Source organism: Lissotriton vulgaris, chromosome 10, assembly GCF_964263255.1.
Source record: "Lissotriton vulgaris chromosome 10, aLisVul1.2, whole genome shotgun sequence".
In the NCBI taxonomy this organism is placed as follows: domain Eukaryota; kingdom Metazoa; phylum Chordata; class Amphibia; order Caudata; family Salamandridae; genus Lissotriton; species Lissotriton vulgaris.
The window spans coordinates 41,191,980-41,264,068 of NC_141698.1; the positions used below are offsets into that span (position 1 = coordinate 41,191,980).

Below are 72,089 nucleotides of genomic sequence, written 5' to 3' on the forward strand. Positions count from 1 at the left end.
TTATTTTACCCGGTCTAAACAGCAGTTTGAAACTGCGCTACAGTTGGTAGTGGCAGGCCTGAGAGATGTTTTACAATGCTACTTTAGTGGGTGGTGTGAATACTTCTGTCCACTGTAGCATTTCATTTTCAGGCCCAGGGTACATGTAGTTTCTTTCTACGAGGGATTATAAGTCAATTAAATGTGCCACCTAGGTGTATAACTAAGTTATCCTGAGTAAAGGAGAAAGCACAAACATTTAACCACTGGTTAGCTGAGGTAAAGTGCTTAGATTTCTAATGCCAACAAAAACAAGTTCAGCAAAAATAGGAAAGTGATGTCAACTAGTCCACTGGAATATCACACCAAGTTTATTAGGTCAAAAACTAAGCAAAGCCCTTGTCATATCCAGCCTGGAATATTGTGACAATATTTACCCCAGACTCCCTAAAACACTAATTTTCAGGTTACAAAAATTACAAAATCAGGCAGTAAAAAATGTGCCTGAGTAAACACAATTAAGCCTACATGAATGTTGCACTGAAAGCACATAACAATGACTACCAGTTGTAACCAGGAGCAAATTCAAGTTTGCTTCGAGTGACCACAACGTCCATCCAGAATATGACAGAAAATATTTGCACAAACTAGCTCCAGGCTACACTCCAGCCAGAAATATCAGTTTACTACCTGATAACTTGATCCAGCAATAGTAGAGTAAGCAGATTTCTTGTATCTCGGGCAGCGTGAATCTGATATGCCACTTTTTAAAAATCAGAAAGGTCCTTTGATGCAGCAATGGTCGGAAATTCAACTGTGCGTCTTAACATATTTGTCTAGCCATAACCTAGTGCCCTCATGTCTTCTTAGTTTCTCACTGTCAAACACCAGATGTCAGTTTAATACCATCCAAAAATTCTCATGATTGTGGTACTTATTAAAACTATTGGTACTTGCAGCTGACAATGCATTATTTGTCTTCTTCCCCTGTGCAAAATGTGGCCTTCAAAGTGTATACGACAGTGTGTGGTTACTACTCTTGCCGTACTATGCGGCACAAAAAGTCCATGTGGTCACCAAAAGGCAAAATGGATAGCAAATGTGCATCAAGTGCAAAGGCAAGGGTAGGGGTTATAGAAAAGAATCACACAGCGATCAAGGACCCTATAGAGGTCATCCATTGCTCCAAAAGACCCACAATAATTGATGTTGGGGCTTCTGCTTAGACCCAGGTAACACAGTTGGCATATTTAACAACAGGAGCAAAGACCCCCCCTATAGGTCCTCTATTTCCTATCCAGTTTTCCCTGTTTGCTGTTGACAATAACACAAGTCAAGAGTTACAGCAGTGATGATCAGCAACTCTTCTGATGTTCTAGAAGGTCTCACTGGCTTTGATAGTATTCCCTTGAGAACTGCAAGTGGCAGGAAATTCTGAAAATTCCATGAGAAAGGCCACTATCTTGTACATGGTGCAGCAGAAAGCTCACAAACAGCTAGAAAACTGGCCTTTAATGCCTCTCCAGGGTGTAGCAGCAATATGGCTCCCCCATTTGATTCATGTTCTTTGATCATTCATTTATTCATTCTGCTTCTGGACATGACCTGAAGAACAAAAGACAAACAAATTGCATTAAGCATTAGGCCTTGCTATTTCACATTCTGACTGAGCTCCCTCCCTATATCCCTTTCGCTCAAGCCAAGCAAAGCCTGTGGTTCTGAGAGAAAAGACAACAGAGATTTCATGTGTGGTATGAACACAGTCTTCAGGTCCCTAATTCCTCCCTGGTCATGCCAGTGGAGATTGCATCATCTACGTTAAGTGCATAATCTTCTTTGATCATACAGTGTACATCAGTGGGTTCGTTTTTTTATTATAGCAATAGTATATTTGCATGTGATAAGTGGTTCATCATACCAAGAGGGAGTGTTGGTTCTTGTTAACTTACCTGTTGTCATTCTCTTATCATTAGGGCGACTGCAGCACTGTAATCAAGAAGACGTAACTGATGCTGATGCTGTTGTTCTGAAGCTGCAATCTCTCATCCTCTGCTTCTTTCTCCCTATCTTCCACTCGCTTGCGCTAACTTCCATATCTTCAATTGGTAGGTTGCCTCAAGCGAGAGGGGGCTGGTTGAGATTCACACCACTCCTCAAAAAGTTACAGATAAGAGTTTAGTGAATGAGGCATCAATGTTGGAACTGCTCAATCTTGTCAAGATCAAAGACGCTTGAGGACTTCAAGGATTGCAAGAGCACAGCTTTCAGCACAAAATATCATCATGGTTATCTTGAGAGAGCGTTATGTTTTGGCTGGTCCGTTCACTAAGGCCTGTCAGAGTGACACCTGCACCTAACAAGCTCAGAGAAACTCTTCTGCTTCAACAGAAAAGTTTAAGATTATGTACATTGAAGGCAATAACACATATTACTAAGCTGCTAGCATGGCCCAAATGATGCCTGTTACAGGTAGTGTGCGCGTGTATATATATACACACACTGAAAAAATATAGATTACAGGGACATTATGGTTAGGCTTAGATTTCACACCACAAAACCATTGAAAACCATTGAAATTCAGCAGTTGTAGTTACCTAAGCCAACTTTAACTTACATCCATAATGCACTTCCTATAATCTCAAATATTACATCACTCATGACATAGTCAGAGACATCACTGATATCATGTCAAAGACATCACGGATGACATTACTGATGACATCATAGAGTTCATAAGTTATACTGAGATTTAAAGATAGATACTAAGCTACTGCATAAGTTAAATTACTATTCTTTGTGTTCTAATTATGAGGAATACTATTTGTAACATATGTCATCTGAGTGGATGTGTGATTGTATCATTGTGTGAGTGGGTGTCTGAGTTGCATTTTGGGTATAGGTGTGTGAGTGGCTGTATTGATCTGTCAGTGGGTGTGTGAGTGGCAGTATAGGTCTGTGAGTGATTTTCTGAGTGTGAGTGGTTGTATGGGTGTGTGAGTGTGTGTGTGAGTAGCTGTGTGTGTTTGTGAGCGGTTGGATGGGTGTGTGAGTGGTTCTATGGGTGTGTGTAAGTAGGTGTATAGGTATGTGGGTCTGTAAGTGGTTGTATGGATATGTCAGTGAGTGGATCAGTCGTTGTATGGGTCTGTAAGTGGGTGTGCGAGTTGTAGTATGGGTGTGTGAGTGATTGTATCGATCTGTGAGTGGATGTGTCAGTGGTTGTGTGTGTATGTGGCCATATGGGTGTGTGAGTGGATGTGTGGGTGTATGAGGGGGTATGTCAGTGGTTCTATGGATGATGTCATAAGTGATGTCACTGACCATGTCATGAGTGATGTAATATGTGAGGTCATAAGCAGTGCATTGCGTGGGCATAAGTTATAGTTTGCTTTAACTGCTGAATTTCAATGACTTTGTGCATGTGAAAGCTCAGCTTAACTATAACATCTCTGTAACCTTTGTTTTGTTCAGTGAATTTGCAAGCTTTTTTTAAATTCTATTTCCTATCTATAATGTCCCTGTAACCTTTGGTTGTTTCTGTTAATTTCTATGTTTTTTTAAATATTATTTCCAAACAAGAATGTCCCTGTAGCCTTAGGTTTGTTTAGTGAATTTACATTGTTTAAAAACCAAAAAAAAGTCCTAACTGTAACCTCTCAGAATGGGTGTATAGGTTGGCGAGTGGGTGTGTATGTATCTGTATGGGTCTGAGACTGGGTATGTGAATGGTTATTTGGTAGTGTGATTTGGTTTTTGAGTAGCTGTGTGGGTGTGCAACTGGGTTTGTGAGTGGCTGCAGGGGTTTGTGAGTGGGTGTGTGAGTGGCTGTATGGGTCTGCTAGTGGGTGTGGGAATAGCTGTGTGAGTGGGTTTGTGAGTGGCTGTATGGGTATTTTTAGTGCGTGTGTGAGGGACTGTATGGGTCTGTACAGTAGGTGGAAAAAAGTGTTGGGGCATCTGATGCACTCAGCATCCAAGGAGACTTCATCCCCCAATGTGTAGGATGCCCGGAGAGGCATATGCAGAGTGGGGGAATAAGGGGGCAGGGCCTCCGACAAGCTCTCAGCAATCCCACTGTGAGGGACTTACTGGTGATAACAGGAGGGGTTCTTGGCCCCAAGGACCCACAGCATCAAAAAGAACTTCCTCCGTCAACCAGTAGTGCACCAGAAGGTGCCTTGGCAGAGTGGTTGAAAAAGGGGGCAGGCTTCTGATGGTCTCTCAGCAGTCCTGCTGTTTGTGACTTCCTGGTGGTAACATGAGGGGTTCTTGTCCCCAAGGACCCTCAGCCTCCAAGGGGACTTCATCCAGTAGCAAGTCAACCAGTAGTGTGCCAGGAGGCGCGTTTGCAGAGTGGTTAAGAAAAATATTACAACACTCATGACATGGTCAGGGACATAACTGATTACATAACTGATTACATCTCAAATGACATCACTGATGACATCATCAAGTGAGTGTAAGGGTTTTTAAGAGTTTATGGGTGTTAAAAACATATACTAAGTTACTACAAACGTTAAATTAGTATACTAGGTGCACTACTACTGAGTGATAGTATTTCTAACATGTATTATGTGAGTGGCTGTGCAACTGCATATATCCTTGTGTGAATGGTTTATAGGAGGCTGTATAGGTGTATACGTGGGTGTGTGAGTACCTGTATTGGTGAGTGAGATGCTGTGTGAGTGGTGATATTGGTGAGTGAGTAGGTTTGTCAGTGGTTGTATGGGTGAGTGAGTGGCCGTGTGTGTGGCTCTATGGGTGGTTAAATTGGTGTGTAGTGACTGTATGAAATCGCAATTCCAAAATCTTGTACATGTTGACCTAACTGTCATATAGCATATAAAATCATGACTTAATTACAAGGGCTGCTCTGATAACCAACCCTAACAGCTGGCTCCAAAGCCTCAAAAACAATGGGAAATTCCCTTTCATCCTGGTGATCCAGTCTATATTTCTTCATCCTTTTTTATGTTTTTAATAACCCTGGGCGTAGTTCGCGGAGTCGGACTCCGCGGAGCTACGCGAAGACGTAGTTGCACTCCGCGAACTACGCGTAGCTCCGCAAACATGCGGAGTTGCTTGCTGGGCCCGTTCGCGCGCCGTTTTTCGTCTTCGGGAGCGCGGTGCGCGTGCTCGGGGCGTTGCCTGCATGCTCGGGATGGCTAGCGCGCTAAATTACCACAGAGGTTTGTCCCGCCTGCTTGCGTTCCCTTATTTCCTGTTCCGGGTCACAATTAACGTGGTCGCGTTGTGCAAGACATGTTCGGGAACTCATCTTCTCGTTCGCACTACAAAAGTGCGTGATCGCGCTAAATATCGCGCGAACCTACCCATGCGGTCGCGATGGGCGCAGCCATCTTGTGGATCACACACTCTGGCTATGGTTTTGGGCCTACTTTTGCATCCTGTTAAAATCTCTTTAATCCTTGTCTTTTTACCCACTTTTTCTAACTTTCTTTAGTTATTACCTATTTCTCTCTGTGCCTAGGTTTATATTTTTCATTTTATTTCTACTTTTACAACTTTTCTATTGCTTTTTACTTCCTTCTTGTTCTTTTACCTTGCTTCTTCTTTCCCCTACCTTTTTGTCTTGAACTTTTAGTTTTCTTCTACCCTCCACCCAGAACCATGGTCAAGGGCGCCAGCAGCAGCGGCGGCTCAAAGGGCAAGGCGCCAGTGCCCCAAAAAACTAGGCTGCCTTGCGGCAGAATGCGCCCCCAAGGGGTGAGGCCCGCCAACTTTTTGGGGAGGAGGAGGTGGCTGCCCTTGTTTTTTTTATCCAGCGCTACCTCCCCTTGATGTTGGCAGCAGGTGGCAGGCCCGGCTCCGGCTACCAGCATATTGAGGAGCGTCTCCGGCGGTGGGTGAAGGTGCGCCGGGCAGTCTTCCGCTGCTCCGGTATCCGGCGTACCCACCACCAGCTGACCCACCGTTGGGCAGACATTTTGGACCGGGAGCAGGATCTGTTGGACCTGCTTGGCGTCGAGGTCGTGGGTCTTGGTGAGTGGCTACCCAAAAAAAAAGTGTGTGTAATATATCTCTATACTATAGTAGTATAAGTATTGTTGTTGTATCTTTGTAAATCTTGGCTGAATAAGTAACGCAATGACTGGTGCTCCTAGTTACATTTCCGATGTATTCCGTTATTATATCTACTGTAATTGTATGCCACTGGTCTATGCTGCGCTTCTTCATCTTCTTCACTGACTCTTGCGTGTTCAATTTGGCGCTAGCTTTTGCTGTTTATTGGTGTGAGATTTTCTTTATTGTAGAGAACTGAAGTTAGTTAATGCTATTAATAGAGTCTTCTTGTCCTTCCTTTGTCCGTCAGTGAAATAGCCGTTGATGGATAATTGTACGTGTTTGCAATGCATATTGTATCTTTTTTTCACGGCCTTCTCTTCTGTATGAATAATACTCCTCTGGCAATGAATGCAAAAGTTACTTTGTTCTTCTTACCTCAGCCAGGGCCGGATTTAGGCATGTTCAAGCTGTGCAACTGCACAGGGCCACCAAACGCCAGGGGCCACCCCACCAATATATATCCTTAATTTAATAATCCTCAGAGGATGGATACATATTTGCGTGGCGGCCCCTGGCAGGGATTTGGTGCCTCCGGCTCTGTTCCACTTCCAAACACCCTGACTCCCCCCTCTTCACTGGCCTCCGTGCTCCACCCCGACCTCCTCTTCCGGGCCCCCCACCTACGCTCCCTGGCCAGGAGTCCAGGACCACCATGAGCCTATAGCTGCCCCTGCCTCAGCCCTCCATAGAACTGATGTAGTTTGTTTATTGAGTGGGTAGGGCAGCAGTAGCATTCAGTCAGTAGCAAAACAAAATATGATGCCATGAACGTACAATTTCGTGTTAGTTAGTATGCACAAAGTTAAGCTTGTCTCCTCCTTGCGATCTATGTATTTTGCTGGCAAAAAATGAAAAAGAAATGGCTACTTACATTCTTGAATCTGTGGTGTTGTTCAGGTCTTACTGCCTCTGTGTTACTTAGTAATCTGCAATCAGAATGTTTATGGAACATTTGATTTGTTTTCACCAAGTACACTAGTCAGTGAATCATGCAAGGCAGTAGTCATTTGGTAGACCAATGTTTGTTTCTTTTAATGTTGTAGCAGTGGTTTTTGAAATGCTTGCTGTCTATGTTTCACAGCACTCAATGTTTTCTCTTTCTTTATTATTTCTTACATGAACCACAGAACCCAGGGGCAAGCAGAAGGCTGGGACCGAGTCGGCGGGTGAACGTGATTGTGAACCACAGGCACAGAGCTCCTCTACTGAGGATCCTGCTGCTGTCCCTAGTAAGTCCAACAGTGTTTTCTTTTGGAACAATGATATTTCCCTAACTTTCTAACGGAGCTTTTTTTCCAACCGATTAATGACATTTCACCTAACTGTTTAGTTAAGGTATCAATCTTTTCAAAAAATCTGTGATCGAATAGCGGAAGGCACAGGGTCCACTCCTGTCTTATGCTTTTTCCTCTATAATGTCTCTTCTTTGGCAATTGACACCAACCAAGTATGCATGCAGATAATGGTCTACTATTTTGTAAGCGTTAGTAAGAAGAATACCACTACTACTCTTGCGGGTATTCTTCTATGCAGTGACATACATAACTATGTATGCACCCCAAAATTGGATGTTGTTGTTGTTGATAGGCAGGTTGGACCTTACTTACTTACAGTCTTACACCTCAGTCACAGAACTCAGAGGAACCCACAATTCAATGAACGACAACCTATATGGGCTCAGTCATTGGTCAATTATTCAATTACCCCTTTCCTGAACCCCAATATGAAGATGCCAAATGCTTTTTTTATTACACAATCCATACCCTAAGTAACCCCCTTTTTCTCACTCTCTCGTGTAAGTCTACAAGACAACAGACACTGAAAATATACTCCCGAGTCAATGTGGTACTTCAAAACCTTTATTTTGTTAGAAGTAACTAAGTAAGTAACATCAATGTTTTTAAGTTGTTCTGTCAAATACGTCAAGGGCAGGGCCACCAGAAGAAATCCAGAGTTAAAAAAGGCTCAATAAAAAGTATCCTACATTTGTACAGCTACCAGTGCACGATAGGGAAATGTGGGAAATGTCCGAGACCCCTCACCATTGAACGTATACTGGTTGCATATGCCTCTTGTTGGTAAGCTCTGCAAATCTTTGCTTCGTAGAAGTAAATCTTCTCATCTGCCGAAAGATAATGACAAAAGTGGTGCACGTTAGACAGTATGAAAACATTACATACATTTATTCAACTTTTTAGCTGTCATGCAAAAAAGAAGGTGTAACCTGAGGCTGTAAGGAAACTGGACTCCACAATCCACATTCAAAAAGTAAATACGGGCCTCTATTTTCCAAACTCTTCAGGTGTATGCTTTGAACTATCATGTGGCCTCAAATGCGTCTCCTCGTACTGCGCAACAAGCTGTGAGGTAGCATGCGCAAAACTGTAGACATGTCATTGATGTACAAAGTAAACTGGTTAGGTTACATGGTTCAGTCTAACTTTCCAAGGACTAGAGTACCAGTATAGAATAGATGAGATGAGCTTGGGTACCATACCATACCAAATAAATGCTGATATGTGTAGTGTGTTACTTACTCTGCTGTACTAGGCAATGTGGACTACTAGTGATTACGTTGTACTTAACTGTTTTGCAGAACTCCGTTCTTGGTGAACAAGTACAATGGGGGCTGTGCATCCATCTAAAAAGGTGTACTTAATTACTTATTTTTATTTTTGCAGAACCGGTACCATCCACCAGTGCCGACGGGGGCAGCGGCGCTGCAACGCCGTCAGCAGAGGCGATCCCGGAGGGGAATGGAGGACCACCAGAGGCACCTACAGCAGCACCGGCAGCAGCGGGGGAGGAGACAACAACGGTGGGCGATGGTAAGTTACATTCAATAGTGATCCGCATTACTTGGTGGGTGGGGAAAACTTCCTCACTGTACTCTGATATTTATAGTGAACTTGAAGTTCTACTGGACAATATATGACGCCACTGTTCTCATTACCAAGCTTAGCAAAAGCATTACCACCGGCCAGAATTGATAAAATTAGTTATACATGCCTCTTCTATGTGACTACAACTCAGCTGTGAAAGGTTGGTGGCAGACTAAAAAAGTCTTATCCACAACATTACATGACCGCGATGGATTAACATGAGATTGATTTTAACTAAAGTATGATGAAAGTTGCAAGGAAAAAGCTCTAATCATATAATATAGAAGGATACTTTGGAATCAGCAATGCAGGTGTTTGAGAGCAGTTGGATGCGTGGGTTGTTGTGGAAGCATAGAAAGTGGAAAACACAGCTGCCTGCGTGGGTGGGAGACACATCCAATATTGGTGGTTAGTGGATAGTGGATACTAGTGTTGGCAGCGGTGTTTTGGTTAAACACAAAGGCAAGGGAAGGAGGGGACCACTGGATGCATTCTGGGTCGTTGCTGGCGAAACACAAACCACCTAACGTTTGTTGGCGATATAAAGAATGATAGTCTCTAGAGTAGACATTTATTAGTACTAGCTGGCCACTGTTAATTTAATGTTAGTTTGAGACTGTCACTTTTCCCGGAAGCACAGAGTATATGATATAAAAGAACGAGATATGAAAAAGACAGGTGTTCGTATGTGACCGTTCAAGTACACCCATACTATGTTACTAGGGCAGGCATAATGCCGTGCCAAAAAGGCAGACAAATGAAGTATATAAGGCGTAGAATAGAATGTTCAAGATAGATAAAACAACATTTTAGGTACTCAACTTGCTTGCTATTGCTACTGTACTGTGCCGCCCACTATGTGTTGGATCCATTTTGCGTTCTTTATTTGCTGGGATTTTTGATTACAACAATTCTGTCTCTTTCTTTATAGTTACTCCTTCTAAACCAACCATGAAGGAGCTGGCAGTCCGGGCCCGTCAGCGGAAACTGCAGGCCATCGTTGAGGCCTACCGCCGGCTGGTGGCTCAGGCCGAGGAGGAGGAGGAGGAGGCGGCGGCAGCAGCTGCTGCCTCTTCCAATGCCCCGGCCCCCAAGCCTGCAGGAGTACGTCGGCGTGCTCAGGCAGCCGCCCGCCGCCAGATTTTCCCTGCATCGTCCACCCCCCCACAACAACATGGCTGCCAATGTAGGTGCCGCCAGTTCCAGCGCAAAATTCTCCTCCGGGTAGCCAGGCTGGAGGCTCAAAGCAGTCAGACTAAAAAACAGATAGAGGAGCGTGTCAAGATCCTGGTGGATCAACACTTAAAAGCCCGCCGGCTATGAGATGGACCCTGTTTGCCCCTTTTTCAATCCTTTTGTTGGTGGGTGGGAATTGGGTGTTGGGTTTTTACTATTTTTTTACATGACATTGAGCGTGGGAATTTGGTTGGGGTTAGGGGAGGCGGGTAGGGGGACAGCTTGGTGTAGGATTTATATATATTTTTGTATCATCTTTAGTTTTATATATATATTACATTATGTTAAAATAAACGAGACAAAGTTATTGTAAAAAGAAAACATTTGAAGTTCATTTGCGTTTCTTGTGGGGTTGGAGGGGGGAGTGTTTCACCAAATAATGTACGTTGTGCAACCTCGCAAGGTTTAATTTGGCCATGCAGGTCGGCGGACAGTGCTTTTTAATAATAAAATATATTGCCCACATCTTTAACATGCAAACAGATAGATGCAGTAAACCCTCACCGAGTTATATTGGTAGTATTAGAAGAACGACCAGTCTGTCTTGCGTTATACCTCACTGCAAACTTATCTTACCTGTGATTGCTGATGAGATGATGATGATTTATCATGAAGTGTGGCACTGCAAGGGCTGCATTTGATTTCCAAGACAATGGCGAAGAATCTGTGGTTCAGAATCAGAACTTCTGTGATAGTAGACAGACCCTGCCAGTAGCGACAAAAAGAAAGAGACAGTCATTCGCGTGACAGACAATGTGGGGGTAGTATAAGTAAGTACAGTACATTGCATGGGTGACCCAATATTGCAACTGCTAAACTGAAACAAAACAATGGTTTTGGGGACTGGAAACAAAGTGCAAGAGAAGATAAGAAGTTCAACGTTACTTGTAGTACTCACGGCAACGTCAAACTCTTCTAAATCATAAATGCTTTACACTTTAAACCCAAAAAATAAATTACGCCAATTCATTAGATGCATTCGTTGTTTGATGTTAAATGGTAAATTATTTGGCGTTATACACAGAGCTTGAGTTGGGAAGCCGCAGAAGATCCTGGCCATGCCTTGTTGACATTTCACTATTGTTGCTTTGACCACATCTGCCCCAGCAAGCGCATGATCAAATTGTTGGTGTATATTTAATGTAAGAAACATCACACCTCAATGTAACCACGCAGCCCGGGGGAAGAGGGTTAGGGATTGTTTAATGGATGGGTACGGGGGTTTTGGGAAAGGTTTGAGAAAGAAAAACAGTACGCATGGAGATTGGAGACAACAAAAGCAAAACAATGAAGACGATGATTTATGATGTTGATCAGCTAGCTAATGATTGTAAGCAATGGACGTAAGAAAAGGACACGCTGAATATGATTCTTGGTTTCCCGCAATCCAATTGCTTGATGATGAGGATCTGTGGTAAGGATGAGAGTTGATGCTCATACTATAAAGCAGTGGGTGAACCGTGAAAGATGTCCAGCCTGAAAAAGAAAAGGCAAATACAAAAGAATGTGAATGACCTAAACAAATTGTAATACAGTGAAGATAAAAAAACAATACAAAACAAGAGGAGTAGTCGTATGAGAGGACTTTCAGACTGAGGCGGCTTGGATACAATTTGTATAAGTCTACTAGTTGCATATCATTTTTAATGTAGAAGTACAAAAAAAGACAGGAGCAAGCACACAACAACAGGCCCACGACGACACAGGTTTGGCAGTTATACAAACTGCATTTCCCTAAAAATTTCAGACCCACAGAAAGGTGAATGAAATTGAAAAAGCAACCTAGCATTTACAAAATTAATCAACAAAATCAATGCGTCATTCTCAGTCATCAATCATACCACTATTGTACTCTACCACAGCACTGTGCACAAACATGTAGTAGCCTGGGTCTACTGTGCTGTGACTCTTATTTGTATTTTATTTATTACCTTGTATTCCACTCCAAGAAACATCGTGCATCAATCAGCTCAGATCCAACCGCCGGACAGCAAAGATAAATTAAGTCCTGACTGCATCTGTAGTAGTAGGAACACAAGTGCGTAAATAATTTCTATTATTAGTAAATAACATGGAAGAATTGGCTATCACGTGAGTCTGAACTGAAGTTACTAATATACTTCAACTCCATGCACATTAGCTCAGAGTCAGCCAAAAAATACATCCCATGCAATGCATGGCATTCATTTTTATACCTGTTTTGCTCTTCTTCTCTTTCACTGTCAGAAGATTGATCACAGATGCTGCCGAGCCTTTGTAATGCGAGTCATCATCACAACAAGTTGACTTCAGTTGTGGATGCCTGCTCAAGTTTCTTTTGACACAGAAGAGTCGTCTCTGAATGCCTGCAGACAGAGGTGGTAGCCTTAACAGTAAGACTCAGCAAGGCAGTTATTATGAGTTGCAGATTTCAAATGAAATAGAGGATGGCTGTAGTCATGTACGGTTCACTTATTATGGAGGGACTGTTAGAGGCTGCATTATTGTTATTGTACTATACTCCATCTACAACATCAAATGTATGGCTGCCAAGATGGAATTGTATTGACTTGAGTGGGAGTCAAGAAGATGCAGCAAGACTCTGAGGAGTGCAGTCAACATGGAACATAAATGCACAGGCGTGCAACTCCAGGAGGTAACTAAAAAAGATACAGCGAAAATAAAATGCACAGGTGTGCAACTCCAGTAGGTACATTAAAAGAATGAGTGGTGGGGATGGATTTGGTTGAGCTTTTTATTTTAAGATTAGCAGTTATGCACCAGAAAGTCATTTTTAATAAGAAAATAAATAACACAAATAAAAGAAGGGGAAAAGTCACAATTTAACAGCCTATTGGTCAGGGAAGAGGTGCTCGTCCTCAAACTCTGCGGGTCCGGACAGCAGTAGGTCATGTAACCCAGCAGTGATAAATTCTTCGGGCTCGCTTTCTTCATCCTGCTCTGATTCACGTACAGTATAGTCTGGTGGTATGAAGTGTTGATTCATTTTTATCATTGTCAGCCTCTCAACGCTTTTGGGGGAGAGACTGGTCCTTTTCGATGTCACAATGGCACCAGCAGCACTGAAAACCCGCTCAGAGGCGACACTGGCTACAGGACAAGCCAAATACTTTATCGCCAGCCTGCTCAGCACTGGCCACTGTCTCCTTCTTTCATACCAATAGACCAATGGGCTTTGCTCCATGAACACCTCTGTTGTGTCATCCAGATAGGCCTGAACCATCCGCTCAGTGTTCAATGGTGCTCGGCTTTGCTGCTCCTCTTTCCCCTTTGCAACAGCAACGGACTTACCCATTCCCTTCTGTAGAAAAAAAGCAGTTATGCTTTTGGTTGTGTCTGCTGAATCAGATCGTGCAGGTGCTGCTTTTGGTACTGTTGGTGCCTGCTGGGAAGCGGACGCACCGCTCTCATGCTGTGATGAACTTGCCAGAGTTGCCTCAGGAGGATGGCCTGAAGTACTTTGACTGTCCTGGGCTGGCACTGTCAGGCCTTTAAGTAACAGCCGTTCAGTTTCGAAATCATTAGCTTCCACAGCTATGGAACTTTTGTAATTGGCAACATCCCCATCTGAAAAAGGAATGACTGCGCTACTGCTGACAAACAATTTGTACCGTGGATCCAAGATTGTTGCAGTTATGTAATTTGGATCTGACACAATCATTTTAAGCCTTGCATTTACAGATAAGCGGTTGCGTAAGGCCTTGGCCAAGGTACATGCATCAACTTTTTCTTCGTCACCTTCGTATGCTTCACAGACCTCCTTCAGCTGTTGCTCGAGCATGTACAACAATGGGATGGCTTGGCCCATAGTACAGTCCTCCCTGCTAACTGCACGTGTGAACACCTCAAAAGGTTGTAGCATCTCTGTCAAGCATTTAATGATGTCCCACTGCCACATCTCAACGGTCAGGCTTTTAAGATTAACAGTAGGATCCACTAATCTTCTTGACATTACATAAGCATTCAGTGGTATGTACTGCTCAAAGAGACGCTCAAGCATGAAATAAGTCGAGTTCCAACGTGTTGGGACCTCCTGGATCAGTGCTTTGACTGGCAAATTATGCTCCCGCTGAATGACGCGTAGCAGCTTCCGCGCTTTGAAAGAATGGTTAAAATGCGTGCATATTCTTCTGCAGATGGTCAGTATGTTGCTGACTTGTTGTTCATGTTTCAGAAAATCTTGCACGACTAAGTTAATGCAGTGTGCCAAACAGGGTACCCTGAAATACTGTCCATCTTTCATTGCCCTCACTACATTACTGCCATTGTCGGTGGCAACAAAACCAATCTTAAGGCCTCTTGGTTTCAGCCATTCAAAGACCTTGCTGTTAAAGTCAGACAAAATGTTGTCAGCAGTATGAGTTTTCTCCATACCAAACATGGCTACAGTTGCATGTTTGCGAGTGTCATTGAAAATCCCAGCAACATCAAGAAGGCCTGATGTTAACTTGTCTTTCACACCTGCAAAAGAGATCCAGTGTGCGGTGATGCACATGTAATCTGCTGTGGCTTCGCGACTGCTCCACATGTCGGTTGTCAGGTGGATACAATGGACAACACTCTGTTGTAAGGCTTTCCCAATCAATCCCAGCATGTCGTGGTGTAGTGCTGGAATAGCAACTCTTGCAAAATAGTAGCGACTGGGAACGTCCCATTTTGGGGCGAGTGTTGCCACTAATTGCCGAAATCCCACTGCCTCAACAAATGAAAATGGGAGAAGGTCCAGTGCCAACATTTTTGCAAGTTTCGCATTGTACAAACGTGCTGTTGGGTGGTTCCGCTCGTACTTTCCCTCCTGCCTAAACATGCCAGTAATGGTAAGCTGCTTGGTAATTCTGTCTGTTCTGCTAGACGGACCACCTTTCAACGCAGACTTTTCACTCCTTGCCCTTGGTGTCTCCGGCTGACTCTGGTGCCACTGAGAAGTTGCTGATGCTGAGGATTTGGACTGCACCACTCCAGTGCTGGCGACAGGGCTCATTGGTGTACCACTCCCAGATAGGTCATCGTCTCCCTCTTCTTCCATGAGTGGACCTTGTAGTACTGTATCCTCCCCACCAACACCAGTGCTTACATCTTTTTGTAAGCTTGCAAGGTGGTTCTCCCATACAATTGTGTGTGTTTTTTTCATATGGGTCGTTGGGCCTCCAGTACCATAGTTTGTACCAATCTTACCACGACTAACATTGGTGTGACAAATGGAGCATATAGCAATGTTCTCCTGATGTGGGTGAACCGTAAAAAAATCCCAGACTGGGGAGCTAAACTTTTGTCTCCTGCCATAGGAAGAGGAGGACCCACTTCCAATCCCGGATGAACTGGAGCCTTTTGGTTGCATTTCCCTATGTGACAGTTCAGTACTAGTACTGCCACTACCTCCTTCTGTTGAGGTGGCGCTTGCGCTGGATGTCGCACGCTGCCGGGCCTTCGCTGATGCAAAAATGGGAGCTGGTGTTACTTTGGGCGCTGAGTGTGTAGGAGTTACACGTGCTACCTGCTCATCACTAATCGCAGCCCTTCTAGATAGGGTGAAAATGCTGGTCTCTACATCCTCTGCACCAGGAATAACGCTTGTGATGATGACATTGTCAGTGTCAGACCCGTCTTTATCACCATCAGCATCCTGTTCACCTACATCGAACTCCGGAAGTTCAAGCCTTGACGGATCCTTCCTTTTTCCCAGCCTGGTCTTTTGATGCCTCTCCTTTGAATGCTGAGTTCTTCGTCGTGGATGATAATCCTCATCAAGGTCATCTGAAGGGATGCTATGCGAAGAACTCGATGCACTGCCACTAACCCTCCTTTCCTTTCGTAAATTTAAAGACAGTAGATCACCTCCAGAAGTGGCTTCCTCTTCTTCTTGCTCGGAATGAGGCTCTACTTCCTGAACTGCCCCGACATCGGGAGGAACAACTTCCACTATTGCGTGTGGAGACGGTGGTTGTTGTTCTTGAGGAAGTACTATAGCGTGCTGTGGTTCTTCAACAACTACTACTGTGGGATTTGGTTGTTGTTGTTGAACAACTATTGCGGGCGGTGGTTGTGGTTGTTGAACATCTACTGCTGGCGGCGGTTGGTCAGCACTTTCAGCTTGCATAGATTGTGTGCTACTTTGAGACAGCGATAAGTTAAGTTCAGGCTCAGTATCACTGCTTTGTAACACTAGGTCGGCTACCTCTTCGACCCTCATGTGCTTGGCCCTGGGTTGGTGGCTTGCCCCCGCTAATGCCGATGTGCTGGCTCCAGCTTGCACCATGGACACCGCTGCTGCAGGCGTACGTTTTGGGGGCCCAAAAAAGGTTTGGGGGTCCATACCAGCCTTAAGTGACACTTCCTTTTTCTGTACCTTCTTCTCAGCAACTTTCTTGGTGGTGGAGGACCTGGTAACTGCTCTCTTAGGACCCATCTTCTTCTGATGTCAGCAGCACACAGCAGCACTCAGTAGCACAAATTGCAGAGATGTGTGGTCAGATGAGTCACACCCCACACGTGGCGTACAATTGAAGGACGTCCGTCTGGCAGTTGAACGGGCGATGGATGAAAACAGCCAGCACCTCCTCAGTCTTTTTCTGTGCACCTACAAGCAAAGAAGACAGAAAACGTCAGTCAAACAAGCAGTAAGCCAACAACACATGAACAATTGAAAGACACACAGGGCAATGTATAAAACACAAAAAAGAAGACTAATAGTACGAGCACCACAACTCCCAGCTAGAAATAACCAATAATAAAGTCAAGCAGGCCTATCATATACCAACATGGACAGAAAAAGGAGGTTGCCTGCTACACATGAGTCATGACAGGTTAATGCAAGGAAAATCAAAATACACCATGGCTAAGAGTTTGTAAAACTTCACGGCAAAAACACATACAAGTCATAAAATTATTCCACACACAAAAAAGTTACCTACCCCCCTGCCCAGACAACCAACTTGGAAATGCAATGGCATACACACATGCCGTAATGATGGTAATTAAATAGACCAAATAGAAACAGCTACATAAAGCAGCCCCGTTCACTAGTAACTAACTACCACCTCTGGGAGTCTGTCCTACTATCAGATCAGACCAAAAGCAGGGAGGCCAATGATAAATGCACAAAGGAAGTACCTACAAAATGGCCGCCACCACATGGCCTGTCCAGGAAGACAAAGCTACAACCAAAGAAGTAAATAACACAAAAAATGAGGACTTTTTGGTAGCACAGGGGACACATTAAACATTTTCGAGGAACTTTTATGCAACTCGGGACATATTGTTCGCGAGAATGCAAAATCGGCGTGTTCGGCAACGCGAATCGAGTAAAAAGTCGTTATCGCGTTCCCGAGCCAGTACATTGAGCGCGCGAAAAAGACAAAAAAGGTAAGGTCGCGTTCCCACACGGCGCGACGTTACCAAAACTACCCGAGCTGTATTCCTAGGGTTACCTAATGGCAGGGAGTGCCATAATAGCTACACACAAGCAACCAAAAAACTAAAAGTACCACCATTACAAAAAAATGTGAAGCAATCCAAAGCCATACACGGTGTAATTAAAGTTACACCCCAAAAATAGTTGATTAACTTGAATGCACCTATGGCTTTGAGTGGTAGTACCTACAAAAGCCTTGGATGGCTATGGCAAAAGAAGAGGACCAGGGAAGGACACAGAAAATGGCCGCCTCCATAGGGCCAGGAGGACAGGGACACCCAAAGACAACATGGAAAGGGGATGCACCCAAAATGGCCTCCACCACATGGCAAAATCAGTCACAAAGGAAGCATACACAAAATGGCCGCCACCACATAGCCTGCCCACCAACAACAACATAGCAGAATCATCACAAAGGAAGTACACACAAAATGGCCCTCACCACTACATGAAAAGAAAGAGAGGACAGACAATAAATGCCTATGCCAAAGGGACAATGCTTTGCTTCACAAAATGAACACACCAGACACCACCCCCCAAATTGCTCACCCCAACCATAAACAAGAAATCATTACATAGAGGACAGAAAGGAACTGGGAGTGGCCCATGCTCCAGGAAGACAAAGCTACAACCAAAGAAGTAAATAACACAAAAAATGAGGACTTTTTGGTAGCACAGGGGACACATTAAACATTTTCGAGGAACTTTTATGCAACTCGGGACATATTGTTCGCGAGAATGCAAAATCGGCGTGTTCGGCAACGCGAATCGAGTAAAAAGTCGTTATCGCGTTCCCGAGCCAGTACATTGAGCGCGCGAAAAAGACAAAAAAGGTAAGGTCGCGTTCCCACACGGCGCGACGTTACCAAAACTACCCGAGCTGTATTCCTAGGGTTACCTAATGGCAGGGAGTGCCATAATAGCTACACACAAGCAACCAAAAAACTAAAAGTACCACCATTACAAAAAAATGTGAAGCAATCCAAAGCCATACACGGTGTAATTAAAGTTACACCCCAAAAATAGTTGATTAACTTGAATGCACCTATGGCTTTGAGTGGTAGTACCTACAAAAGCCTTGGATGGCTATGGCAAAAGAAGAGGACCAGGGAAGGACACAGAAAATGGCCGCCTCCATAGGGCCAGGAGGACAGGGACACCCAAAGACAACATGGAAAGGGGATGCACCCAAAATGGCCTCCACCACATGGCAAAATCAGTCACAAAGGAAGCATACACAAAATGGCCGCCACCACATAGCCTGCCCACCAACAACAACATAGCAGAATCATCACAAAGGAAGTACACACAAAATGGCCCTCACCACTACATGAAAAGAAAGAGAGGACAGACAATAAATGCCTATGCCAAAGGGACAATGCTTTGCTTCACAAAATGAACACACCAGACACCACCCCCCAAATTGCTCACCCCAACCATAAACAAGAAATCATTACATAGAGGACAGAAAGGAACTGGGAGTGGCCCATGCTCCAGGAAGACAAAGCTACAACCAAAGAAGTAAATAACACAAAAAATGAGGACTTTTTGGTAGCACAGGGGACACATTAAACATTTTCGAGGAACTTTTATGCAACTCGGGACATATTGTTCGCGAGAATGCAAAATCGGCGTGTTCGGCAACGCGAATCGAGTAAAAAGTCGTTATCGCGTTCCCGAGCCAGTACATTGAGCGCGCGAAAAAGACAAAAAAGGTAAGGTCGCGTTCCCACACGGCGCGACGTTACCAAAACTACCCGAGCTGTATTCCTAGGGTTACCTAATGGCAGGGAGTGCCATAATAGCTACACACAAGCAACCAAAAAACTAAAAGTACCACCATTACAAAAAAATGTGAAGCAATCCAAAGCCATACACGGTGTAATTAAAGTTACACCCCAAAAATAGTTGATTAACTTGAATGCACCTATGGCTTTGAGTGGTAGTACCTACAAAAGCCTTGGATGGCTATGGCAAAAGAAGAGGACCAGGGAAGGACACAGAAAATGGCCGCCTCCATAGGGCCAGGAGGACAGGGACACCCAAAGACAACATGGAAAGGGGATGCACCCAAAATGGCCTCCACCACATGGCAAAATCAGTCACAAAGGAAGCATACACAAAATGGCCGCCACCACATAGCCTGCCCACCAACAACAACATAGCAGAATCATCACAAAGGAAGTACACACAAAATGGCCCTCACCACTACATGAAAAGAAAGAGAGGACAGACAATAAATGCCTATGCCAAAGGGACAATGCTTTGCTTCACAAAATGAACACACCAGACACCACCCCCCAAATTGCTCACCCCAACCATAAACAAGAAATCATTACATAGAGGACAGAAAGGAACTGGGAGTGGCCCATGCTCCAGGAAGACAAAGCTACAACCAAAGAAGTAAATAACACAAAAAATGAGGACTTTTTGGTAGCACGGGGGACACATTAAACATTTTCGAGGAACTTTTATGCAACTCGGGACATATTGTTCGCGAGAATGCAAAATCGGTGTGTTCGGCAACGCGAATCGAGTAAAAAGTCGTTATCGCGTTCCCGAGCCAGTACATTGAGCGCGCGAAAAAGACAAAAAAGGTAAGGTCGCGTTCCCACACGGCGCGACGTTACCAAAACTACCCGAGCTGTATTCCTAGGGTTACCTAATGGCAGAAATTGACAGACACCCGAAACCTGACATACCCCACACATAAACATAAGATTTTCTAAATCAATCCAGTCCATCCATGATTTCCTAATTAGAGGTACACCAGAAAAACAGTTGATTACCTTTCATGACCCTATGACTAGTACCTCTGGCCTACTGGAAGAGTAGGCCACAAGTTTGGAGGCCTATGGCAAGACCAAAGTGGCTGGGAAACATAAAATGGCCGCCAACAACACATGGCCAGGCCAACCACAGAAAGTTATTACAATGAACTCAAACATGCCTACACACTAACTACATGGAGTACTAGGGTCAGCTATTGGCTTAAAAAAATAAAAAAACTTTTTCATTACACAAACAGAAATTCCACAGCAGACATTGCTATTGCAGAATGATGACCATAATCCAATGCCAGCCATGATGTTTGTTTACAAACTTGAATAAAAATTTAAACACAGAATTATGATTTTACCCATGGGTACCTCTCTATGTAGCCTGGATGAAATTTAAAAAGAAATACAAGTTGGGACCTCATAAAAGTAGGCACCCATCAATAATTTAAATCAAGGAATGAATAATGTAGTTAAAACATTTTAAATCAAACAAACACAAGTCTACAACATCATACTCACTCATACATTACTGAACTTACTTGAAAAAGAGAATTCAAAATCCAAAAGTCCTCAGTAAGATTCAAAAAAAGCAGTAATGCAGCCAACACACACAGAAAGTGATCCTGCCAGCTCAAAATCCAAATGAAAGTGACCACCTCATGGACAAAGCACTGGGAGGAGCCTGGTGGACAGGAACAGGAAGTTGTAAACTCCAGAGCCCTTCCTCCTTAATATTCAAAAATACAGTAGAAACAGAAAGAGGACTCCTTCCCCCCAAAAAATACATCCAAAGGTACAACTTTGTGGGGTTTCTCACTTGTTTGCTAACCAAAATGGTAATTTATTATTATGGTTTAACTTTTAACATGCTCGCGAGTTATTCTGTGCAAGATTGCAGGTTCTGCGTGTTCGGCAACTCGATCTTACCAACAAACATACTCGCGCGTCCTTATGGCTTTATCGCGCTTCCAATGACGTTATCGCGTTCGCACAGCTGCACGGAAGGGTTTACAAACATGGTGGCCGACGCGACCGGGAAAAAGCGAACGCAGAACCAAGGTAAGCCATTGCCGCGCACGCGATAATGTTATTTAGCGCGCGACAATGTTATTTAGCGCGCGACAACTACGCTCCGCACCGGATAGCGGAGTTATCGGCAGCTACGCGAACTCCGCGGAACGCGGAGTTGCCAAAACTCCGCAAACTCCGCAAACGGAGCGTAGTGCTTCGCCCAGGGTTAGTTTTTAACTATTCAATAGTAGAGCGAACATTAGTTAATGAGATTTGAGGCTTCTTCAATAATTAAATCTTGTGGTGTCAAAGTCAATCCAGAAGGAGTCTGTTGGTCTAAGAAAAGAGTTGATTTGCTGCAGTTGGATACTAAGGGCATGAATCATAAAGAAATTTGGAAATCGACAATCTTGAGCTTACACCTAAGAATAGATTTTCGAATTTCCAGGATTCGCTAAGATTTTTGAGAATACTCAGTGAAACCTGTAACAAATAGCTTTTCAGGAGAACGTTTGAATACCCATTGTGAATTTCGGTTTATGCTCATGGAAAATAATTTCAGCATAAATAATTTACACTTTGCGCAATTGCGCTTGAAACAATTTCTTTGCATTAGAGCAAATGGACTTTGATTGGATTTTTTTCTCACTTTTCTTTGAAGGTAAATTCATTGTCAAACACTCTTAATACAAATTGGGGGTTTACCCCTTCAAACAGTGCATGCCCCATACAACTTTGTGAATTGGGCTCTACTTGCCAGCCTTTCAAAGTAATAGCACATTACTGTAAGGGTACACCTCCGAAATTTGCTTATCTATTTACTCTATTTTCTTATTCACTGTGTAATATTGTGCAGCTTTTTCTGAACATTCTGAATTCCATATGAAGTGAAGAAGATAAGATGAACATTGAATCAGACAATAAGCAAGTCCAAATTCCAAATCTCTTGATGTTTGTAAGTGATCATTGACCACCTTTTCCTTCTATGATCTCTTGCTATGCTAGTTCTAGGTGGGCCTAACTGATATTAAAGAGTGGATCTGCTAATTGTTATTACTGTATGTCAATAAAGTGAGTATCTACTTTAGGGAAGTACTTAAGTTTGTGCAGAATGGAACCACTTATTGGGCTTGATTCACAAAGTTTTTACTATAAATAGGTGTGACTTGTTAAAATAGGTCACTGGTTACTCCCAAATTCAAGGAATAAGCCAGGAGTACTCCTGGGGATGTATTAAATGAAGTGCCTCGGGGTGCACAATTTGTAGCACTTTCTGCACCATTGGGGCACTTTGGCATAACAGAAGGGACCATAAACACTTATATGGTGCCTTCTGTAATATGGATATCACCAGTGCTGTGTGAAAGGGGCATTGCCTCATTTGCCTCTGTGCTTGGGCTGTATTATGGACATGGATGAGGACCCAAATAGGTCATCAGGAGATATATTATCCGTGCAGCACAAAAAGGTGGTGCACAGTCAGCGCGACTCAGAGGGCAGCCCTATGGAGGTGGAAGAAGGAGTTCCATAGATCCTTGAAACGGACCCATGCATGCTTGGGTCAACTCATTGGTTGTAATAGGTTTTAATAGGTGTGCCACAGTTCATACTAAGTCAGTGTGTTTTTTCTATCATACAGCCCCGGTCTGTTTCTGGAATGTACAAATAAGTTAGGTGTACGTCAAGAATAAGTCCCGTCAAAATCTAGGTGAATTGAACCTAATACAATTTACCACAAGGGATGTACACTGTGTGGGTCAGCTCCCTACTCCTGAGTCCCCCATACTCTCAAACCAAATAGTTACACCGCCAAGAATTGAGTCACTGCCCTTCAGGGAATGGGTCGACCTGTCATGAGACATAAAACTGACCAAAGATAGATATCTAGGCTGGTGGAAGGAAGGTGTTGCAACTGTTCATGTGTTCTCATTCTAAAGAAGTGAAATCTTTAACCCTCCTTATAAGTGGACATGTTAGTCCAATTTGAGCAGAAAACAAAAGTTATTCCTCATTCAGGGGCAAGTAACTCATGAAATGTTTCTACAGTGGTAGAGAAACTGACTGCATTTGGTAACACTGGGCCTAGTCTCCACCTTCTATTTACTGGCCATATCATAATGGTGCAGCTCTTAGGAAAAAATTGTTAAAATGCCCAACCGTCAAACAACCCACATAACCAATGGGAACTGATGCACAGACACAAATGTATGCTGTAATTCATCATTCATAAGTGCAAATATTAGAATATACATGTAATTCTGCTCCTGGGAATTGCCATACTCCTGTGTTACTGGTAATTCCTAGTTTAGAATTACAGAGGCAGTTCTCCGTTGTCATCACTTTTAAAGCGGGCCTTAATATCACCAGTGCCCAAAAAGTGTGTAATTCAATATAATATAATCATCAGAAATTACTATATTCATAATATGCAGAGAATGCATTCTATGCACCACTCTTAATGTTGCACCTAATTTGTTCCTAATTTGTGGTCTGCAGGTGGCTATATGCTGCTGTGTTATTATTTTATTACTGTTCTGGACACATAATTCAATGCAAACCCCTAAGTACTTATGATCCTTAGGATTGTGCCATATTCCTGGTGTCAAAGTTTCAGTAAATAGAATCAGCTCCTCTAGATTTGAGACAGAGGATGAGCTAAAGCTACCAACCTCTCTGCTTTAGTTTTGCCAAGTCTTTATATGCTCACATTAAGGTACAGCATGCATGCAAATATCAGGGAGTGCGGCTTCCCTCAGGCTGTAGTCACCCAATGGCACCAGTATGAGCAGATCGCCCACCTCTTGTCTAAACTCTTTTCCAAGACGAACACCTGAAGTTGCAGGGTTCAATTGTGATCAACCAGGATTACTATACACCTGAATAAGACCATCATACCAGTATCACCTCTTGCTTAAGGGCCCGGGCAGTCTGAGGAGAATAGTTAGGAATCACCAAGGAAACATGTCTGGTGGTTGGGCATCCTGGGGTTGGGGTACACTGCCAGCCCAGATTTCTGTTTCAATGGGTGAAAGGCTCCAAAGTGGGGACAGAAGGATGGCTTCTGAGTGCCATATAAACCACTCCTTGCCCCTCAGCCCCCTTTCTCGGTGCTCAGAACAAGCCCTCACTATAAGAAAAAGTATGGGTAAGGGTGCATTTTATAAAATGTGTGTTTTTTTAAATACACAGAGTTGCAAGTTATGAAGCTTTGCAATTTTGCCTACCCTTAATTTGAATATTCAGTAAACTGAACTTGCTGATGATTCCTGGCATTGATTTGTTAGCCTTTCTGTGCTTGTGGGAGCAGTTCATACATGACATGCCTCCCCATGTCAATGCAACCACCAGGCTGCTTCGGCTGGTGGTAGCACACCCAAGTGATTGACGAGCAGTTATTAGCCTGTAACGAAGGAAATGTGTCTCCATTGCAAGTAGAGAGTTTCATGGGTTTAACCATTCATAACCAAATATAATGTAAATACCCTGGGCTGGTTCTCAAATTCACACTCAGCATTGCCTTTTCCTCTCATATAAAACCCATTCAAAGCACCAGAACATTGACATCAACTAAAAGTTAACTTCTCCGACTCTGAACTTTAAAATCCTTGTATTCACACTGTGTAATAAATATGGATTTTTATCTTTGCACTGTAATGATTCTACCTCTGTTCTAATCCTGCAGGATGATTGGCTCCATGGAGAAGGAAAACCTAACAGATATGCCTAACTTCATTCTCCTGGGACTATCAAATAATCCTCATCATAACAATGTTCTGTCTGTGTTCTTCTTCATCATGTACCTCGCCACCCTGATTGGAAATGTTGTCATCATATCAGTCATCATAAGAAGTGTTCAGTTGCACACCCCAATGTACTTCTTTCTTTGTAATCTGTCCATGGTGGACATCTGTTTGACAACAATCACAGTCCCCAAGCTACTGTTCAATATCTTTTCTGGCCAAAAGACAATTTCTTTCTACAGCTGTTTTATCCAGATGTACTTCTTCCATTCTGTTGGAAATATGGACAGCTTCCTTCTTGCACTGATGGCATTAGACCGCTATGAAGCAATCTGCAATCCCATGCATTATACCACCATCATGAACTGGAGATTCTGTGTCCTGCTGCTTACTGGCTCCTGGGTGATAGTGTCCTTACATGGAGTATTGTTTACTGTGATGACTGCTGGTCTATCTTTCTGCAGATCCAAGGAGATTCATCATTTCTTCTGTGATGTTCCCCCAATGCTGAAGCTTTCCTGCTCCAACACGTATGCCAATGAGATGGTCATTTTTATTGAGGGCTCTGTTATTGTCATGGGACCTATGCTATTCATACTGATATCATATATCCGAATCATATCTGCTGTAATGAAGATTCAATCTTCCCAAGGACGCGGCAAGGCATTCTCCACCTGCACATCTCATCTCACTGCAGTGATACTGTTCTACAGCACAGTCATCTTTATGTACTTTCGGCCATCGTCAAGTTACTCTTTAGAGTATGACAGAACAATCAGTGTGATATACAGTGTGGTGACCCCAATGCTAAATCCGTTCATCTATAGCTTGAGGAATAAGGAGGTTAAAGGGGCTCTTAGAAAGATGTGTATTAAATAGAACTTGAGGATGAGAGGCAGTGAGTGACTTTCTGATGTGTATGCCTACAAGAGCCACAGGGTAACCATAGACAGAATGAGGAACCAGCTGGAGATGACAGAATGGTAGCCAATATCATAGTGAAGCATGTTTCTTGAATTGGTTAAACATGGGTGCCTTCAACTGTGGACTTACAATGGCCTTCAGTGACGAGGCATGATAAGTGATAGAAAACGCTGGAATGGCTGAATGTCTTGTGGCAAGTGAAGTTGATGATTATAAATGTAAGGAAATGGAAATTTGACAGTGAAATGCATGTATGACATGGGCTTAAAAAAAAAACAAAATGCAGATGAATCCAATCACTTGTGAGTTAGTGTTGGTTGGAATTTAGATGTTGGAGGAGGATGGGCCCAAGAAGAGGACAACATGCATCATTTGGTTAGCTAAAGTATTCATCATTGTTGGTCTGAAATAGGCAAGTTCTAGGGTGAGATAATGTTATGTTATAGGTTTTGTAAAGGGTGCAGCTGCCCCAGCAAAGGGGTGGCACAACGCTGATAAATGGCGGTAGGGGGTTATTATTAGGAGAACAGGCCTAACACAGAGGAAACAGGTGTGTTTTTGTATGCCAATGAAAGCCATTTAAAAAAAATAATGGCTGCTGTTGCCTCGATTGGCCACAGCCTTTGAGCTGAGATATTCACCATACATGCAGCAGGTGTGCCCCAATTGTGTCTTACGGCACCAGTAAAATGTCACTTCAATGAGGATAGCAAACATCTTTGCATTTATCATATGTGAGGGACACTGTTACTGAGGAGCTTTACAGCAACCATAGCATTTGAAGGGAGATTGAAGGGAGGTTTCCATGAAAGAGCCCAACTGTTGTCATTTCATCAATTTGCCATTGTGCGAATGAGAATCCATGAGTTCCTGATTTTTTATCATGGAAGTTACCTCATGTAGCCTCTTCTGCTCAGTGAGAGTCTAGGGTGTCCATACTTCAAGAAGAATCAACAGCGAAGATTGCCAAATGATGGATCTCAATCACAAGATTGGTTTTCATTTGAGAATGAGTTACAGAACTTCTGAAAGATTAGGTTACCAAAGGGGGATAACAAAATGTACATCCCTAAGTGAGGGAGAAAATCAGGCATACTGACAGGGGGGATTCTAACGAGAGTTTATAGGTGTATTGGAATTTTCTTTTTTTACATTTGGCTAGTATTTTGTCACATTGACTTTGGCAGTTAAACTCACAATTTTCATCTATTCAATAGATCATTCTATTTCCTTTAATAAATGGCACACATATGTAACACATTGATGGTCATGTTGACCTACATAATGAACATCAGATATGTAATTTAAAGAAATTTTAAACGAATAAGGAATTTTAAAAACTTCAGTAGGACCATGCACATCATACGATACCCTGCCCTATACAATTCCTACAGGAACTGCTGTAATGTTCACCATGGACAGGTCCCTCAGTTCTCGGTGTGATGATGCTTTTGATTTAAGAACCAAGTTCACGAGTACAGCAGAGTGTTCTGGGAGAAAGTGTCTATTCAGTCACTATACCAACCCAAAGTACAAGGAAACATAATCCAATTCTAATCCAGGGATGTATACAGGGAACAACACAGTAAGTCTTTTTCAGCCAAGGACAGAAAGCATACACTTGTAGCATGAAATGAAAAGACAGTTTTGGCAGTTCAGGTTCACTTGGATCGGATGAAAAATCTTCATAATGCACGAAGTAGCCAGACACCATCTGGTCTATTCTTGGGAGCTCAGCAGGTTTTGTAGAAATGGTCAATCTGTTGCATGTTTACATAGATGTCTTCTCAAATCCAAATTTCTGTACTTGTTGATTGCACAGCTGTAGTTGTTTCAACAGGGAGAAGTAGACTTTCACTGTTGTTTGCAGCTTCTCTTTGGAAATTGGCGTCTTCAGTCATTATTAAGGCTTCCATCTGAACTTCCTGTACAGTATAAGTGTGGGCGGACAACTCTGTTCCGCCCACAAAATGTGCGAAGATTTGCACCTTCCGCGATGAAACAAGGCAAATCTCCGCACACTCGAGCGGAACGGAGTTGGCCTCCTGCCCGCAGTATTAACACTTTAATAAACATTATAAATAACATTTTAAATAACCTTACCTTATCAGTGGCATCCCGGGCTTCCCTCTGTCTCCATCCCATCTTCTTCTGGGAACTGAGCATGTGTGGGTGCACGCGCATTCCTCGCGAGGTGTGCGCATGCGCGGGCGCCCGTGAATGTGCAGTTCCCATAAGGAGAAGCAATGGAGACGGAGGGAAGCCCGGGGACGACTGTTTTGACTTCCCCAGTGGTGGTGCCTTTTACTTGGACATTGCTTCGTACAGCTTGGTATTCCTTAAGGTCCTGTAAAACATCCAAACGATCATTGATGGCAAATGGAATGGGGTTTCATCCACCACCATGCTGACACTATCGAGGTTGGTTACCCACATCCTCACCCCAAACAGGAGTTCATAAGGTGATTTTCCTGGCATGTTCTTAAGTACCCTATGGCTCCTTATAAATGATAGGCCTAATGCCACCTGAGCCTAATACCCTTGCTGTCAAGGGTCGCTTTAAGTCATGGGTTTTCCTCTCAACAACCGAATTTCACTCAGGATGGTACAGAGAGGAGTACTGCAATGCCACACCCAAACTTGTCATGGCTTCTTTGTAAGCCCGAGAGCTAAATGCCTGACCCTGATCGGAATGTAGTGGGCAAATCGCACATGTGCAGAAAAAGACTAGCAAATCGATTATAAGAGTTTTGGGTGCCAGCCAAGGATTGGTTCTTTACCCACAGTAATCTGGAGAAAGAATCTACTTCCACCAAGAATAAATTGTAAGCCCTGTCTGAGTGTAAGGGGCAGCCGTGATCCAAATATAGGGGGTCATTACGATGGAGGATTTTCCGCATCCTCCGGGCCGGCGGAAGCCACCGCCGGCCCAGAGGATGCGGAAAATCCTCTGCGGACCCACCAGGACCCACCGCCACATTAGGATGGCTGGTGGGTCATGGTTTAGGTCCGCAGCTTTTCCGCCGCGGCTGGCTTACAACCGTGGCGGAAAAGCACTAAAATGGTGACGGTGTCTCTCAGACACGGTCAGCCAAATTAGGATATGCTTTTGAACATGCTTTTCCGCGGCGGCTTTTCCGCCGTGGAAAAGCATGTCTAACTGCACTGCGGGTGCCCGTTGCGGGCCCCCTAGGGTTAGTGGGGGTCACATGGGGGGTACCTATGGTACCCCCCTGCATTTGCGTGCACAATGCAGCAGGCACCGCGCGGTGCCTGCCGCTTTGTGCACGCAAATGCTGAGCATGCTTTTTTAACATTGCTGCGGGTGCAGCTTGAAGCTCCACCCGCAGCAATGTTAAAATAGAGGATGTGACCGCCACCCAGGCGGTCACATCCTAATCTGCACAGAGGGAACGCCGCAGCCCATGCGGACGTTCCCTCATGCTCTGGGGTCGTGGACGGACTCAAGTCCGTCCGCGATCGTAATGACCCCCATAATATGCAAGAGTTTGCCTGAGATCAATAAAGGTGTTTGTGGTAGACGTGCTATGGTGAAACCCTTCATCTGCTGGCAGATGTCACATTTGAGGACAAAGTCCTTGGTCTGTTTAGTAAGACCTGGCCACCAATAGCGCTGCTTTAGGAGTGAAACTGTAGCAGTGATCCCTGTGTGAAAAGAAGCCAGACCCTCTTGTGCAGCTAGAATCAATCACAATCTGGGATCAGTGTTAGATATTACTCTATCCCCCACTCCTGGAATCTGAGCATATGGAATGTTTTGTGCATCTAATTTGTAGGAGTAGTTGAGGGGAATGCCTTTTGGCAGGGCTGAGCTGTTGCATGTGGCTTTGACATCTGTCGTAGTTGTTCCGTATTCTTGTACTGGAGCAAGTTATTACAGCAATGGTAGCATTACGAACTGTTGCCTTGGCAGCTTCATCCGCCATTGAATTCCCTTCAACGTGAACACCAACACATTGATGACTCAATGTATAACTATCATGAGCACATGGTAGGCCTTCTTTCAGCTGTGACACGTGTTCCCAAAGCAACTTGTGCTTTACTGTGCAACCTTTGGAATCCCTAAATCCATTCTTGCCCCAATAATCTAGATATTTGTTATAGGACTGGACACAGTAAAATTAATCACACACAGTGAGTGTGGGGAATTCACAATACGTATTTTGCATTGCCAGTATCAGAGCTGTTAGTACTGACAGCTGCGCTGCACAGTCCCCTAGAGACTGATTGTGTGTTTTCCCAGGATGGAATTTTCCATCATACATGCACCCTTTTACAATTGTGCATGCCGCAGAATATTGTTGTTTCAGTACTACGGCTGGCTGGGCAGACCCATCAGTATAAATGATATATTCATATTGATCTATAGGCAATATTTTATTCAGCGGAGGATATTCTTGTTCGTACTGCAAGAATGCTTTTGCTTGTAATGTAGTGTCAAATCTGTAATCTACATCTGTTGCAGTGAGAGGGTTAACTCCTTGAACCTATTGTGGATGTAATGCTTTAGCATTCAAAATGCTTTCCTTTTTAATGGCCTCTGGGTTCGGTACCGTGGTCACGACAATTATGTGTTTCCTATGCCCTAGTGCTCTCTGTCTCAGTACAGCAGTCTGTACCGCTGTGAGTATCTTCTCAAATGGGGCAAAACGCATTTCAGCATTTATGTACAAACGTGATTTGTATGCAATAGGGACTGTACCACCTTTATTGAACGTGATATGTGTACCCAGTTGGACCAGCGACTATGCAGATCACCAGGTTAGTTGAGTTGACACCTGTGTATAAATGTTTAGAAGCTATCATGTCAGCTTGTAGGGATTGCAGAATCTCTATATGTTCCTGTGTCCAATGATGTTCTGAAAAATCAGGTCTAATTAAGTCATAGAAAGGTGTCTACCAGTCTGCGTAATCCAACAAGTGTAGTTGAGCCAAATTTAAAAATCCTAAAATATATTGTAGACTTTTCAGAGTTGTTGGAGGATGGAGCAGTGCACATTTTTCAAACAATTGTGCCGCCAGGCTTTTGTCTTCACTTGACCTGACTTGCATCAGTTTCACCCCCAGATCTAGGACAGGCTCTGCCCCATACTCATTTTGTATTTGTTTCAGTACGTCTGGTATGACTGCTATTGAAGGGGTACCCTACAGCAGTGAAGATTGTACCCCAAGAGGCACAATTTTCTATTGGTGAAGCTGTCCCCATTGGCAAACAAATTGTCGGTATTCTGTGCTTTTCCTGTGGCCTTTAGTGTTTCTGGGCTAAATCCTGTAGTAATCATGTGTGATTGTGTAGCCTGAGCAGCCCTTGCAGGTTGAACTGTTAATGTTCTCATTATGAATTGTGTAAGATTTTTACCAAATCGTTGTAGATTGTACCCATTCCTGCTGCTGATAAAGCAACAATGTCTGGATGCGGTGTATCTTCAGCTAAGACCGGCCAGGTCGCTCTTTCTCTGCTGAGCAGACAGAGTCTCACATGTTCTATGGTATGGCTAGGGTGCCCTTAAACCAATTAAAGTGCTCTTGGTAAGTTATTGAGAGATCAAAGTCCACGTACTGGAAATACTCATCTGGTGGTTCTACTTCAATGTATTCATGAAATAACCGTGAGTGTGCGTCTGCAGGTGGGAACTTAACCCAAGAATAGAATACCTCTGTTCTAAAAGCTTTGTATGCCTCAACCACGAAGGTAACCTCTCTACTCATTGCCGGGAGGACATGTTGTAATAATATCATGCTAAAAACCTGTCTGAAATGTTCTGAAATATTTAGAGCCACTACCTGCTCTTCAATGTTCTCAGTTTGTTCGGTCATTGTATGAGGTGTACAATACATAGTGACTACCAACTCAGCTGAGATATTTGTTTTCCCTTCCCACTACGGATATCTCATGTTAAAATGTGAGTAGGGGGTTCTGAAAAAAGCACAATTGAACAACTTAGATTGACCAGTAAATAACCAATGTTGGCGGTGCCAGGTCATGTAGTTCATACCAATCGGTAGGATCTGCACATTGTTTGGACAAAATTAACTAAATGCTTGGTGTACAGACTGATTATGGACCCCCGCAGGATATGTTGACCTACAGACCAGCTAGATCACTGTACCATCATAAGCCAGGAACCAACTTGGCAAATAAGTCTAGTTTGCTCCTAATGGATGCGGACCAAGAATTATTATCCAACTTATTATCTGATGGTTGAGAATGCATCATGGGCAAAAGAATGATACATTGTAATGCTTTAATGAGCAATTGTCAGTAGCTAGAATTCATTTTAGCATTTTCCCATCACCTTTTGTGAGTTTGGCTTCACTTTGATTGACATTGAGGATGGCAGGAAGCCCAAGACAGTACACATACAATGTAGTCAATTGTGAACATAAACAGCGGATGACCTAACTGGTACTTGTTATCATTTTATTCTAGTAGATCTTCTTGACAATGCATGAATTTTTCACTTTTGTATAAATATAAACATTGGGTCAGCCATTCCTCTTGCAGAGTGCATGTGGCTCCATGCACTGCCACATTTTTTTGTGAACCAAGAGGCATATGCAGTCTGTTTCATCACTCAGTGTATCTTCTTCCAGTAATTGTACTTGTGCTTTGGGTACCAAAGTACAGGCCACTTGACAGAGGCAAATTAGAATAGAGGGATGCTTGCAGGTTAGGATTCCGCTCACTACCATATGTGGCAAATACTCAAAGGCCAGTGTGGGTGCAGACATCCTGTGAGTAAGCCCAGCTGGAGTCTCGCAGAAGTCCTCCTGCTCGTAATGGTTGTTTTTGTAGCAGTGGTAGGATTTGCCTAAAAGTAGAGAGGATAACAAGTCTTGAAGGTAAATGCATTTCTCATTGAATACAGCAGTGCGGTGTGGGCTTCAGAGTTAATCTCTATTTGAAGAAGGTGTTCACCATTGTTTAGGAAGCGGGATATACTGCTGCAGCCACACAAAATCCTTATCATGGGATTTACCATGATGTTTGGTCACTAAGAAATGATATTCAAGGTTTGGGATTTTCACATTGATACTATATTGTGAATCAATGAATTCAGGAGAAATAATATACATGTGGGATGAAAAAGAAGATAACTACCGATTTACATAATGTGGCCCTGATGAAGGGGATTCTTCTGTGAAACAGCTATTGGCTGGTTTATGATAAAATGTAAGTTTACTTACAAATTTTGTAAAATCATTTCACTGCCTTTAAAACATCTACAGAAGACTTTCAGATGCATGATTGCCCTTTCTCCAAGATAGTAACTGCTCAAGAAATAATATTGATTACATGAACATTGATTTACTGCAGAGCAACTATCTAATTGCATCCAATAATACAGTTCTTGCAAAGCTTGAAGGTAACTGCATTTTAAATTGAATAGGTCTGTGCAGTGTGGACTTCAGTATGAACATCCATTTGGGGTGGAGATTGGTAGAGGATGGTAACTATGCAGAGAGATGTATTGAAAGTTAAATGATGCATTCATAGTTGGAGTCAAAACCCATACAACTTTAATTTGTACCTTTTAATGTAGGAAATAAACAGCCAATAATATATACATGGTTCTATGGAAAAAACATGGGAATGGTTCCATAAACAAAACAATTCAACCCAAAGAAGAAGAGCACATTTTCATATTCTCCGGACTTCTCAATGCTAATGCTTAAACTCAGCTCTCACTCTATCAACTCCTTGTCCAACATCAACATTCTTCTGAACATCTTCAACACTTTTTTGCAATACCATGTGAAAATTCCCATCCAACTTAAAACATGCAAGCATAAGCCAAGGTTTTCAGCACCGTAGTACTCCAAAGACCTTGCTGACAATAAATGATCCATCCACAGGATCTCATGATATTGAAATCCGTGTGCAACAAGCAGACATCTCATCACATTATCCAAAGCAAGTATACCTACAGCATCAATGAAGCCACCAACAGCAGCAGAGCACTTTTCAAGATAGTTAAGCAATGCAACAACTCCCTGTCAGACCATCCGATTCCTCACTAAACAAAAAAGTGCAATTAGCCTCTTCTTCAGTGCAAAAATGCAGATGAACCAGCAGCACATTGACAACACCAGACCTGCTTAAACCCTCCTCTTCCCACAGAATCACACAATGGGCATCCTCCAATACCTTATCTTTCACAGATCTCGCTGACATACTCAACTTTTTTTAAAGATAATAGTTTACCCTTGTCCTTCAGCAATGCTCACACTGGAGCATTCTTCCCTCACCTCTCCTCACCATTGCCAATGCCACCGTCCTTCAAGACATCTCACTAGAAAATTTCAAGACAAGCCAGATCCTCCCATTCTAAAGAAACCTCTACTAGACTCAAAAGGTCCCATCACTCATATACCATTCAAAAGATGTCTGTGCTCAATTCCCTAATCACATTAAAGCTAACCATCTCCTGCATGACTACCAGTCTGACTTCAGATCACACTACAGCACAGAGATTGCTACCTCATGCATCATAGATGATGCCTTGATGACCACAGACGAAGATCATTCCTACCTCTTGATATTGCTGGACCTCACAGTTGCCTTTGAGACAGTCAACCATCCCACCCTTATATGTACCATTCAGTCTCGAATGAAATTCACCAGTAATGTCCCTCACTGGTTGTCCTGCAACCTTCCCAACCAACACCAGTTTATTCAAATGGGCACTTCCTGGTCCCAAAAGATCCCTATCACTTTCGGAGTCCCATAGCATTCCGTACCGTCCCTTGTAATCTTTACACTGAGACACTGTTACATTATTTATTTATTTAGTTTATGCTTTCTATGTCTATTCATGTTCTCTGGTTGCTGGAGCCTGGAATGTATGATGCATGCCTGCATCTTACATGTTGGGTTCCAGATTCCATGAAAAACTGTTTGTACTGAGACTACTTACTTGCCGCCACCGCCGAGAGTCACAACCTGGAACCAGTCTGAACTTACCTGCCAGCCGCCACCGCCGAGAGTCATTCCAGGCCATAACATCGCGCCAGAGCTGACGCCCAAGTCGCCACCGCCGAGAGTCACACCAGGCATTCCGAAACCGCGCCGCCGCTCCGGGGGGACTACAACTCCCGGCAGGCCTCGCGGCGGCGCGCGAAAGTGACGCGAGACGCGCTAGCAGAGCGCGCAGAGGCTGCATAAAGGGGCAGGAGACCCGCGTCACGGGACGCGAGCGGGACGCCCGGAGCGAAGCCCGGGCAAATGGCGGGCCGTCTGAGGCCGTCCAAGGTTGGGTTGGGCCAGGAACTTTGCCCAATCATCTACAGGCCTGCAGACGATCACAGTCCTTCCAACCCATCTACCTCCAGGTAAAACATTAACTACTTATCCAGGCTCTAAGTCTTGTTATTGCACCAAAGCCATCTGCACATATGCCTGGTAGAAAGTTAACTCCAGCCACTAACACCATGGAGAACTATTTAGTCCAGGTAGTGGCGAAAATAAATAGTGACAGAAGGTCTTCTTTGGGTTTGGATTCATCTACACAATCTCCATTAGTAGACAAAGAGACAGAGGACTCTTTTGACCTGATAAATAATAGCCTCTCTGGAGTGGCACATGCTTCCGCTCAGGACACTGTTACCATTCAGCCCAGTGGCATAGTAGCCAGTACTGAAGATAACAGCGATAATGAAGTAGTGACTCTGAGCCCTATGACCTGTGAGCCCATCATCCCTTCTACTGTTCCTATTCTGGCACCGAGGGTTACAGGGGCTAAAAGAAAAGCTATACAAAAACGGGTGGGATTAAGGTCAGCTAAAAATAAAATTGCAACACCACCAAGGAAAATTTCTGATGAGGAGGAGGACGATCTGACAGGGGAAACCTATGTGACCTTCTCTAATATTCAATTTCAGAAATTTTGCAGTTTGATGGACACAAAAATCAAAGGGATAGTTAAACCTTTGATAAGCAAAATTGATAAACTAGCCGCTGAGGTGACTAAACTGGAAGGTCTTCTTGGAAAAACTCTGGGTGAAGTGGGGAAAGTCCCAGAAGTCATTACGTCCAGTGTTCAACCTTTGGTTAATGACATTCAAGCGATTAAATTGCCACCTATTGTTGCCCCAAACCCCCCAGTGGCACCACTGATAAACCCACAGGAAAATACCTTTGGTGTTGCACCCTCCGCCCATTTTAATGGTGAACCTAATACCTCGAAAGGGTCATTTGAGCTGGTGGTGGAAGCTTCGCCACTAGTTCTTGTACTCGCAAATGTACCCCCACTGGCTCCCGGTGAAGTTGAAACAACATCATCACTTCTAAACAAATCTCTATCTTGGCTAACCAATAACATGGCCATATCTCCGTGGGGGAAACAGCAATTGGCTGAAGAACTGGTAAATGCAAGAAGAGTGGAGTGGATTGGGAACAGGGAAAAGAAGTTCAAGGGTGATTGCGTTGTGCTCAATCTCTCTGACCCTGAGGTAGTACCAAACATATTGCCTAACATTTTTCCACCACAGAGACGATCTACTTCTATTGTTCCATTGACTCTTGACTTCTTTTACCCCCGGAAAGGCAGAGGCCCCAATCCAAGCACCTTAAGAACAAAATGGAACGTCGTAACCAAAAGGGGTAGTAAGAATTTTGGTTCCGTTGAGTGGGGTCTAGGATTGGAAAACAGATTTTCTGCTCTTTCCAATCTAGATGCTTGTGATTGACAAATAACTAATTGTATGCCTCAGCTGCAAATATCTTCAGCCACTTGCACAATAGGGGGGCATAATCGAGCTATGGGTTCACCAAACGAGTCATGTAATCCAGATGTTCCAGTAGGATTAACTTATTCAATTGTAAATGACAATGTTAATGTTGATGTAAATTTGAACGGGCTTGATCACAGTTCTGAAGTATGTGCGGAGTATGCCTCCGGGAACTTTCTATCTTGGAATGTAGCGGGGCTCTGTTCCAAAATGGACTGTGGAGAATGGTGTATATTTGTCAGCAAGTATGACGTTTGTATTTTTCAAGAAACATGGGCCTGTGACCCTGTTTTTGCTTTGGGGTATCTGAATTATTAAGTACCGGCTATTAAAGGTCCCAAAGGGAGACCGATGGGAGGACTCACTATATGGGTCCGTCAGTCCCTGAAGATCTTAGTAAAAAATCTAGAGCTCAATCACAAAGATATCCAGCTCATTAGACTCATGAGGGACTCATCCACCGCCATTGACATTTATAATTTATACGCTAGAGGAGGAAATGCTGGTAAATCAGTGGTCCTATAGTCTCTGTATAATTACCTAGATATCCACTCATCTGGGAATAACATCATATTGGCAGGAGACCTAAACCGTACTTTTGAACCCCTTGATACTGGTGAGGCTTTTTTAGGTGCGGAGGAAGACAAGATCTGGGAAATCCCTGCACTTGACCTAACACCAATAACTCGCTGGACCGAGGATATCTTAGGTTTGAATGCTATGTGCCTTGAACATGGGTTAAGGGCTTTGAATGGTCGTACTAAGTCAGACAGAGTATCAGCCATGACTTTTAATAATGGAAGATCTAAGAGTCGTATTGACTATGTTATATGCAGTATGTCCCTATGGTCATCTATTATTGATATGGAGGTTAAGGAAAGGCTCGAGAGTGACCACAATCCTCTTTGTGTTCTCCATAAATGGTGGCTGTCTGATGTTACTGCCCCTAGTGCTTCTGTTGATCCCTTACCCCCGCTGATTGTACCTACAAATGACTTACGCAGGCTGAGGTGGACTAGTGTTAAAACAGATCAGCTGGTTCTGGAAAAAATAAGTATGGCAACTGACAAGGCTATCATGGCCCTTGAGGGCGAAGCTGGGCTCCTTCCTAGCAAAAATACTGTCACCAAGGTCCATGAAGTTCTCTTTAATGAAATCAAAGGCCATTTTCTGAAACCGGCAAATAAAAAGATCTGTGCCCACAGACCAGCACGATGGTACAATCATGAATGTAGGCTGGCAAGAACCTCCTTGGGTGATGCTATCAAAAACAAAAATGTAGAGGCTATTAGATCTGCCAGGAAGCAATATAAACAGTGTATAGCAACAGCAAAAAAAGATTGGGATGAGGCACACTGGAACAATTTAAAAAATGCAAGTGATCGTAAGGACTCCAGGTTATTTTGGCATATAGTCAAATGGGGACATGACAGGATAGAAGAGGCAAGCACTAATAATGTCCCCCAGGATGCTTGGGTTAAGTTTTTTAGCGAACAGTATGCCTCCAGAGATCAGGCAGTGGATAGAAGGTGCCTGCACTTTTTACCAACTGAGGATGACATCTTCACCAAGAACGAAATAGTCACTGCCCTTAAAACTGTTAGAAGTGGGCGGGCCCCTGGTATTGACGGGGTTCCGGCAGACGTTTTTCTGAATGACACTGATAGATGGTGCAAATATATTCATTTGTTGATAAATTTGATTACCAGAGGGGCAGATATTCCAGTAACCTGGCGGGGTGCTGTAATCATCCCTATATACAAGAAAGGAGATCGAGCACAGCCCGGTAACTATCGCCCCATTAGTTTAATAGACACCATCCAGAAAATAGTGGGGCGAGTAATTGTTAACAGGTTGCTCGATTGGGCTGATGAATACAACATTTTATCCCCCTTCCAGGCTGGATTTCGCAGGGCAACCAGTACTGTGGATCAAGTCTTCCGTTTCCAACTGATACAGTGGAAGACCGTGGTGCTAGGCGGAGGTAGCCTGTATGCAGCATTCGTTGACTTGCGGGCTGCCTTCGACCTGGTACCTAGGGCGAAACTGTGGGAAGTGCTTGAGACACTAGGGGTCCCTGGGGATCTGTTGATTTTAATTATGCGACTGCATGAGGGCAACTATGCCAAAATACGATGGGGAGGATATGGGAACGACACTGCCGAATTTCCTGTTGAGCGCGGGGTTCGGCATGGATGTTCAATGGCCCCTACTTTGTTTACCCTTTTTATTAATGGTATTGTTTCCCGCATGCAATCTCGGGCTGTGGACGCCCCTTCTCTCGCTGGTGAGAAAGTCCCCATTTTAATGTTCGCCGATGACACTTTAATTTTATCAAAAACCCCTAGTGGCTTACAAAAAGCATTGGCAATATTTGACGAGTTCTGTGTTGATCACGGACTTGAGGTGAATGCGTCCAAGACAAAACTCATGGCTTTTAACCCACATAGAAATTTTAAATCAAAAATTACCATGAGTGGCCGCATTCTTGAAGTTGTAAAATCCTTCACTTATTTGGGGATCCTGATCTCCAATGACAATAAGTGGCAGCAACACCTTAATATTGCTACATTAAGGCACAAGCAGCTAGCCGGCACTATAATCAAGGAGCATAGGAAGTCACTGACAAAACCTATTAAACCACCCCTGATAATATATGAGGCAAAAGCAATTGGGTCTGCTTTGTATGGTGCGGAGCTATGGGGGTATGAAAACCTCCATGAACTCCAACTATCTGAAAATAAATTTCTGAGGTCGTTGACAGGTACCCCACAGAGCAGTCCGCTATTGCCCCTGCGTTACGAGTTAGGTAGAAGAGAAATTACGGAAAAGGCTAAACTACGTCCGATATTATTCTGGCGTAGACTTTGGACTACGCCAGAGCTCTCTCATTACGTGGAAGGGTTCACTGATGTTATTAAAGCTGACCATTATTACAAAATCAGATGGTTTAAAACACTAAAGATTGCACTGTTTAACTTAGGACTACATGCTTTGTGGACTGATCCTGCTGGGGCTTTATTTCCCTCTAAGTCTGTTTTAAAAGAAATTTTTGGGGAATACGTTGCCAATAGGAGCATGCTCAATACTAACAGCGGGACCATGGCCACTAGCTACCTAGAAGTTAAAATGTACCCCATTTATGAAAAGTATTGGGATTACATAACGAACCCCTTGGACAGGAAATTGCTATTTCAATTGAGGGTAGGCTCGCTCCCCCTTCGTAATTTAACAGCCAAATGGAAATCAGGGGGAGTAGCACTATGTCCAGCCTGTGGGGTAGGAAAAGAAACCCTAGGTCACTTCCTGTTTTGTTGCCCAGTATATTTTGCCCCAAGGCGAGCCTGGTTGGCTCCTATGTGTAGGAATTTAGGTACAAAAAGTAGTATGGTGGCAATGCGTATAGTAAAATCAACTACAGAAGAATGGATCAATATTGCAATTGCAAAGTACCTGGGGTGGGCGTGGGTTTTAAGACAGAGACTGTTGGTAAGTTAATCACTCGCCATCAAGTTGATCAGAGACTGCTAGACAGTTGTCTATTCTCTGTAACTGCTTAGTAAATAGCCAGAGACTGCTAAACTAATGTTTATTCTCTGTAAATCTTTTAGCTGACCAGAGACTGCTAGGCTTTTGTCTATTCTCTGTTTATGTTTATGTACTGTGTCATTGGCTTGAACGTTGAACTTTTAATGGAATGATTTTTTGAGGATTTTTATATTGCTATTATGAATTTTACCCCTCTGGTGTTCCTTTTTTTGACAGTAATGATTTTTGCACCTGTATATATGATGTGTCATCGTTTTTAATTCTCTAAATTGTGTATAGCTTTTAATTGTTAAAATTGTGTAATGTGCTTGTCTTACTGAGTATGTAAATTTAATTGGTTTTTACTATATGTTTGTTTGTTTTGCTTTTATGAGTAATACTCGAATAAAGCACTTTTGAATTGAATTGTTTGTACTGAAGATCTACATCGTAACAGACGTGCTGTGCTTCCTCTGCATATCTTTAAATAAATATATGTATTTATCATATATTTTGAGCATTCATCATTTCAATATTGGCTACGAGGGACCTCCATCATATTTCTGCCACGTATTTGGAAGCACAGAAGCAGAAATGTAAAGAATCCATGGAAGAATACTTCTAATATTACATTTTTACCTGAGAGGAGAAGCGGGTTACTCTACATTCTTCGTACGTTTTAATCTGGCGATTCTGGGATGAAGTTATCGGCATATTTCACAATTAACACATTTTCGGCGTTTGGGTGAGTGAAAAGCTTGAGGCATAGTACACACGTCATTCTGTTGGCACTGCGTGATACATCATATGGTGTTACTGCCTCATCACGCACGACATGTAGCTGCGCAACAGCGTCATTACGCACAACGTCTGGCCGCCATTTTGTTTCCATGGTAACTAGTCAAGTGAAGTTACCGGAGAGGGAAACACGAAGAATATTTACTTTTGCGCTGAAAAAAGGTACAATTTTACACGCTTATATATTTTCTGCATGTTTTACTATATAAACATTTTGCGCTTGCAGCTAACTATATCCATACCAACGAATATTATATACATCTATTGTTTTCATCGAGGATCGTTTTTTTTTTTGATGGTGTGTTTCAAAACAAACTGTGTTCAGTTCTATTTTATGGTTAGCTTGGAACTATTCACAAGATTTATACAATATCCTTGACTGAAAGAAGAATACACTGCGTCTTCATTACATGACTGCCATCTAGAGGATATAGGAGAATATTACTTTGGAGCATATACCTGATATCTACATTGAAAGTTCATTTATTTGAATTCACCTTTATTTTGAAACAACATTTTATACTATTTGAGGATTGTATTTTATGTTTTAGGTTTTAATTCTATTTTGTTTTTGGTGAACTATTATATAAGCAGTTTGTATTTTTAGTTTACGCATAATTCTTATATTTAAGGTTTTATCTATCACTTCAATATGCAATATGATCTTCCCTCAAAATTTTTACAGTCCAAAGGCGATCCACCAATTCTATTGACGAGATTGAAAGAGCAATTCTTTACTTATCTCAAAGCAATGGATGGAGAACGGATGTCTGAAGAGGAAAAATAATATTTTTTTACATTGCCTTGGTTCAGAAGGGCATTTAGTTTTTAGAACATTACCGCCTGTTATGTCAGGTGGTGATACTAATGTATATGATGAAGCTGTTTCAAGAATTGAAGGTAGATTTAAACTCATTACTAGTGTGGCTCTCAACAGATTCAAATTTTATACAAGAGTCCAGGATGATAATGATTGTTTTGATGATTTTCTTACTGCTCTACGTGCACTATCATTGCATAGTAACTTTGGTCTTATGACGGATGAAATGATCAGAGATCAAATCATTGTGCAAGTAACTATATGTTGCATGGAAAGGAGTGAATGTTTTGGGATGGAGGGATCAAGCAAAGTTAGGAGTTACGTTATCCCAGGTTAAAGGATCCTGCGTCAGTTCTTGCTGTATCTGATGGGGAGTCTAGTGTATTAACTATGTCCACTGAAATTTCCCAATCTTTTCCAAAAGTATTTTCTGAAAAGTTGGGAAAATTGAATGGTTTCAGTCACCGAATTAAGGTTAAACCTAATACTGTTCCGGTTAAACAAAAGCTTAGAGGGGTTCCTATTAGTATTAGGAATGAGCTTAGAGATATGTTAGATACTATGGTGAAGGAAAACATAATTGAGGAAGTGGAGTCTTCAGAGTGGTTTTCGCCCATTGTTTTAGCAATTAAACCGGATAAAAGTATTAGGTTATGTGTGGACTTAAGAGCACTTAATAAGAATTTGGTTACCGATTGTCACCCACTTCCCAATATTAATGAAATGCTGTGTATGTTGGATGGTGCGTGCGTGTTTTCAACATTGGATCTAAGGTCTGCGTATCACCAGATCGAGCTTACTGAAGACTCAAAACAATTTACAGCCTTCATCACCCCTCATGGTTTATTTCAGTTCAGGAGAATGCCATTTGGTTTGGCTTCGGCCGCCTCGGTCTTTCACAGAGCTATGTAAGAGGGGGCAGTGGCAGTGCTCTCTTACACTGCTTGACGCTAGCCGAATTGCTCCAACACTACAAACTGTGTTTTTACAAACTGTGCTTTTAAATCTGTTACTCGAGAACTTTAGCGATTTTAGCATTTTAAAATTGGGGCTATATATGACACGGGATGTGTTGATTTCAGAGTGTTGATTTCTGAGGCATACTTAATTTCATGTTGATGCGTCAGCGTTTTAAGCTGTTTGTTATTTAGAAACTGAAATTGCTCACTGACACGCACTCACCGATAGGCTGTGGGACAGGAAATACTCGCCGCCTACACTTCCGCCGAGGCGGTTAGCGGTCCAGTTGAGGGTGGGATGGCCTATTTAGCCCTCTCGTCACCTCGAGCGCACAGCGGTCGCGCACAGCAGTCGCGCGCAGCGAAGCGCCGGAGAGGCGCCAGAGAGAAGCCCGTCTGTGCCCGTCCGTGACAGGACGGGGCCAGGGGCCTAGGGCCAGGATGGTGATCCCTGCACCAGTAAGTGATAACATTATGCACAAGATATCATACACTGCTGCCGCACTACGCCATGTACAAACATCCATTTGTGGAGACTGTATGTGCAACCAAGTTCAATTTCTAGAAGGCCCCTTCTCATGTAAAAATTGCCGCTTTCAGAGTATGAATGCACCGTTCCGGCTGGAGCAATTAGTTACGCCCGCTTCCCCTGCCCCTATCAACACCGGTTCCCGTAATAAATGCCTTCTATGTAACATTAGATCACTGCCTAAACATCACATGCAGATATGGGATCTTATCTCGGAGGCTGAACCTGACCTATGTTTCTTTACTGAAACTTGGTTAAAACCCCACACTGCACCTACTATTACCTTGGGAATACCGGTGGGATACAAAATTATCTGTCAGGACAGACCCATAAAAAAGGGAGGTGGCCTTGCCATCGTGCATAAAGACAATATCATGGTCTCCACTCTCGAGCAATATTGCTCAGCAGAGATGGAGATGTTGGTTTTTAAAATAAGTACCTCGCCTAAATGTTTTATGAACGGTGCTTTGGTCTATCGGCCTCCTGGACCTATGAACAATTTTTCCAACACTTTGATGGAATTATTGGCCCCCCATGTTAATGTCGAGAAAGACTTTTTATTATTGGGTGATTTTAATATACACGCAGAGCTAAAGGAGGAAAAAGAGACCCAGGATTTCCTAAATGATCTCTTTTCATTGGGATTTTTGCTACGTAATAAAGGACCCACCCATAGGGCCGGACATACTCTGGACCTCATCTTGTCCAGGCTCCTTGGAGTCGAGTGTTCTGCCCCTATTGCAAATCTATGGACGGACCATTTTACTATAGAATTTTATATCCCTGAGATAGGACGAACTCCCAAGAGATCTATTCAGATCCCTATGAAACTGTGGTAAATTTAAATTACCTATACTTAATTTATGCGGTAAAGTTCAATAAGAATAACTCAGTCAAAAATAAGAGGCAGAGTCCGTGGCATCTGAGTTTTATGAAGGTTTTATTCCTTAAAAAGGAATTGGTTCGAACCAGGTATCATGTTCCATCACCACAAGGGTTCAGGAAGGTAATGGACATGGACATGTACAATGCTTTATTAACAGGATATCATATATATAGTCAATGCATACAGTAGTGTTGAATGCAGAAGGCGTAACAGCTGAGAGAAACGAGATAAGAACACATGTACATAACAGAAGGCGTGCATGAGGGCGTACACGGAGGTGTGTGCTAGACAACGTCACTTGAAACGTATCACAGGTAGGTGGATCCATAGACGAATCCTGCAGTGTCAGCAGAAATACATGGCAGAGATGCGCGCGCAGCAGCATGACATGTGATTGACGTGGAACTGGAGGGTGAAGGGGACTTGACATTTAGCCCTACATGAGGAGACAGAAGTCTGGGATGTCAGAACAACCTAATCCCAAATCATACCTAATATCTTGTGTTTGAGGAACTGTATTATCTAGAAGGAAAGGTCTCTCGGGCAGAGGCTATTCTATACTGACTGCTAGTGTGTGCATATGCGACTACGTGTCTATGTGTAAAGCAAGGGGGCCATGGGCCTACCATGGTAACAGGAGCTATGAATTACTTGCATGGAGACAGAAAGGCCGGGCCCTTTGCTCTGCAGCTGGGAAGGATGTTTTCCTAAACTACTAGACAGGAATGTATTTTCGAGGAGCGGAGCAGATAACTTGAAGGCTGAATACAGTCTTGGCAGGCAAGCAGGTCGAGCCAGGCACCGCTCGCCGCACAGGGAGTAAGGCAGAGGTCAGGAAGCAGCAGACTGTAGTTTTCAGAAACAGAAGGCAGAAAGGACTCGATGGCAGGAATCAGGGCCTAACTCACCAGAGCGAGTAAAACATGAAAGTGCACCATGTAAAGACGTTGGCAAGGCACACTTAGGAACCGAATATCCGACCCATTCATGGTGGATCTGAAAGAGGACATGTTAACGTTGGACACAAATGTATTTGCGTCTTCATAGCTGGTTGTGGAGGGAACATACATGTACTTGAGCACGTACATGGAGCCGTTGGGGTCTACGATAGGGGACACAATTGACCATAAAATTCATATTACCTCATTCCCTCCTTGTCCCCTACGGACCCTTCATGAGATATCAATCCTCATTAATCTATCAATCTGTTCATGTAACATCATTTGCTCTTCTTTCTTCTTACGGTGTTTTGAATGTGTACTTGAATGAGGAATACATGATGTGGCGCACAAGCCGCAAATCGCTGCCCACATTGTAGACATAGACAGCAACTGAATACTATGAGAAGGGCAATACCTAGGAAGGATAGGACCTTCCATCCCCAGGCTGACAACACGCTCCAGAACCAACCGGACCAAGTCCATGTGCCTGGATCCTGGTGTATCTGACTTGCAATTTTGTGAAGACGGGTTATGGCTCTGTATACTGATGGCGCGTTTTCTGGAATGAAAACACAGCAGCTCGATCCGATGACTCTACAAGCTCTGCCCCTATCGGCCAGGATGACGTCAAGGACAAGACGATTTTGAAGAACAACAATCCGCATAGCAGACTGCTCCTCTGTTAAGTTACCTAGGGCGGAAGTAGTTTCATTCACTACTGCTTCGAGGGTTCTGGTTAATTTTCGTATCAGTTTACTATTAAAGACAGCACCTAAGTAGGGAAAGAAACCTTTATTGAAGTCTGTGTATTGTTCCCATGCCGTTTCAGTGTAGTCGACAATCGGGAGATCTCTCTGTGGTCTATTGTGTACTAGATGGGTGTCCCTATGGTAATCAGGAGGGGCTAGGAAAACAGGTGGCAGAAGGAATGCAATGTAGCAGGTGCCATCCCAATCTAAAGGTAAGCGTATATATGCGGTATGACCACAAATGAAGTAGGAATGACGGGAAGCTTTAAATGTAGACTTGCCTTTATCACTGAATTTGATCACAGTAGTACATTTACTATGACCCAGGTGTACTGAACCATTCTTTCTGACACATAATTCACCTTTGACTGGTAGTACGGACATAGCAGGCAAGACTGGTTCGGTTTCGGATTCAACATTCAGAATCATGAGGTTAAGTGTAAAGTTACCTAATCCATATACTTCATTTTCTAGATCAGTCCCTGTCCTTTTTGGTAGACCCTCCTTGTCAGGGAAACATACTTTATGCAGAACTGTGTTCAGATTTCCCCATACCCAGTTGCCCTGGTAGACTACGGAAGCAGAATCTAAGGAATTAATTAAACTAAACCATGCACCACAGGAACCATTGTGTGTGAACGGGTACGGGAAGAGGGGCAGAACTCCCTTGTATTTCTGATAGGGAGGGAGTCGGCCACATATCCAACAATTGGTAGCATTGCTGGTCTGATGGGAATGATGTAACATACTAATGAATGTGTTGTTGCGCAGCGCAAGTCGGTAAGATAACTCATGCGGGGGCAGTTCACTGAAAGAGTGCTCGGCAGTGACATTGAAGGAAGAATGTGCACGCTTGAAAATAGGGTAATATATATGCAACAGTACACTTGCAGCAATAATCATAAGACTCAGAAAAAACATAATCAAAAGTGTCACGATACAGTGGCTGCGAAGAGATTTACAATATTCACGTTTCTTGAGCTGTTTCTGTCTATCTCTCTCTCTGTTGGGGTCTAGGGGATACATGTCAGAAACTCGTCTAACCGATTCACCTAGGGGAGGACTTAAACAATTAAACTGTCTGACTTGCTAGACCTCAATTTTAATTTATATTCTTGAGAAGAAGTTTTCTCGACCAGAGGGAGTTTTGAGTCAGTCTGTGGAGGAGGGCAGGGCTGGGAGTCTAGATCTGGCGGTAGTCCATGGTATTTCTTAATATGACTCGAGTGAAGCCAGCCCTTGCGGCCCTCGACTTTAATCGCGGTCCTTGTGGTTAAAAGTACTAGCTTCGGTGCTTGCCAACGGGGCTCCAGCGGACTTCTCCTGTCAAAGTTCCTTATGAAGACGAGGTCCCCCGGAACAACCTCATGCGGCTTCACCTCGGTGTTGTCGGGAAAAGCTGCAGCAACCTGTGAACGACATGATTGTAGTGCAGACATCAAAGAAGCAAGGTAATCTGTCAGCATGTTACAGTCAACATCAGTGATTTTGCGAGGCAGAGGCGTCCCCCACATATTCGGTGGCCTACCAAAGACCACCTCGTACGGGGATAGCCCTGTTCTGGAGTGTGCGACCATTCTCATGTAAAAGAGTGCGACTGGTAAAGCTACTATCCAGTCGACACCTTTCTCTCTACAGATCTTGGCAAGACGAATTTTCAGAGTCTGATTATGACGTTCCACGAGGCCTGCTGCCTCGGGATGTCGGACACAGTGGAACTTCCATTGATAGCCGAGCAGGAGAGATACCTGCTTCATAAGCTCGGACGAGAATGGCTGACCGTTATCGGAGTATACGATGCGGGGCAAACCATATCTGGGGAAGAATTCACGAACCAGCTGCTTGGCAGTGGTCAGAGCAGTGTAATCTGGGACTGGATATGCTTCTGTCCAACGGGAGAGTGCACATACAACTACGAGGACATATTTGAATCCTCGACAACGTTCCATCTGGATATAATCCATCTGGAGGACTTCAAAAAGGTGATCGGGAGGATGAAATCCACCTTGCCCTACGGGAATGCTTTTACCTGGGTTGAACTGACAACAGATCATGCAAGTACGCACTTTCTGTTTGGCTGCTGCTCGTAAATGTTTATTGAACCAGAGGTTTTGAATACTGTCTAACATGGCTTTTTCTCCTAAATGTGCAGGACTGTGTACTGTGTTAATGATTACTTGGACCATAGAGTCAGGGAGAAACCATGTAGATTTTCCCTTCGTCATCCATCCCTGTTCTGTCTGGATCCCTCCTAGTTCAATCCATTTCTTGATTTCGTCTGGTGTAGCATGTGTCTGTATGTCAATTACATCTAGGGCGGGATCCTTAACTCTCATACAATGTGTCGGTGTCTGGACTATTGTCTTTGTCAGATCAGTTGCGTGAGTCTGAGTCTGGGCTGTATGCTTTGCTGTTTGGTCTGCCAGGTCGTTACCCTGGGAAATTGTATCTGTGACTTTCGTATGTGCCTTGCACTTCATGATGGATATCGCTGTAGGCAGATGTATTGCATCTAACAGAGTTTGAATGAGGGGACCGTGCTGAATTTTGGCTCCGTGAGAGGTCAGAAAACCTCTCTCTCGCCACAGTACACCGAAGTCGTGTACGACTCCGAATGCATAACGTGAATCTGTGTATATATTAACTCTCTTGTTCTTTGCTTGAATACAGGCTTGAGTCAGAGCGATGAGCTCTGCTGCTTGAGCTGACAGAGTGTCTATACAATTTGTTTCTATGACTTCAGTTTCTGTCGTGACTGCGTAGGCGGCCACTAATTCTCCTGTACTTGTTCTCATGCATGAACCATCCACATAAAGTGTCAGGTCTGGATCTGGTAATGCGGTGTCTGTCAAGTCTTGTCTGGGTTTCGTCGTAATGGTAATGACTTCAATACAATCATGTGCCAATGGGTCTGTCTCACTTAATGGCAAAAGTGTAGCAGGGTTCAATGTGTTGCAACGTCTGATTTCTATGTGTGGCTGAAACAATGTCAATTCATAACCTGTCAGTCGCGCTATGGTCAAGTGCTGGGTCTGTGTTCGGTTTAAAAGAACTTCCACGGAGTGTGGAACTTGTACTGTCAATTGGTGTCCTAACACTATGGAATCACTTTGTCTGATTGCTAGAGCTGTTGCTGCTACTGATTTCAAGCACGCAGGCAGAGCCTGAGCTACTGGATCCAATGTACTAGAAAAATAAGCACACGGTTTGTGTGAACCTGCTTGATCCTGAGTGAGTACTGACAATGCGGTACCTTCACGTTCTGTGACGAAAAGTGTAAAAGGCTTGCTGTAACATGGTGTCGCTAAAACTGGTGCTTGACATAAGGCTTTCTTTAAGTCGTCAAAAGCTTGTGTGTGTTCCTGAGTCCAAGGGAGGGCAGTCGATGTCGCTGCCTCCTGGGTTGTCAACTGTATGAGTGGTTTCGCTAGAAATGCATACTGAGGGATCCATTGTCTACAGTAAGAAGTGAGGCCTATAAAGGCTCGTACCTCCTTTTGTGTCTTGGGCTGTGACATGTTTACAATTAACTGAATGCGGTCAGGGGTTAGCTGTCTCCCCCCTTTGGACAGCAAGTGCCCAAGGTAAACCACTTGCTGAACACAGAATTGCAGCTTCGAAGGGGACACCTTGTGTCCCTTGTCAGCCAGGAAATGCAAAACCGTCAGTGACGCTTGCTCACATTCAGGTTCGCTGCGGGCGGTGATCAGTAGATCATCGACATACTGTAACAGGGCAGTGTTGTCAGGCATGTGTATACTGTCTAGTTGTCTTTTCAGTGCTTGGCTATAGATGCTGGGGCTTTCTGTGAATCCTTGAGGTGCGCGTGCAAATTTGAAGCTTCGACCATTTAAACAGAATCCGAAAAGGTATTGGCTTTCTGGATCAATTGGGACACTAAAGAAGGCGTTCTTCAGATCAATTACAGTAAAGAACGTTGCTTCGGAATCAATGGCAGTCAATAGAAACGAGATATCTGGGACCACGGGATACTGTGGTACGATGCATTTCTTCAATTCGCGCAGATCGATAACTAATCGATAAACTGGGGGTGCATTTGGATCAGTACGTTTAAGAATTGGAATGATGGGGGAGTTACATAGATTCGAGTCAGTTTCTACAACCACTCCTTGTGCAATGAGCTCGTCAATGATTTTCAGTAAAGCCGCTACAGCATCTGGAGGTAACTTGTATTGTCGGATTCGTGGTAAGACTACTCCTGGCCTGAGTGTGACTCGATATGGTGTAATGCGCATACAACCTACATCAGTGGGGCCTTGTGCCCATAAATGTGCAGGAACATTCTGTAATCTTTGATCAATATCTCTCAACACGTAGTGACCCTTAAAGTCATGTAAGAACAATCTTATTCCTTCCGGAGAACAGCAAATCACAGCTCCTAGAGCTTTCAGTGTCTTGATACCTAACAAGTTTTCTGGACATGATTTCGTTAATAACAAATCTGTAGTGCGAGACAACGGACCAACTAAAAGAGGTACTGGTTTCGATACTTCATTTACAATAGGTTTGCCTGAAAATCCAAGGGAAACATTCTGGGAGCCTGAGAGGGGTGCCCCTGGAACCTCGTCATGACTTATCGTTGTTCTGCTTGCCCCTGTATCAATCAAAAACTTTCTATCTTTTCCTAACACTTGGCTATGTACATAAGGACCCTCTTGATCTACAGGAACCTCAATAAGAGGCAAGCCAACTTCCCTCTCTAGGCTGTTTCATGTGTATCGCTGATAATCGGGATAATCTGTTTGTGCATACTGGTACATCTGTTGCGTTGCATGTTGTGTTGCGGCAATGGGCTGTGGTACTGCTACGGTCCGTACTGTCTGTTGTGAAGCTTGCATAGGCTGGATATTCTGTGATACTTGTTGTTGGACCTGGTCCTGTCTAGGAGGACGCGGTCTTTCTTTAGTTTTACCTGTAGCTATATTATGTTTCAATACTGCACAATCGTTTATATAGTGACCTGGCTGTTTACAATAGTTGCATATCCCTTTAACAGGAGCTACTGAATTATTGGACTGTGTCATGCCCTTTTTCTGACCGTCAGCTGGAACTGACTGAGCAACTAACATTTTCATTTTCGTGTCTTTCATACGTCTTTGTTCGTGATCATGTTCTTCTCTAATTCTGTTCTGGTGGTACTGTAACATTTGTAACATTTGGGAAGGCGTGTTTGCTTGCCATGTGCTCTCGACTTTCAGAACACGATTCTTGACTTGGGGCAGAGAATTCTCGACTAACTTGGATACAAAAAGGTGTGGATACGACTCGCTACTTGCTTTCAGGCCACTATTAATAACAAAACATTTCTCAAATCGGGAATAAAAATCACTAGTGTCTTCATCGGGTTTCTGTTTGCAGGCTGAGATTGCATCCCAGTCCTCCTTTTTCGTTGCTAACAAACGTGGCAATACTTGTACTAACAATCCTGGTAATGCTTTAGTTTTGTCCCCAAGCCCTAGGCCTGGGGTTCGAGTATTTTCTTCGTTCTCTAATGCAGCCCAATCAATCTTTTGCTCTCCCACCTCCCATTCTTTTTCTTTCAGTTTCTCGTAAATACCGGCAGGCAATAATACTTTCAATATTTTCATGATGTCGGGATAGGTATAATCACCCATGAGTAACATGTCTTTTATTTCACGGTGGAAACCTGCAGGGTCTTTATCGTGACTAGGCACTAGTTTCTTTATTTCTAATAGTTCCATTTTTGTTATGGGCGTGTACACAAACACACGTCTAAAGGTATTATCATCATTCCTAACTGGATGCACTTCTCGCAAGGGATTCTGTCTGTCTATGTAATACATTTTTCTTTCTACGGGTGGAGCTGGAACAAACTGTGTATTCAGAAAAACACTATACCTGTGTCGATGTTCTAGAATTACTTTAATTAAGTCGGTACCTAGACCTCTCCATCTATTCGAGAGTAGCTCTATTAAAATATCAGGTAGGGGACCTGGATCAGAATGTTGGCCTTTGAACAACGTAATGAGATGCTGAATCATGTATATTCCAGCTAATTTCTGTTCATCAGGGGAAAGGTTCAAAAAGGTCTGCGCTAAGGCGTCATCACTATATTTATCAGAATTGTCAGCCCATTGTACTGCTGACCTGGCCAATTCTTGTTCATCCATGGAATCGAGTACATGGTACCCCATTCGTTCTTGAAGTATTTTATCGGTAGCCTGAAAGATATGTTCAGGAGATTTCGGATTTGATATAGCAGAGAGAAAAAGTCTTTTGCTTTCTGGACGTATTCTTTTCTTAAGGTATTTTCCCTTACCTACATATGCTATTGTCCCTTTGTCTGACTGTTGCGAAGTTTCTGCTAGATCCTCTGTTTCCTCCTCCTCTTGCGAGGAAGTTGGATCGTCTAATTCAAGATCTTCGTCAGGTGCTCGCTGGGCATGTATTTCTATTATTTCTTTACGGAGCTTTCTAACCATATGATGTACTTGATTTTCCTTATCATGTTTACCCTCCGACATATTCTGGCTCCATCTAATCAGTCTATCCATCTCACTTTGCGGAAAACCTGCCTGATCGTGTTCTCTTATTAAGCAATTAACCAAAAATCGCATTAACAAACCTTTAGTCTCAACTTTCTGACGTGACATGGCTTCAGCAACAGACTCCGGCCCTTCTCTTGTTCTAATAAAATCGTACAATTTGTCTAGATGTTCTGGCATTCCTGGTAGTAACATTAAATAGTCTGTAACGCGTCTCAAACGTAGGGACGCTAGTAACATGGGGCCTGACGTACCAGGCACTGGGTCATATCTGCAGTCTGTGAGCTCTCTTCTAAGTAGTTCGGCCGGAACGCCTTTCGGTGTCCGTGCCTTTGCTAAATCTCTCATCGTAATTCGGTGTATCTGTGGGGGTGTTTGATAACTTCCCGTAGCACCTCCTGAACCGGAGGCTTGAGCATAACCTGACTGTACTTGCTGTAGCTGGGTTGGGTCCTGGGCCACGCCAGTCCCAAAAGGATTTGATGGATGCAGTTGTTGAATACTGGGGGGAACAACGGGAGCAGGTGCGGGCAGCGGACCTGGAGGAATCTGCAGTTGCGGACCAGGGAGCTGATGCTGTAGGGGTAGGGAGATGTCAGCAGGAGCAGGTGGTACGGGTACATGAGCAGGTGCAGAAGTATATGAGGGAGCTACATCGTCTAGATAGGAAGAAAGGAAAAGGTCTTTTGTGGTCTTGTGACGTACTTTAGTCGGGAGCAATGGAGGGGGCAGATCCTTCGGTATTTCCGGAGTGGCCTTAGGTAAACCCTCGGCCAGAAGAGGATACATACCATTCACAAGAGTGTTTCGTTGTCGGTCTACTTGTTCTGCTTTTACTCGTATCCCCTCTTCAACTAATACGTTTTCTCGGGCTATGTCTGAATCCTCTCTATGTTTTTCTGCTTTTCTGAATTCTTTCTCTGTACGTCTGTGTGATTCTTTACGCCATAATTCAATGGCATCTTTCTGTGACTGTCTGGCTTTCTTTTTCCATAATGCTTGTTCTACTCTCATGATGCACTCGGCATCCCATGTTCCTGTAGCAGGCCATCTCTGATTTTCTGCTAGATCTTTGGTGTAATCCACCCACAAGTCGAGATATAATACAGCATCTAAGCCGTGTTTGTGGTACATAAAATACCCTGGAGTGTCCCTGGGTGGAATGGGAACAGCTTCCTCGAGTATCCCTTTTCTAGTTCCTATCTGTCTTAGTTTAGAGAACAGCAGCATGTTTCAGCCGTGCTACTTGGTACTTGATACTTACTCGGACTTGGGCACAACTAACACAATAAACACGATAATGTAGATTGAACAATCACTCATACCACGACATTAAAACACATTTAAACATTTTGAAAAATGAACAACAATAACTAGAATAAAACTAGCTACCTGCATACTCGATATACTGCTAAACAGTACAGATACGCCGCTAAACAGTGCAGACCGGGTCTGTGTACCCAAACCCGTCTTGACCGGGCACAAATTAATGCACCCGTCTAGATGCGTTCCCAGCAACGGTAATCACCGGGAAGCACGGAACGGAAGGCCTCGGAAACTCGACACTGGACTGGACCGGACTGGACTCGACTCGACTCGTGACGTAGGCACTTCGGAACTTCGGAACTGGTGGGCCTCTGAATACCTCGGACTTTGCTCTCTCAGCTAGGCTCTGGTCGGGATCCTCCGCACTCCTCACCGCCTCGTCTGGGTGTCGATCGCAGCCTCAGTCACCTCCGTTGGCCTGAGGGAGATACAGGAAATCCAGCGGGTACGCGTAGTTGTCCGTCCGGCTGTGGCAGGGGACCGGGCCTGCAACGCACCGCCGGCGCGTAAGGTGGGGGAGGGGTCCCCGTTCGGGCGCCAATTTTGTGGTAAATTTAAATTACCTATACTTAATTTATGCGGTAAAGTTCAATAAGAATAACTCAGTCAAAAATAAGAGGCAGAGTCCGTGGCATCTGAGTTTTATGAAGGTTTTATTCCTTAAAAAGGAATTGGTTCGAACCAGGTATCATGTTCCATCACCACAAGGGTTCAGGAAGGAAATGGACATGGACATGTACAATGCTTTATTAACAGGATATCATATATATAGTCAATGCATACAGTAGTGTTGAATGCAGAAGGCGTAACAGCTGAGAGAAACGAGATAAGAACACATGTACGTAACAGAAGGCGTGCATGAGGGCGTACACGGAGTTGTGTGCTAGACAACGTCACTTGAAACGTATCACAGGTAGGTGGATCCATAGACGAATCCTGCAGTGTCAGCAGAAATACATGGCAGAGATGCGCGGGCAGCAGCATGACGTGTGATTGATGTGGAACTGGAGGGTGAAGGGGACTTGACATTTAGCCCTACATGAGGAGACAGAAGTCTGGGATGTCAGAACAACCTAATCCCAAATCATATCTAATATCTTGTGTTTGAGGAACTGTATTATCTAGAAGGAAAGGTCTCTCAGGCAGAGGCTATTCTATACTGACTGCTAGTGTGTGCATATGCGACTACGTGTCTATGTGTAAAGCAAGGGGGCCATGGGCCTACCATGGTAACAGGAGCTATGAATTACTTGCATGGAGACAGAAAGGCCGGGCCCTTTGCTCTGCAGCTGGGAAGGATGTTTTCCTAAACTACTAGACAGGAATGTATTTTCGAGGAGCGGAGCAGATAACTTGAAGGCTGAATACAGTCTTGGCAGGCAAGCAGGTCGAGCCAGGCACCGCTCGCCGCACAGGGAGTAAGGCAGAGGTCAGGAAGCAGCAGACTGTAGTTTTCAGAAACAGAAGGCAGAAAGGACTCGATGGCAGGAATCAGGGCCTAACTCACCAGAGCGAGTAAAACATGAAAGTGCACCATGTAAAGACGTTGGCAAGGCACACTTAGGAACCGAATATCCGACCCATTCATGGTGGATCTGAAAGAGGACATGTTAACGTTGGACGCAAATGTATTTGCGTCTTCATAGCTGGTTGTGGAGGGAACATACATGTACTTGAGCACGTACATGGAGCCGTTGGGGTCTACGATAGGGGACACAATTGACCATAAAATTCATATTACCTCAAAACCGAGACAATGGCACAAGATAACCAATGAACCTTTTAGGGATGCCTTCTCTATCCAAGATTATGCCACAACCAACCTCGCCAACTCCGAACACCTTCACTTCCAGATCCACATCGACCCCAAGACCACACTCAGAGGCACCCTCCTCTACAGACCACCAGGACCACGCGCAAAATTCAGTGAAGACATCACGGACTTCATCACCCCACACGCGCTCCCCTCCAAAGACTACATCCTTCTGGGAGACCTCAACTTCCACCTTGAAAAGATCAACGACCGCAACACCGCCACCCTCTTAGACAACCTCGCCAACCTCAGACTTAAACAACTGGTCACTTCCCCCACCCACATCGCAGGTCACACTCTCGACCCCATCTTCACCTCCAGCAACCATGTCTCCTTCAGCCACACTTCAGATCTCCTCTGGACTGACCACAGCTGCGTTCACTTCACCTACAACAAGCCGAAACCCATCATCCACCTCCAACCAACTCTACAAAGAAACTGGAACAAAATCACCACAGACCAGATCTCCACATCACTCCTTCAAACCTCCCCAACCCTCTCCTCTAACGCCAACGAAGCCGCCGCCAACCTCACCCTATGGTTATCCAACACCGCCGACACCTTAGCACCACTGAAAAAACGGCAAAGCAAACCAGGCAGCAAGAAGGCCTCATGGTTCAACGATGATCTTAAGAAATCCAAGAAACTCTGCCGCTCCCTTGAAAAAGCCTGGAAAAAAGACCCAACCACCAGCACCAAGGACGCCTTCAAAAGCGCCACCCGCACTCACCACCAACTGATCCGAAAAGCCAAGAAAACAGCATTCAAGGATCGACTTGACAACAACGCCCACAACAGCAAGGAACTTTTCAACATCATCAAGGAATTTTCCAACCCCTCGGCCAACTCCAACGACATCACCCCCTCTCAAACCCTCTGTGACTCCCTAGCCTCTTTTTTCCACAACAAGATTGCAGACATCCACAACAGCTTTGACAACCAACCCGAAAACCAACCCACCCTACCAGCTGCTGACCATCTTCCCCCCGTCAACACCCTTAACGCCTGGAACCCAATCTCCACTGAGGACACCATCCGCCTGATGAATTCCATCCACTCTGGATCCCCCACAGACCGATGCCCTCACCACATCTTCAACAAAGCAGACTCCGTCATAGCACCTCACCTCCGAGACGTCATCAACTGCTCCTTCAACTCCGCTACCTTCCCAGAAGATTGGAAACACGCTGAACTCACCGCCCTCCTGAAGAAACCCACAGCTGACCCCACCGAACTCAAAAACTACCGCCCCATCTCGCTTCTTCCATTCCCGGCCAAAGTCATCGAGAAAGCTGTCAACAACCAGCTCGCCGCCTTCCTCGAAGCCAACAAATCACTCGACCCCTCACAATCTGGCTTCCGAGCCAAACACAGCACTGAGACCGCCCTCATCGCAGCAACAGACGACATTCGAACTCTACTGGACAATGGAGACACAGTCGCCCTCATCCTCCTCGACCTCTCCGCAGCCTTCGACACGGTCTGTCATAGCACCCTTTTACAACGCCTCAGAAACATCGGAATCCAAGGAAAGGCACTGGAATGGATCACCTCGTTCCTCACCGGAAGAACCCAGAGAGTCCGCCTCCCACCATTCAAGTCCGAGGCCTCTGAAATCATCTGCGGCGTACCACAAGGATCCTCACTCAGTCCCACCCTCTTCAACGTATACATGAGCCCCCTCGCGGCCATCGCCCGCCAACACAACCTCAACATCATCTCTTACGCGGATGACACTCAACTGATCCTATCTCTCACCAAGGACCCCAGCACCGCTAAAACTAACCTACACGAAGGAATGAAAGAAGTCGCCGAATGGATGAAACAAAGCCGTCTGAAACTGAACTCAGACAAAACAGAAGTCCTCATCTTAGGCAAATCCCCCTCTGCATGGGACGACTCCTGGTGGCCGGAAGCCCTCGGAAATGCACCCATCCCGACAGACCACGCACGGAACCTTGGCGTCATCCTTGATTCTTCACTCTCAATGAACAGACAAGTCAGCGCCGTATCCTCTTCCTGCTTTAACATTCTTCGCATGCTCAGAAAAACATTTCGCTGGATCCCCTCCGAAACAAGGAAAACAGTCACCCACGCTCTAGTCACGAGCCGGCTGGACTACGGAAACACCCTCTACGCAGGTACCACCGCCAAACTCCAGAAGAAACTACAACGAATCCAAAACGCCTCAGCCAGGCTCATATTAGACATCCCACGCAACGAACACATCTCTGGTCACCTTAAAGACCTCCACTGGCTACCCGTCAATAAGAGGATCACTTTCCGACTGCTTACCCACGCACACAAATCACTCTACGACATTGGACCAGATTGCCTCAACTCTCGACTGTCCTTCTACACCCCCTCCCGCCAACTTCGCTCTTCCAGCCAAGCCTTCGCCACTGTTCCTCGCATCAACAAGACCACCATGGGAGGCAGATCCTTCTCATACCTGGCTGCCAAAACATGGAACTCACTCCCCGCTTACCTTCGCCTCACCCAGAACCACCTAGCGTTCAGAAAGCAGCTTAAAACGTGGATTTTTGACAAATAATCCACCTCCCCTTCCTAAGCGCCTTGAAACCCTCTGGGTATGTAGTGCGCTATATAAATTTTTTTGACTTGACTTGACTTGACATATGAAAAGGCAGTAACCATTGCAATTGAGCACATAGCTCCTATGAAAACCTTTAAGACCTGCCCGACGAAAAATCAGGAGGTGTGGTTTTCAGAGGACCTGAGATCCATGAAGCGTAGAACAAGAAAATTAGAGAAAACCTGGCGTAGATCTCATCTGGAGTCAGATAAATTGGAGTATCAGAGGGCATTAAAATCATATCACAAAGCCATTCGAACAGCTCGTAAACATCATATTACCTCACAGTTAGAGGCGGTAGGAAATGCGCCGAGGATGCTTTACCAAATACTGAACTCCTTCCTGAAGCCGGCAGTATGTGAGAGTGTTGACACTTCATCTCAACAACTTTGTAATGATATTTCCTGCTTCTTTACGAACAAGATTGAAACCATCTATGAGAAGATTCATGCCTCCATTGCTTCCATTGGACATGTTACTCTTCCCACTGTTGTCCCAGCGAGTAAAAAGATCATCGCTTCCACTCTGTCGAACTTTTCTAACATCACCCTGGCTGAAGTGGAGGGACTCATTACAACTATAAAGAGTGGGAGTCCTATGGACCAGCTTCCACCGAGAGTGATGGTTTCAGTGAGGAGCATATTAGCACCAGAAATACAAAGTTTGGTCAACCTCTCCTTGGACACAGGCTGTGTCCCACTGGAGTGGAAGAGAGCCCAAGTGCGACCCGTCCGTAAGAACACCGCCACTGCATGGGCTGACATGACCAATCTGAGACCCATTTCCCTCTTACCATTCATGGGAAAGCTCATAGAAAAGCACCTCAATAAGCACTTGTCCAATCACCTGGAAAATGCTGGTGCCCTAGATCCATCTCAGTCGGGCTTTAGACCAAAATACAGCACGGAAACAGCGTTGCTGTCGATTACCGATGATCTACGCATGCTCCAGGACAAAGGAACATCAGCTGTCCTGGTGCTGCTAGATTTATCAGCAGCTTTTGACACCATCTCACATGAGATTTTGGTCGAGCGTCTGACTGGGAGTGGACTGGGGGGCATGGCACTGGCTTGGCTAAAGAGCTTTCTTTCGGATCGGACCCAATGTGTCACCATGGGCGACTTCCGATCCGAGGAGACCAGGATTACTAAGGGGGTGCCACAGGGCTCCTGTTTGAGCCCTACATTATTCAACATCTATGTTGCCCCCTGGCTAATATCCTGAGAGCCTTTGGTTTTTGCCCAGTGTCATATGCTGACGATACCCAGCTGCTCTTTCCCTTTGACCATCTTACTCCAGAGGTATTACATTCTTTCTCTGAGGGGATGAGAGCAGTTTCCCAGTGGATGTCTTTGAATATGTTGCAGTGCAATGTTTCAAAGACAGAGGTTATGCTTTTCGGTGAGGCTAAGATCTACTGGGCTCCTGACTGGTGGCCTTTAAATCTAGGCCCAGTCCCCGAGCCTAAGCAGATAGTCAAGAACCTAGGGGTACGTCTGGAACAAAAACTAAGCTTGAAGCAGCATTTTACCAACATTGTTGGATCTTACTTTTGGACCATTGGATTGCTGCGCAGAGTTTTTCCATTGCTTCCAGACACCATCAGAAATACCCTGGTCCAGGCGCTGGATATCAGCCGTCTCGACTATTGTAATGGTCTCTTGCTGTCAGCTAATGAGGAAGATCTGGATAGGTTACAGGTTGTGCAGAACACCGCAGCCAGGTTGGTTCTAAATGCCCCTCCGAGAACACCTTCAAAACCTCTACTTGCCAGACTTCATTGGCTTTCCATCCGTCAGAGAGTTGTTTTTAAGATCTGTTGTACGGTCCACAAAGGACTTCATGGTTTGGGTCCCTCCTATCTGGCAGACAAGTTTGTGCCGTATGTTCCTTCTCGTGCTCTACGGTCCAGTGACCAAATGCTTCTCACGATTCCTAGGATCAAGCGGGTAAGGCAAGGGGGTAAGGCTCTGTCTGTGAGGGGACCGAGGATTTGGAATGGTCCCCCTCTCCAGCTTAGGCAGCTTGAAAACCATCTGGCCTTCAGAAAAAAGCTGAAGACGTTCTTGTTCCAGGTCTAACCACACAGTTTAAGAACTAGATTGGAGCCAGGGAATTCGATCTCCTGCAGGTTCAGCAGTCAGATAGCGCGGAGATACTCCCTTGGGAGTTTATTCAAGTGCTCTATAAACCCGCAAAATAAATAAATAAATAAAATAAATCATGTATATAAAGATCTTGGATTATTTGTCAAGTGTTTCCAAGATGACATACTTGTTTTTTCTAAGAATTTGGTACAAAGTGATTTGTCAATTGCCTCTAGAGTTAAAGATAGTGTTAGACCAAAAAGAATACCCAGTAGGTATTTAAATTAATATCTTATTTGTTTAGGGATAAGATGTGTTACATTCTTTATTTGTTTAGTTTATGCTTTCTATGTCTATTGATGTTCTCTGGTTGCTGGAGCCTGGAATGTATGATGCGTGCCTGCATCTTACATGTTGGGTTCCAGATTCCATGAAAAACTGTTTGTACTGAAGATCTATATTGTAACAGACGTGCTGTGCTTCCTCTGCAAATCTTTAAATAAATATATGGATTTATCATATATTTTGAGCATTCATCATTTCAATAGACACATAGTACTGTACTCATCTATAATAGCATCAAGATCTACCAATAAGCGGATAATACACACCTCTACTTGAAACATCCAATAACTCAAATGTCGCATGTACATCATCCAGACCTGGATATCCAGCACCGACCTGAATTGTAACCCGAACAGGACAGGATTCCAAATATTTGCCAAGAACAACAAACAAGAAACAGTACAAGCCTGGCTCAATGACACACACTTTTATAGTTTCAAACCCAACAAGTCATTTGGATTCACCATGGACACTAGCCTCCCCCTCAAGAAACTCATTGGCAAACAAACAAAGACGACCTGATACTCATTCTCTTCTATAAAGAAAGTGAAATGTTTTCTGCCACAAACTACTGTTCAAGCCCTAATGCTTTTCGAATTGGAATGATGTTATCACCCTTCTATATGGCCTTCCAGAATCCACACAGGCATACCTCAAGGGAATCCTGCATGTTGCAGCACGTTTCATCGAGTGCTTGCAGAAATATCATCACATTGCCCCTTCTTGAAATACCTAATTTGGTTTCACTTGCCAGCATGCACCATCTTAAAAACCAGCTGCACAATTTACAAAGCCAAAACAACCAGCTCCCTTGTTTATCTTGCAGAAAAACTCACCCTCTGGAGTGGTTCCTGGCATACCTAAAGCCAGGACAGCATCAGACTGCAGACTAAGAATTGTAAATGAAAAAAGTCAGCAGGTCTTTTCCATCTGTGAACCCCGGATTTGGAACAACATCACTGTATTCATTCAGTCCCATTCCTGAACACCTGGTGATGCCACGGTCACCCCCCTGCTCATGAAACTATCCACTGACCCAGTCCTGCTTTCCAACTACAGACCATTTTCCCTCCTATCATACCCAGCAAAGCTTTTAAAGAAACTAATCAACTGATGCTTCATCAACACCTTCAGCACTCACCAGCTTCTCAATACCACACAGTCCGGATTCAGGCCCAACCACAGTAGAGAAACTGCACTCATTGATGCCAAAGGTGACATCCACGTGATCCTATACAGAGGAGACATGGCAGCCCTCATTCTCCTAGATCGCTCTGCAGCATTTGACACAGTGTCACACCCCATCCTCATCAGGCGTGTAAACTAGATTGGCATTCAAGGACCTGAACTCTATTGTATCTTTGCCTTCTTAATGGACAGAAATATAAGCTGTTAGCCTGGCATATTACTACTAGGAAGCCTGCAAACTCATCTGCGGAATGCCCAAAGGTTCATCACTCAGCCCTGCCCTCTTCAACGCATACATGATCCCTCTAGCTGATGTCATCCGTGCACACAACATCAAAATTCTCGGATAAACTCACATCAGACAAGACAACAGCACAAGAAATAAGTTCAACTCCTGCATTACTAAAGTCACTAACTTGATGAAAGCAAACTGTCTCAAGCTCAACATGAACAAGAGAGAAGTAGTGATCTTCAGCAAAAATGCCTCACTATGGGACTCCAACTCGTTGCGGCCTGAAGTCAGACCCAATCGCAGCATCCATGCCGGGAACCTTAGGATCATTATCCACAGCAAACGTGACATAAATGCACAAGTCAACGCTGTCACTGCATCCTGCTTAAAGACCCTGAAGATGTGGAGTAATATCTTCCATTGGCTCTCAAGCAAGGCTAGCAAAACTGTCACTCGCTCACTAGTCATCAGCAAGTTGGACTACAGCAATAGCCTCTATGCCAGGATCACCAAACAACTGACTAGAAGACTACAAACAATACAGAACTCGGCAACCAGAATCATCCGCATTCCTCCAAACAGAACTCACACCTTAGGGAGCTCCACTGACTCCTGATACACAAATGCGCACATTTTAAACTCCTCACACACACATTCAAGTCAATACACAAGTCAAGTCAAATCAAGTCAATAAACTTTATTCGGTTGTTCTTGTTAACAACCATAAAAGCATTTACATTATACATTTATTAACACAATTATACATTAAAAGGAGAATTCAAGTTAAAATAGAGTCATAAAAAGGACAGATCTACATTGGACATTCATAATGTTTAAAAGAGACCTTAAAAGGAGAGAAAGATAGCAATTCATGTATCAATATTTTTATCCTTCCATACTGTTTCTGAATTTCACTGCCAGTTTTAAAAACTACATATATACAAGGTGTATTCACATCTTAGCAGCTGAAGGAAATATAGTGCAGGGCGAAATTGTAGAAAATTTAGTTTTTTCAAGCAGGGTTTTAAGTATAGCTTCCTCGGTATAACATAAAAGGGACAAAAGAACAAAAAGTGTGCCAGGTCTTGCGGAGACTTATCGTCGCAGCCGCAAGCCGGCAACACTTGCCCACGATGAGATCCCCTAGGAACAGCCAACAGTAAGTGAAACAGGTTGAACCTGAACCTTGTCAATAAAAAACGTTCATAACTAGATATTTGCCATGTTAGGTACGGTTCCATGAGCAAAGTACTTTTAATTAGTACATGATTTCATACACTATCTTTTTTTAATTCACATGACTCCCTATCCTGGTATCTAGAATCAACAAAAGCCTTCTTGACCGCAATAACATCCAATTTAGTAATGGAATCAGGGAATAAGAAAAGTTCAGGACGACCTAAGTCAGTAAAGCACTTATACAAGTACTTTAACCAGGGAACCTTCATCCTGTTATCCCATGTAAGTGTTTCTCTTAAAATAAGCTGGGTGAGTGGTATGTTGTCATTTATCCAACAATTCATTCAACATTCAATACACAACTTAAGCCCTACCTACCTGAATTTCACATCTCCTTTCACTAATAACTCAGACACCTCCTCTCTCCAGGATGCCTACTAGCACACATCCGATGCAGGAAACAGAACCAGTTCAGGAGAACAGACATTCTCTTACTTGCTTCTTAAGTATGAAACAGCCCGCTACTCCATATCAGAGTCTCCTCCTCTCTTGTATTCTGTCAGAATCGGAAGATCTGGTTTTTCAATTAACCAAGCTACCATAGGCAAGGCTAGGCACACACACGCCTGCTCAGGGCCAGTGGAGTTCTGGACTTTTTGGTTCCGTCCAGAGGTGTCAGGGATAACATCCGAAGACCCCGGAGTTCCACCTGTCTCGGTGCACAAATGAACAGAAACACGGGCTTCTCGATGGTGGCGTCAAAGACCAAAGGTTTATTACTGCAGGGACACAGAAGTCACAGAAACTACACACGGGCAGTGTCTAGGAGCCTGTTCGATTTGTACAAGAAGGGTTGCTCCTTATATACAAAATATTAGCCTTCAGGCGAATTCTTTACAATGCTAGTACATTCCCAAACCTTTGTGTCCTAAACAATAAATATTTGGCGTTGCACAGGAATCGTCGATAATATTTGATGTCAAACATTACGAAGAGGGGTTCCCACTATTCCATCACAATTCCATGTCAACATTTCATTCAAGAGCCGGACCGCCTCATCGTAAATTTCGTTACCTCCCCCTAATAAAGGCCCAGAAGGAAAGGAGCAGAGCCAGGTGCAGAAGATAGAAAAGCAGGATAAGGGATGTTTGTGGGTCGTAAATGGGCAAGGCTACCGGCTTCGGCCGCCTAATCATGATCAGGCCAATGAACATGAGAACCAGTATAGCAGGGCTGGCCTCGGGCAGAGGAGGCAGCCTTTGTCGAGTCATGCAGCTACAGCATGTTCTGTTCTAAGGTGCACGTGTCACTAGAGAGGTGAATCGCCGGCTAAGCCTACGTGTCCTTAATCGAAATGAAGTAATCAGAGGTCATTGCGGATGTGAGGGCAAGAAACACAAAATGGCTGCCATGATCTAAGATGGATGCCATGGGTAGATTAGAAATGTGTTTGTAACAGGAGTACTCTTGCTCATAGCATAGCGAAAACACCAGGATATGCTAAATGGATCATTTGCGGTTCGCTGATACCAAAATTATGTATTTACGACAATGTTGGAAACACGGGTTCAAATCGTCACGGAACCTCAGACCCTCCTTTTGCCCTTACATAGGCAATTACTCAGTCTATGTCAGAGTCTAACTCTATGCTCATCAGGTCAGTGACATGCTGTTGTATCATCATCCTTTCTCGCGCCTTTTCTCCAAACGCAGGTGGTTTTCTGAAACAGGTTGCAGCACAGAGACTACACAAAGCGGGACCACACTGGATAATCAGGCAGCATGAGAATAGGAATACTAAGATGACACCAATGACCATCAGAACCTTCCATCCCCACGCTGATATCAGAGTCCACAACCACTCCATGAAGGACCAGTTTCCCTTGTCTACATGTATAGAGTCGGAAATCTTGTGTAGCTTAGAGATCGCCTCATAGACTGTTGGAGCGTTATTGGGAATAAAGACACAGCAGCTCGATTGGATCATTCTGCATACCCCACCTCGATCTGCAAGTATTACGTCTAGAACCATACGGTTCTGCAACGTCATGAGTCTATCCGCCTGAAGCTCAGCTGTCAAGTTGCTAAGGACACCAGCAGTTTCGGTAATAGTAGATTCAACTACCCGTGTTAGCTGACGTATGTTTCTACTATTGGCCATAGGCCCCCAGAACGGAAGGAAACCTTTGAAGAAGTCTCCAGCTTCCTGACCAGCGGTGTCTTCCTTGCTGAAAACACCTCTTGCTACTCTGGTCTTGTGATAGTCTGAAGAAGCAGTGTATGTTGGAGGCAACAATCGAGCAATATAACATGAACCTGAAAAGTCAGCAGGCAACCATGTATACGCTCTGTCTTGACAGATGAAGTAGGTACCCCTAGCAGTAAGGAAGGCAGGGGAAGAGTTAGACGGAAACACGTAAGTCTCAACGCACTCACTCCTCCCTAGCTGAGCTCTCGGATTTCTCCCATTTCCTTGCAAACAGACCTGACCTCGGTGAGGTACGACCCAGATTGGAGTGGAGCTTTTACGCTTGCTTTCTCCCAAACTAAGGCGATACTCTGTAGAGTTCCAACTCAAATATACTCGTAATTCGTCTCTAGGGTAAGATGGAGTATTATTGACGTCCTTGATCATGTCAATAATTCCCTGGACTAAAGCTTTGTTGGCCGAGTTATATTTAGTGGAGCGTGGTGGACGCGGAGGATAGGTTTCAAGGGCATAGGCAAAAATGGTCTGAAAGGCCTGAAATGATCCATTATAGCTAAAAGGCAAAACCAGATAGGGAATGCCTTTATCCATAGTGTGGGGTATCAAGCCACACACCCAGCAGTCTGTAGTGTTAACCACCAGTTGGTGTTGGTGCAAGAGCTGTACGAAAGTGTTATTGATAAATTCTGAGCGTCGAGCTTGCTCATGTTCAGGAAACGAGTGAAAAGAGTGCATAGAAGAAACAGTAGAGGTAGCAGGATCAAGGGGAGGTACTGTAGTTACTGGCAAAAAAATTAAATTTATACCAAAAACGATTCCACCCACCAACGTTATCAAAACAATTAAAAATGTAATAGCACATTGCATCAGAAAACATTTGCTATGAAGAATTCTGTAAAGTCTGTTTCTGCGAACATAAATCACATTTTCTCGTTGCAGCGCAGGAAGCTCCATCTTCTACAATCCGCTCGCGACCACTGATGATGTGTACGTAGATGAAAATGCCTCTATCAGCCCTGGGAGTTCCCAGAACTAACAGAAAGATCGACCTTGTGTCTGACCCCCGCAGATTCAACTAGGCACACAGCCACGACCCTACGGCTACCCAGACGGCAAGGCAATTTTAAAAACAATAAAACAATAGCAAACTTCCTGGCTGAAGGCAAAATGTTAAAATTTTAAATGTGTAAAATAGGCAGTTTCCTGCTTTATTTGTCCATATTGCGAGATCGTAAATTGTATCTCAGTTTTGCAGGAGCTGTTTGATCAGGAAACAGTGTGTTATCAGCAGAGGTTGCAATGTTCAAGTTCGCAGATGGCAAAGTTTCTTCTGATGCAGAGGGCAAATGTTCAGGAGTCAAAGAAGTAGTTTCAGGAGGAGAGTCAGAGTTCGAAGTGTCAGTTATCAGTTCGGCATCGCTGAAAGGGATAAACTTGGGTGTTCGCTCGAACTCAGAGGCACCAATTCCCATCTTAATCCAGTTGTCATAAGGAAGTGGCAGGGGCACACGTTTGACGTGCGTCGCATGTATCCAGTGTTTGCGTCCGGCCACACGAATAGCAGTTCTCGTTGCTAGCAGTACTTGATAGGGGCCGAAAAATCTGGGTTGAAGGTTCTTCGTCCTCGCAAAGTTGCGCACCACAACGTGGTCACCTGGTTTCAGCTGATGACCTGGACTCTCCGGTGGCTTTGGCAATGCATCGAAAACCTGTTGGTGAATAAGACTCAATTTAGCAGTCAAGTCGTGAAGGTAATCAATCAACATTGGATATTCCAGAGAACAGAATTCCTTCGGCCTTGGCACTCCCCAAATGTTAGCGGGACGGCCAAAGACAATTTCATAAGGACTAAGCCCTACTCTAGAATGTACAGTCGCTCTCGTGGATAATAAAGCCAAGGGTAGTGCGTCTGGCCAGGACAAACCCGTGGATGCCTGTATTTTAGCAAGTTTTAGTTTGAGGGTGCCATTGTAACCCTCAACTAAACCAGCAGACTGGGGATGATTTGCACTGTGAAACTTTTGCTTGATCCCTAAACCGGCACACACACTCTGCATAACTTTCCCTATAAACTCACTTCCGTTATCTGACTATACAATCCGTGGCATTCCAAACCTAGGGAAATATTCCTTGAGAAGAATTTTGGCAGTTGATAGGGCAGTGTTGTCCTTTAGTGGATATGCTTCGATCCATCTGGAGAAAGCACAAACTACCACCAGGACGTATTTTAGGTTGTTGCAACGATCCATGTGAATGAAGTCTAACTGAATCACTTCAAAGGGGCAAGAGGGAGGAGCGAAGTGACCAGCAGGTGTAGGGACTCCCTTGCCAGGATTATGCATCAGGCATACCATACAATTTTTCACCACTCTCTCTGCACATTTACTAATCCCATCATTCTTCCAGACTGGAGCCAACATCTTACAGATTCCTTTAGAACTAATATGCGCTACTCCATGTGTCATTGTCACCACTGCAAGCACATACGCATCAGGCAACATCCAACGCTGTTGTTCCGACAAATCAATCCAACATCCACTCGAGTCCAATTTACCCGTACTCTCTTTCCATGCACGCTTTTCCTCCTCAGTCGCCTCTTTCTGAATCTCTTTCACACTTTCCACTGTGTCTTCGCACATTCCAGATTCAGAAATCCATCTTGCGGACATAGCAACATACATTCTACTCATCATATTTCTAGCTGTCTGTTTAGCGGTCTCATCAGCAAAAGCATTCCCACGACCAACATCATCCGTGATTGCTTTATGCGCACTGCATTTCACAATCGCAACTTCAGTCGGCAAGGTTAGAGATTCCAACAAGTCGTTAACTAGCTGACCATGTTGAATCTTAGTCCCATGGGACGTAATGAAACCTCTTTCTTTCCACAAACGGTCAAAATTATGGGCCACTCCAAATGCGTACTGACTATCTGTGAACACATTCACTCTCTTTCCCTTTGCTAAAACACACGCTCTCGTTAGAGCAATTAATTCTGCAGCTTGGGCAGAATTCTGACTCACTCTTGCAGTCTCCACAATCGTACTCAAAGTCGTTACTGCATAAGCAGCAGTCACATCACCATTCTCCAATTTAAAGCATGACCCATCAACATACAACGTGCCATCTGGATCTGACAATGGAGTGTCTTTTAAATCAATTCGTCCTTTTGTCTCCTCCTCGGTTCTGAAACAACAGTCATGGGGTTCGGAATCACTCGACTCTTGATTAGTCGGCAACAATGTTGCTGGATTCAATACATTGCATCTTTTGATCTGAATATGACTCGCTAGCAGTGTCAGCTCGTAGCCAGATAATCTAGCACTGGTAAGGTGTTGCGTCTTGGTTCGATTCATGAGTGTATCCACAGCATGAGGAACCATGACCACTAGCATGTTATTCATCACCAAACCAGCAGATTGTCGAATGGAAGCCGCAGCTGCCGCTGTAGCTCTCAAACAACTAGGCAATGCTCTGGCTACCGGATCTAATGTTGATGAAAAGTACGCACAAGGGCGTTGTTTATCACCAAATCTCTGTGTCAGAACACTCAACGCGCAACCTTCTCTCTCGTGAACATAGAGCGTGAATGGCTTGCTGTAATCGGGTGTACCCAATACAGGAGCTGAACATAGTGCATTTCGTAACTCAGAAAAACTCTCCTGACATTCAGCAGACCATGGCACCGGACTCGGAACATTTTTCCCAGTCAAAGCTACCAATGGTTTTGCCAAAAGAGAAAAATTTGGGATCCACTGCCTACAATACGAGGTGATACCTAAAAAGGCACGTACTTCTCTCTGTGTGCGAGGAACACTCATCTGCGTAATTGCTTTTATTCTCTCTGGGGTCAACTTCCTTCCCTCCTTTGACAAGAGATGACCTAGGTAGGTCACTTCTTGGCAGCAGTATTGCATTTTCGAAGGTGACACCTTGTGATTCAAATTGGACAAATGATGCAATAACGAAATTGTAGCTGCTTTGCAAGTTTCCTTGTCATCGGCAGTTACTAGAAGGTCATCTACATACTGCACTAGAGCAGAACCTGGAGGAAGTACAAAAGAATCTAACTGACTTTTTAATGCCTGACTGTAAATGGAGGGACTCTCACAATAGTCTTGTGGAGCACGTTTAAACCTAAAGCTTCGACCTCCTAGAGAGAAGCCGAAAATATCTCTGCTTTCCTCGGCTATCGGAATGCTGAAAAAGGCATTCTTCAAGTCGATGACTGAAAACCATGTGGCTGTTGCAGGAACCAATGTTAACAATGCAGTAATATCTGGAACCACAGGAAACTGCGGAACCACAATCTTATTAACCTCTCTGAGATCGATAACAAACCTATATACTGGAGGCTTTGAGGGATCGGTACGTTTCAAAATTGGCAATACAGGACTGTTACAGACATTTCCTCTAGTTTCTTCAACCACCCCTTTCTTAATCAAATCTTGCACAATCAATAAAAGTGCACGTTCGCCTTCACTAGATATTCTGTATTGAGTAATTCGTGGAAATTTGACATTTGCTTTCAAAGTGACTACATATGGTGGTATTTCCAAAAGGCCTACATCGTTAGGACCAGTCACCCAAAGAGTATCAGGGAGAGAACGCAGCTCTGGCGGGAGTGCATCCATTGACAAGTACATCGGAGAGGTGATTCGTTTACCCAACGTAAGCTGTACTCCTTCCGGAGAACAATACAATGTCGCATATAGGCGTTTTAACAAGTCTAAACCAAGCAGATTTTCATTACAGCCTGTCGTCAAAATCAGGGGTGCTTTCAATTGACACGGTCCAACAGAAATAGACAAAGGACCAGATATGGGATTGTAAACAGGGGCGCCTGAAAAACCTACAGAAACATTTGTTAAGCCGGACAAAGGTGCGCCAGGGAGTTTCGCATGAATGATAGAAGTTTTTGCGGCACCAGTATCCAACAGAAACGGTTCGACTACACCTGATGTTGCTACTGCGACATAAGGCCCACTCTGATCCACTGGAACTGATACTACTCCCTCTCTCTGTCCATGGCTGTCCTAGTACTCATTTTGTTGAAATCCCTCATCGTTTTCACAATAGTCTTCAACATGATACTGTTGCGACCTATTCTGTTGAGCAGACTGTCCATTTCGCTGATCAAAGTGATTGGAAGGGCGATCGTTTGTTTGTGGAGGCATAGCACCTCGTCCTCGACCTCTAGAATTTTGCACAAAACCACCACGACCTCTCTGAGCTGCTGCAGCGTTATTCTGCGCTAAGACTGGACACTCATTCTTATAATGACCCTCTTTCTTACAATATGCACATTGATTCCACTGGTATTGCGGTCTCTGAGAACCATAATCTGTCCTTTGATATGACCCTTGCTGTGTATTGGTCTGATTCATGCGAGGCGGATATGCCTGTTGCAGAAGAACTTTAGTCTTTAAATCTTTCGTTTTCTTATCTGATTTCTCTTTCTCCTCTTTATCCCTGTTTTCATAATACTGTGCAGTTGCAAGTATTTGCGCAGTTGTAGAGACAGCCCACGCACTCTCGGAATCTTTCAATTTATTGCAGAGCTCTGGTAGCAGATTGTGTACAAATTTATCGACAAACAATCTCTGTCCTCCTTCTGTGCTCATATCCTGACCACTGTGATCTACAAAAGTCTCTTCGAACCTCGTGAAAAAGTCGGAGACACTTTCGTCTTTCTTCTGCCTGCATGCGGACAACTTGTCCCAGTTAACGCGCAATGCTGGCATCAGAGTCTTCATTAAGTCAATTATCCTACCTGGAAGATTAGCAATTAGAGGTTCGGGTTTGGAACCACCTATTTGCTGACCATCTGCTGCAATGATAGCTGCCCAATCACCACCTAGAGCAACTGGATGATTTTCTTTACGAATTTTAGCCCAAATTGGTTGCGGAACTACATTCCCAAATAACATGTCAATGTCCGCTAGATTCATTACACAAGCCTCAACTGTCTGTGCTAACTCCTTATAGTATCCGGCAGGATTCTTACACGGATCTGGCAAGGCCTGTTTCACTGCTAACACTTCAGCTCGCTTCCACAGAATGTGTATCCACACTCTCTGGAATTGCGCCGGAGCGGCTGCAATACCAAGGTTTGCATCAGCTTGTACAGCTTCGCGCCAAATTGGTGGAACCTCTCTCATTGGATATTGGCGATTCTGCTTCGTACTATTCTTCTCTAAGTCCCTTGGTGAACGGAGTGATGGATCATTCCTAAAACTTAAAATTAGTTCCATCGCTTCTTTTATATTTTGACCTACTATCATACCTGCAGCAAACTCTTTCTGGACCTTAATCAATTCTTCTAAATTCGAATCAGAGTCATCTTCTTCTGACTCCTCTCGTAAAAGAGAGCACATCTCGTCGAACACATATCGTTGTGTTGGTTCGTTCCGCTGCATAAATGTATCTAATACATCCCTAGTACTGTATCCTCTACTCTTTGAAATCCATCTGAGAGCCGTGGAATCTAATATTCCCCGTTCCTCAGTACTTGGGAGCTGACTACGTCTTTATACAGAGTCAGAAGTAGGAGTCTTAATTAAGGTTTTATAGAA

General features: G+C 44.0%; 1 protein-coding gene across 1 annotated transcript; it reads left to right on the plus strand.

Annotated features, from left to right (window-relative positions):
- The first annotated feature begins 25,081 nt into the window (after positions 1 to 25,081).
- Positions 25,082 to 26,005, plus strand: LOC147684492 (olfactory receptor 1C1-like). Its single transcript, XM_086942357.1, has one exon. The coding sequence runs from the start codon at positions 25,082 to 25,084 to the stop codon at positions 26,003 to 26,005; it is 924 nt and encodes a 307-aa protein (XP_086798483.1).
- The last annotated feature ends 46,084 nt before the right edge of the window (positions 26,006 to 72,089 follow it).

Bases quoted from the DNA above. Each gene is read 5' to 3' on its own strand.
- LOC147684492 (XM_086942357.1), top strand. From the start codon at position 25,082: ATGGAGAAGGAAAACCTAACAGATATGCCTAACTTCATTCTCCTGGGA.